The sequence below is a fragment of the Triticum aestivum genome, chromosome 7D (genome assembly GCF_018294505.1).
Source record: "Triticum aestivum cultivar Chinese Spring chromosome 7D, IWGSC CS RefSeq v2.1, whole genome shotgun sequence".
NCBI lineage: Eukaryota > Viridiplantae > Streptophyta > Magnoliopsida > Poales > Poaceae > Triticum > Triticum aestivum.
The window spans coordinates 96,886,881-96,958,969 of record NC_057814.1 but is presented as its reverse complement, the minus strand read 5'-3'; the positions used below and the strand labels follow the sequence as shown (position 1 = coordinate 96,958,969).

Below are 72,089 nucleotides of genomic sequence, written 5' to 3'. Positions count from 1 at the left end.
CACATATCATGACACTCCGGTCAATATATTTCATTTACTCCTTCTGAATATATTGAGGGTTATTACATACCTTGCTTCTCCTGGAGCTGCCTCCTCACCTGGCCGAGCTCCTCCTCGGCTGCTCTAGTCTCTGCCTCAGTCCGGAGACTTCGGCAATATATGAGGCCGCGGCCAGCAGCGACGCCTGCATATTCATTTCAGACAAATTTGTTAGTTTCCTGCAATAATGGATTGATCCTCTGTCCGGCCTTTCTTTCCGAACACCGGACAGTGTCTCAGGGGCTACTGTCTATATTGGGATCTTCTCCTTTTGTGTCGCTTACCTCAAAACCTGTCAGCAGGCTGCTGCAGGCTTCGGTTAGTCCGCTCTTGGCGGACTAAACCCTTTCAATTACCGTGCCCATAAGAACATGGTGCTCATCCACAATGGAAGCGCCTCGTAGCGCTTCCAGCAAATTATCCGGTGCCCCTGGTTGGTTAGGGGTCACCTGCGGAATGGGCACACCCCCTAAGGGAGTCCTGGACTAAGGGGTCCTCGGGCTTCCGGCCTGTTAGCCATGGGCCGGACTGATGGGCTGTGAAGATACGAAGACCGAAGACTGCACCTTTGTCCGGATGGAACTCTCCTTGGCATGGAAGGCAAGCTTAGCAACCAAATGTGTAGTTTCCTTTGTTTGTAACTGACCTGGTGTAAACCCTAGATCCTTCCGGTATCTATATAAACCGGAGGACTTAGCCTGGAGGGAGGGAGATCCATTATTATAGTCATACAGGCTAGACTTTTAGGGTTTAGCCATTACGATCTCGTGGTAGATCAACTCTTGTAATACTCATATTCATCAAGATCAATCAAGCAGGAAGTAGGGTATTACCTTCATAGAGAGGGCCCGAACCTGGGTAAACACCGTGTCCCCTGTCTCCTATTACCATCGACCTTAGACGCACAGTTCGGGACCCCCTACCCGAGATCCGCCGGTTTTGACACCGACATTGGTGCTTTCATTGAGAGTTCCACTGTGACGTCGATGACAGGATCGATGACTCGCCTCGTCCTTAAAGACAATATCACCGCCAGAGGAGGACTGGCCCCAGGCCAAACCCTCCGGCTGGGCGGCTTTACCATGACCGCCCGTTCGGCCGTTAAGCCGACGATGACCTCTCGGGCCATCGAAAATCCCCTTCGTATCGACTCCAAACACTCCAAGCAGATGGATCCGGCGGAGTTTTCATCTTTAAACAAGCTCCTTGATCACATCGATGCCCTGGGATCGCCACAGAATACGATCGGATCGGGCTTAAACCCGATCAAAGAGAAATCAAATCTCCACCGGTCACCCACCAGATATCGGTAATCGAGGAGCAAGACAGCGACTCTTCCCCTATACCGAAGACGGACTAGGTTCGAATCGCTGACCCTGAAGAGCCGGATACCCACCAGCGAAAGGATGTGACCGGCCTTCCGAACGTAGAATCGGACGGCAGGCCTAAGCAATCAAAAGATACTCCGGAGCCCGGACTGTTAAGTCTGGAAAATCTTCAGACTCCGGATCATCGATCGGGTCAGGGTCTGGATTCAATTCCACCTACCCACCCAGACATAAGTGCTCTTATGAGCATACAACAGCAGTCTCAGGAAACGGTCCACCACTTCTGGGCCAGATTCCTCCTTGTCAAGGACAAGGTTAAAGATTGCCGCGACGAGGACGCGATATCAGCGTTCCGCAACAACTGCACGGACGAAGGAATCCTCAACGCCATCAATCGCCGCCGCATACTACACTTCGCTGACTTGGGAAATTAACGTACAGAAGTACAGCACAATGGAAAGCGCCTAGAAAGCTCAGGCAGCTTGCTGGGAGCCGTCGGTCCCAACTCAACCTCTCGTCCAGGCGAAAAGGGTGCATCCCCGTGGCACGCCAGTCCAATAGCCAAGAAATATAAACCCATTACGTGGCACGAAACCGTTCTAGAGGGATGGCTCGATGGCCCATGCAAAATACACACAACACTGGATACTATATCAACCCACAGCCTTAGAGCATGTTGGATACTCCGGCAGGTAGCCAAGAGCGGCGAGGACATCCTTACCAAAAACTCCCCAGCGCAACACCCTCCAAAAGACGATGACCCCAGACTATTGACGGTCTTCGAGACATTCGCTTCAAACAATAAGCACAAAAGGGCACTCCGCGACCTCGCCGAAGTCTGTCAAATCGCCGCGATAAACCCTTGAAACGACGTGGCTATAACCTTTAATGCCGGTGATGAACCAAAATATAGGACAGTCCGAGCGCCAGCCGCATCAGTCCTCAGTCCCATCATGGACGGCTTTCGACTCACCAAGGTCCTCATGGATAGCGGTAGCGGACTAAAGCTCATCTACGAGGATACACTCCCCAAAATGGAAATAGACAGGAGCCGCATCAAGCAAAGCAGCACAACCTTCCGAGGAATCATTCCCAGTCAGGAGGCACGGTGTGCGGGAAAAATCACACTTGACGTGGTATTTGGCACGCCGGAGAATTATCGGTCCGAAGAAATAACCTTCCAAGTGGCTCCTTTCAGTAGTGGATATCACGCCCTGTTGGGGCGAGATGCTTTTACACACTTCCAAGCTATACCTCATTACGGGTACATGAAGCTCAAAATGCCCGGGCCCAACGGCATAATCACTCTTGTCAGTGATCCGGACATAGCACTCCGCGCCGAAAACAAAACCGCATCCCTGGCCCTTGAGGCATTATCTGAAGCCCTCGCGGCCGAAGAATTAACCACACTACGCTCCACGCTGGATAGGGACGATGTGATTTTAGACAAACGAGCCAAATCCACCTCCTTCAAACCGGCAGAAGAAATAGTCAAATTCCAAGTCCACCCAACGGACCCCAAGAAGATAGCATCTATTGGAGCACAACTATACCCAACGGTCGATGCCGCAGTACGGGATTTCCTTCGCGAAAACTGGGATATATTCTCCTGGCACCCTTCTGATATGCCTGGAATCCCACGCAAGCTGGCTGAACATAGCCTCAATATATTAAAGGGATACAAACCAGTCAAACAAGCACTGCGGCGCTTTTCCGAACCCAAACGCCAAGCTATGGGGGAGGAGCTAGCCAAGCTAATTGAGGCCGAATTCATTAGAGAAATAAAACATCTGGACTGGCCGGCAAACCTGGTGATGGTACCAAAGAAGGACAAATCCTGGCGCCTGTGCGTCGATTTTAAAGACCTCAATAAGGCTTGCCCTAAGGATCCCTTCCCCCTCCCCCGCATTGATCAAATCATTGATGCTACCGCAGGACATGACTCACTGTGTTTCCTTGATGCATATTCCGGATACCATCAAATCAAAATGAAGGAGTCCGATCAAGCTGCAACAGCATTCATTACCCCATATGGGCCATTCTGCTTGAACACCATGCCCTTCGGGCTCAAGAACGCCGGCGCCACATACCAACACATGATTCAAACATGCCTGGAGAAACAGATCGGCAAGACAGTTGAATCTTATGTGGACGACGTCGTCATCAAAACTAGGCATGTCGAAACACTAATAGACGATTTACGTCTCACATTCGACAACCTTCGCGCGTATGACATTAAGCTCAATCTGAAAAAGTGTGTTTTCAGCGTCCGCGCTAGAAAACTGCTGGGCTTCATCGTTTCTAATAGAGGAATTGAAGCTAATCCAGCCAAAATCCGAGCTCTGTCACAATTGGCTACGCCAGCAGACCTTAAACAAGTCCAAAAACTTGTGGGTTGCGTGGCAGCTCTAAGCCGCTTTATCTCCAGATTGGGAGAAAAGGCACTACCACTCTATCGCCTTTTACGGCGAACCGATCACTTCGAGTGGACGGACGCGGCAACAGCCAGACTGGAAGAAATAAAAACCCTTCTAGCGAGCAACCCAATCCTGGCCGCACCAAACGTCGGCAAACCCATGTTACTATACATATCGGCAACACATCAGGTGGAGCGTGCCGTGCTCATCGTTGAACGAGAACAGGATGGACACAAATTCCCGCTTCAGAAACTAGTATACTATGTATCCACTGTCCTTACACCATGCAAATCCCGGTACCCCCATTATCAAAAGATAGCATACGCGGTCTTCATGGCATCCCGAAAGCTACGACACTACTTCCAAGAGTGTTCGATCACGGTGGCATCCGAAGTACCTCTCAACGACATAATAAACAACCGCGATGCCATGGGCCGGATTGCCAAATGGGCCATTGAGCTCCTTCCATTTGATATTACATACAAACCATGTCGAGCTATTAAATCCCAAGTACTGGCTCACTTCGTCACTGAATGGACAGAGGCCGAACTCCCTAAAGAGTACGGCACATCTTCCAATTGGGTTATGTATTTCGATGGCTCCAAAATGCTGGTAGGGCTAGGAGCAGGCGTCATTTTAACGTCTCCTACTGGAGACATCGTTCAGTACATACTCCAAATACTATACACAGACTCCAACAACGCAGCCGAATACGAGGCCTTATTGCATGGTCTCCGGATGGCTGTCTCCAGGCATACAACGCCTGGAGGTGCACGGGGACTCAAACCTTGCAATATCTCAAATAAATGGAGATTTCGATGCCAAAGATCCAAAGATGGCAGCTTATCATAATGACGTCCTAAAAATATCGGCTCGGTTCGAGGGGCTCGAGTTTGATCGCGTGGCCCGAGAAAGTAATCAAGCGGCGGACGTTCTCGCTCGTATTAGCGCCAAACGCGACCCCGTCCCACCTAATATATTTCTGGAAAGGCTTTTTAAGCCATCCGTGGTGTGGCAGGGGGAAAGCGGCAACACTAGTCCGTATCCGAACACAACTCCTGATTCCGAACACACAGATATCATCGGTGGCTCAGCCACCGAAATAACACCCTCGGCCCATCTCATTATGGCAGTCATTACCCCATGGTCCGAACCATTCCTGGCCTACCTTAATAGGAAAGAACTTCCTGAGGATCAGAATGAGGCCCGCCGCATTGTCCGGCGTTCTAAGGCCTACAAGGTTCACGACGAAGAGCTCTATAAGAAAAGCGCTACACGAGTCCTTCAAAGGTGTATCTCAGGGGAGGAGGGGCGGCAGCTCCTGGCTGAGATTCATGCCGGTCTCAGCGGGCACCACGCCGCAGCTCGGGCCCTTGTTAGCAAGGCCTTCCGTACAGGATTTTATTGGCCGACGGCCCGAGCAGATGCACAGGACCTTGTCCAACGTTGCGTCGGATGCCAACTCTTCGCCAACCAAAGCCATATGCCCCCCACTGCCCTACAAACAATCCCCATCACTTGGCCTTTTGTGGTCTGGGGACTGGACATGGTAGGACCCCTTAAAGGAGGAAGCAATAAGAAAAAATATATGCTGGTTATGGTGGACAAATTCACCAATTGATAGAGGCCAAACCAGTTAAAACGGCCGAAGTCGGACCAGTAATAGACTTTATATCTGGCGTCGTGCACCGTTATGGTGTTCCACACAGCATCATCACAGATAATGGCTCCAACTTCACAGCCAACAAAGTGAAAACCTGGTGCGCTAATCTAGGCATCAAGCTCGATTACGCCTCTGTCTATCATCCACAGACAAACGGTCAAGTCGAAAGAGCCAATGGTCTTATTATGAGCGGGCATTAAGCCTAGACTAGTGTGGTCTTTGAAAGAATCAGACAAGCACTGGGTTGAGGAGCTCGACTCCGTACTCTGGGGGCTGCGGACCACGCCCAATCGCACTACCGGATACACAAGTTTCTTCATGGTGTACAACGCAGAGGCAGTGCTACCCTGCGACATTATTCATGACTCACCTCGAGTGCGCAGTTATGAAGAGAGAGAGGCCGAGCTTGATCGGCAGGACAGCTTAGACGCCCTGGAGGAGGAGCGCGACGTCTCAAAAGCCCGTTCCGCATTTTATCAACAGCAGGCTCGCAGGTATCAAAGCAGAGAAGTGCGGGCCAAAACTTACAACGTTGGCAAACTCATTCTACGCCTGCCGGAGAAGAAAAAGGACAAACTCAAGCCCAAGTGGGAGGGTCCCTTCATCATCGACGAAGTTCTCACCGGAGGGGCATACCGCTTGTGTGATGCGTCAGACAATCGACTAGAGCTGAACCCCTGGAACGCGGCTAGACTCCGAAGATTCTATGCCTAGCGCCGAACTCTTTGTTCGTCTCCTTCGCCCTATTGTTTCCATCATTTTTTCTCTCTTTTCATTTTTTTCTCTTTAGCCTTAAAAGCTTTCGTGCGGTTAGCCCGTGCACCCCCGACGCATACATCTTCAAGTATGTACGTCTATTATACCTGGGGGCTTCTTGGACAGAAGCTTGCTATTATTATTTCTCGAGCATCAAGCTCATCACATATGCGTGTTCTCCCATATGTACCTTTTCTTTGCCATTATATGCATCGATATGACTTAAGTTTTGGCCAAGCTGGGTTGCCTAGCTCCTGTGCTTATGCCCTACGTTCCCGTTAGTTCGGCTAGGGCATAAAGGGAGCACCTCATCCGGATGTGTACCTCAGACTGGGTGAAGCCGAAAGCTAGCTTTCTTAAGGGAATATTCGGTTAGTGAACTAAAGGTGTTTTTGCATTCGTTCCATCGTGAACCCCCAGAAGCTATACACATTGTGATTTCTTCATCACAGTCCGGACATGCACATCGATGCATGCACACCCAGGGAAAGGAACCCTTAACGGAACTATTCTCTCTGGAAGATGTTTCTTACAATTTTAATGTAATATAACATAACTACCCGGATACAACTTGTCTGTTTAAGCAACTATGACCCCTACGCCTGGTTTTCCCGCATACCCCGGTTTATTTTGCCGCTCAGGTATTCGGAAAACACTCCGCACCTTCGGGTCGAGAGGTCGAAGCGAAAAGGTCGGCCATGATAATCGTTTTACAATGCAACTAGAAGGAAAGTACATAGTCACTTAGGACTCAAAAACTTCCTCCTCTATACCGTCCAACAGGCGGTCTAACTTACAATCCTGTTGGGAATATCTAGCGGCCACCTCTACTCGGTCATATACTAAACTAACGCGAATTTCTTCCCCATTTGACCCTAGTAGTCCGACCCGGGCCATGTGATTTGGATCCAGCTTGGAATACCGCATTTTCACCATGGCCCAGTGTAACGCCCACGATGCGGCTATATCTCCCACGTGTCGAGGCACGACTTAGAGGCATAACCGCATTGTGGTTTTGTCGCAAGAAGGGTCATCTTCACACAATCCCATGTAATGAACAAGAATGGGATAACGACAGTTGGCTTACAATCGCCACTTCACACAATACATAATATAATTCATACATCATCCAAAATCCACACATAGACCGACTACGGCCAAAATCCAAATGAAAATAAGATAACCCCAAATGCTAGATCCCCGATCGTCCCAACTGGGCTCCACTACTGATCATCAGGAAAAGAAACATAGTAACGACCATGTTCCTCATCGAACTCCCACTTGAGATCGGTTGCATCACCTGCACTGGCATCGTCGGCACCTGCAACTATTTTGGTAGAATCTGTGAGTCATGAGGACTCAGCAATCTCACACCCGCGAGATCAAGACTATTTAAGCTTAAAGGAAAGGATGGTGTAATGAGGTAGAGCTGCAGCAGGCACTAAGCATATATGGTGGCTAACATACGCAAATGAGAGCGAGAAGAGAGAAGCAGCGGAACGGTCGTCATCTATTAATGACCAAGAAGTGATCCTGAAACTACTTACGGTCATGCATAACTCAAACCGTGTTCACTTCCCGGACTCCGCCGAGAAGAGACCATCACGGCTACACACGCAGTTGATGTATTTTAATTAAGTCGAGTGACAAGTTCTCTACAACCGGACATTAACAAATTCCGATCTGCCTCATAACCGCGGGCACGGCTTTCGAAAGATAATACCCTGCAGGGGTGTCCCAACTTAGCCCATTATAAGCTCTCACGGTCAATGAAGGATAAACCTTCTCCCAGGAAGACCCGATCAGTCTCGGAATCCCGGTTTACAAGACATTTCGACAATGGTAAAACAAGACCAGCAAAGCCACCCGAATGTGCCGACAAATCCCGATAGGAGCTGCACATATCTCGTTCTCAGGGCACACCGGATGGGCAAGACGTCGGGTTGGCATAGACCCTGGTTGCCCAGGGGGCGCCGGACATCGCCCAGTTTGGGCCAGCACTCGAAGGAGCACTGGTCCGGGGGTTTAAATAAAGATGACCCTCGGGCTCGCGAAAACCCAAGGGAAAAAGCCTTAGGTGGCAAATGGTAAAACCAAGGTTGGGCCTTGCTGGAGGAGTTTTATTCAAGGCGAACTGTCAAGGGGGTCCCATAAATCACCCAACCGCGTAAGGAATGCAAACTCAAGGAACATAATACCGGTATGACGGAAACTAGGGCGGCAAGAGTGGAACAAAACACCAGGCATAAGGCTGAGCCTTCCACCCTTTACCAAATATATAGATGCATTAATTTAAAAATAGATATTGTGATATTCCAAAATATCCATGTTCCAACATGGAACCAACTTTCACTTCACCTGCAACTAGCAACGCTATAAGAAGGGCTGAGCAAAAGCGGTAACTTAGCCACCAACGGTTTGCTAGGAAAGGATCGTGAGAGGCTTGACATGGCAATATGGGAGGCATGATATAGCAAGTGGTAGGTAACGCAGCATAGCAAAAGAACGAACAACTAGCAAAGCAAAGATAGAAGTGATTTCGAGGGTATGGTCATCTTGCCTGCAAGGTTCTCAGAGTTGTCGAAAGCTTGATCCTCGTCAGCGTACTCAACTGGTTCCTCGTTCACGAACACGTCTCCCGGCTCTACCCAAAACAAGAACACAAGCAACGGAACCACAATCAATCACGGGAAATGCACAAGCAACATGATGCAAAACATGCATGATATGCGGGATATGATATGCGATGCATATGCGTGCTCCGGAAGAAAAATTATGAACAAGGCAGTAACTTGGCAAACCAAGCATACCACTGGAAAGATGAGATGATTTCGGTCAAAATCGATATAAGGATCACCGGAAACGGATGCACGGTTTGCAAATGGCAAGCAAAACAAGAATGACATAAATCTGCGATTAACAACAGGATAGCACTTAGAATACATCAAGAAAGTATGCTACAGCACTCCAACATAGCAACAAAGCATATGGAAGTAATCTAAAGGAGATGCTTGACAAAAGATGAACACTGAGCTACGGCTAGATCACAGCATAACAGGTTCAAACAAGCATGGCAAAAGTGCAAAAGATATCAGGTTCACAGACTTGGTGAAATTACTGGACATGGCTGAAACAGCATCAGGTAGCAATGTTAAGAGCAAGCAATCAACATGCTACAGGAACTTAACATACCAAAACAAGGCATGACATGAATCTACTAAATGCATAGAACAAAAGTCCCTTACTGACCATAGGCCAAAAAGGACCAGAAGATATGATGGCAACCATGTAAACATAGCAAGTTTCGTTAACAGGTTTCAGACTTATCACAAAACAGAGCATGGCAGAAGCAGTATTATGAAGGCATCTTTGTGAGCTTGATGCACTCATAACAAAGCAATTCATGACAAAACAAGCATACCTACAGCAAGATGGAATGTTTATGAAGCTATCCATGGCAAGATCAAATACATAGCATGAATGGATCAAATACAACAATATCTACAAAATATCCTTACTGAACATCACCAAAGTAAGCAACAAAATAACAGCAGTCACAGACTTAGTAAAATTACCAAGTCCCTGAAATCAGAAACATCACGAAGCCTAGTGTGCATGCTTGTGCTAGTCACCACAGAGATCACAAAAATACATGGCATACACCTCTGTAAAGATGGCATGGCATACATCAAAACACATGTAGAGCTCATACTCATAAGATGGACACATCAAATGCAACAAAAATAACAAATCCTCAAGTTCTGATAAGTAACAGCAGGTAACAGCATATAGCACTCTTGCACCAGAGATGTGGGCATCAAGATGGACTCAAATGAACATGGCATAATGGAACAAAATGAAGAGCATCTCGATACGAACATTTTGATATATCATGCACGCAAAACAGAGCAGTATGCAAGGAGTTATGATGCGATGAACAGGAGCATATATTGCAAAATTTCGGGGACTTGGAGAAAAACGGGGAGAGGGGAAAGTCAACCTCGCGGATCTGGATCGGGGCTCGGGCTAGGGTTCGCCGGAGCTCGCCGGAGCAGTGGCGGTGGCCGGCGTGGAGAGGAGGGAGATGGCGGCGGCACGGGGTCGGGGTCGCCGGAGGAGGCCGGAGAGGGCGCGGGGAGGCGCCGGAGTCGGGGGCGCGGGCACGGGCGGCGCCGGCGCGGGCCGGGAGGGCCCGCCCCGGGCCGAGCGGGCCGGCGGCATACGGGCGACGGGGTGCTGACGTGGCAGGCGCCCGTTGGCCGCGGCGGCGGCGGGGATTTCGTCCGGCTCGGCCGGACGTGTCCGGCGGCGCACGAAAGACGGAGGCTAGGGTTTAGGGGTGGTTTTTGCCCGAAATTTCGGAGGGGGAGGTGTTTTTATAGGTAGAGGGAGCTAGGAGGCTCCAAATGAGGCACGGTTTTCGCCCACACGATCGTGATCGAACGACCTAGAGCATGGAGGGGACTTAGATGGCTTTTTGGGCTGTTTTGAGGGGGGTTTTGCTGCAACACACAAAAGGACTTTGCGGTTACCCGGTTAACCGTTGGAGCGTCAAACGCCCTCCAAATGGCACGAAACTTGACAGGTGGTCTACCGGTGGTATACCAAGGCCACTTGACTCGGTCCATTCCGAGAACGTTTAACACCCGCTCATGAAACGAAACAAGAGGGGTGCGCCAGAGGAGGTGGGAGTGCCGGATTGCAAAACGGACAACGGGGAAAATGCTCGGATGCATGAGACGAACACGTATGCAAATGAGATGCACATGATGACATGATATGAGATGCATGACATGAACAAAAAGCAAAACAAAAAACAAAACCCGACCACGAAGGGAATATCATAGCACATAGCCGAAAATGGCAAGAGTTGGAGTTACACATATGGAAAGTTACATCCGGGGTGTTACACCCAGGCCTCTCGCGCACCCTTGAACAACTCTACAAGCTCCTCCATACTCCCTGGAGGGGAGGCGGATGGCCATAAGGCCTTGGCTACACTCCACATTGCCTGCCGAGCTTGCTCGTGCAATTGCGACAGCCCTTGCAAAAGATCACTTGATGCTCCGGACACCTCCTCTTCAGGACGGCCCGTCAACATACCTGCAATCATAGCTATATCAGCTACTTTTACCTCCAAATTGTTATAAGGTAAATTCAGCCACGTACTAAATATGCCGCCTCACAGCTTTTTATTCTCCTTCACGGAGTCGGCTAGCTGGGCTCGCACATCTTTCAGTTCTTCGCCCAGTTTGGTGTTTGAATCCTGGAGTTTGTTTTTCTCCTCTCTGACTCAGGTCAGAACACGCTCGCCTACGGCATTTAGTCTTTTTGCCTCATTCTCTCCCGCTTGAGTGGTTTTCAACTTCTCTTCCAGTTGATCTGATGATCCTATTATGAGATAAGCAACAGTATTTGCACAGCTGGTATATAATTGTTATTCCTCGATGGAGGGGAACATTACCAGAGGATGCCTTCTTGGACTTTTTCAGTTCGGCGGTAGCAGCATTTAGCTGTGTCCCACACTGTTCCAGTTCTTGAGCTAGCAGGTTGTTCTTCTCCATAAGAACCTGGTCATACAACGATCCTTAAATCACTTGTGCCAACTCCTTTCAGTCTCGGGGGCTACAAGCATATGGTTATCCTATTCAGACAAAAGAAACCTTACCTACACATCCGTTAAATGCTGCTTTGTGGCTCTGCCCAGCCCATCTCGAGCAGCTCGGATGTATGCATCAGCCGAGTTGAATGTATCAAACGCATCTTTTGAGAAGCCAGGGTCCCGTAAAACGGCCCTCCGGCGCCGATGATTCATGGCGCTCTCCACTTCCGAGTTGGTGACGGACATATCTTCCGAGCCCTCGGCCGCAGGACAGTCCGGTGTCATTCCCGTATTGGCCCCTGTCTCTCCGGCAGGGTCTGCACCCCGGCTGTTGGGAGTACGACTGGCCGAATTCCCGGACATAGTCCGGCGAACCTTTTTCCTGATACAGGACAAACATAACAGTCACAGATGGATGTGACTACTAAAGCATACTTTCAAATCCATACCTCTTCGACGAAGGCCTGACCGTGTCTTCACCGGTCTTCCTTTTAGAGGACTTGCTCGGCGCAGGAGCCGCTCTCTTTGGAGTTGCCCCCTGGGTAGCATGACGTGTCGAACGCCTCCCCTTTGGAGCATGAGATAGTGTGGTGGGTGAGGCAGTGCGAGGAAACTCTTTTAGGGGGGATTTCTCCTGATGACTTACGTGGGAAGCAGGAAGAAGACCGGGATTATCGGCGATAATGGCCACTTCCGTGCCATCGTAGCTCGCCTAGTAAAACACCCCTTCCGCAAGTACCACGAATATATCCGGGTCCTCTTCAAACCCAGGATAAAGCTCCCGGCTGTGGGCGGGGCTGTGAAGCCCCTCGGTGATCTTTCGCCAGTGCTGTTATAAATAGACGGATTAAGAATTCATTAAAGATGACTTGGAAAGTGGAACAAGTAAAAGCAGAGGGGTCAGGACTTACCCAGCTGGGAGGATCATACATAGAGTATCCATCTCTGCGCTTGATGCGAAGGAATTCCTCCTCCTCCCCTTTAAACAGCCCGGACAGTATCTTGGCCAGAGCGGCGGGGGTGTCCGGACCTTTCCGACCACAGCGGGAGGCGTCGTCCCCCCCATATAGTGCCACATTGGAAGCCCTCTGTATTGAAGTGGCTGAACCCCTCGCACTATTGAGGTCGCCATTACCTCAAGCATTGTTAGTCCGGACTGGGCGAGCGTCTTTATCTTGCTGATGAGCTGACCAACTTCCGCACTGTCATCCTCTTCAAGACTCCGGGGACGCCAACTATGGCGATTCTTTAACGGAACGCTTGCAAAATTGGGAAGACCTTTCCGAACTGGGTCGGGAAGCGCGACGTCCTCAATGTAGAACCATTCGGAAGGCCATTCTTCAGGTGCCTTCCTTGGTGTGCCGGACAGGTATCCGGTATCGGTGATGCGCCATATTTCGGCTCCGCCCACTTCAAATATTGACCCCTCGTGGTTGTGTGGGACAAGACAGAACAACTTTCTCCACAGTTCAAAATGGGCCGCAATACCCAGAAATAGTTCGCATAAAGCAACATAACCCGCAATGTGCAGGATACAGGTGGGAGTAAAGTTGTGCAGTTGGAGGCCATAATATTCTAGAAGCCCTCGGAGGAACGGATGAATTGGAAATCCGACGCCTCTTAGCAGATAAGGGACGAAACACACTCGCTCCCCCCCGGATGGATTGGGGAAGTCCTCCGCCTGGGTCTCGCGATTAAAGGAGGCCAACCCTGCTCAAACAGGGACCAGATCTGTAGGGGGAAGAAATCCCTGCGTTTGCAACTTCGCCAATTGACTGTGGGACACAGAACACCTCTCCCACTCACCTCTCTCTGGATCAGAACGGGAGGAGGAGTTGGGAATGCTAGCCATGTTGGAATGTTCTTTCCTAGCAATCTCTGAGGATTTTCTCCGCGTGGTGCCGAATGGATCTGAGATCCAATCTCTTTAAATAGACGCTCTTTCTTGCATGGCAAGGGGTGTTATTTGTAAAAAATACCCTGACCTTCCGCATTCGTTCGACACGTGGAAGCTGAAGTCATCGATGCACAGAAGCCGAGGGGTGCAACATTGAATTAAAAACTGAATACATTACTTGGAAGTCATCGGAGGAGGAACCTGCCTTGCAATGCCGAAGACAATCTGCTCGCCGAACACCTCATCATTGAAGCCTGGTTCGGGAGCTACTGAGGGAGTCCTGGGCTAAGGGGTCCTCGGGCGTCTGGCCTGTTAGCCATGGGCCGGACTGATGGGCTGTGAAGATACGAAGACCGAAGACTGCACCAGTGTACGGATGGGACTCTCCTTGGCGCGGAAGGCAAGCTTAGCGATCAAATGTGTAGATTCCTTTCTTTGTAACCAACCTGGTGTAAACCCTAGATCCTTCTGGTATCTATATAAACCGGAGGACTTAGTCCGGAGGGAGGGATATTCATTATCATAGTCATACAGGCTAGACATTTAGGGTTTAGCCATTACGATCTCGTGGTAGATCAATTCTTGTAATACTCATATTCATCAATATCAATCAAGCAGGAAGTAGGGCATTACCTCCATAGAGAGGGCCCTTACCTGGGTAAACATCATGTTCCCTGTCTCCTGTTACCATTGACCTTAGATGCACAGTTCGGGACCCCCTACCCGAGATCCGCCGGTTTTGACACCGACACCCCTCCTCTTTCAAAAGAGGTTGCACACCGGATTCTGGAGCCGTATTGGTTCTTGGAATCGTATTCGGCTGAGGGACGAACTGAGTACGGCCCTCATCACCTGTCTCCATGGGGATTTGCTCCCCCTGGTGTCCGGCGACGGAGGTTTCGCCTTCCGGCGCCTCCTGAACCTCCCCCTGGCCTGGGAAGGTCCTTCAGGACAGCACCTCGGCATCGCCCTTGGCCTTGGGAGAGCGAGCGGCCGGCGGTGACTCGCGGGCCATCGCCCTCGAGTCCAGCGAACCCCTTGATGAGGATCGCTGGGAGCTGTCATGGGCCGGGCTGCAATGGCATGGTTAACCATATCAATACAATGAAGAGGAGAGGCCGGATATATGGACATATACGGGTTTTGACACTTATGATGCAGCCAGGGGCTTGGGTCGGGGGCGTCGCTCCGGACTGCTGTAGACATCCCACGCGGAGTTATCCGCAAGGGAGCCCTTCCCCTTCTTGGACGTCTCCGCCTCCAGATTCGTGGAGGCTTCCCTCTTCCTCTTTCCCTCATCAGGGGTAGGGTTGTTCTCCTCCTCCTCCTTGTCGTCGTCGTCCTCGGCAGCGGAGGAAAGGGTCTCTTTGTCTTCGGACGTCACGTCCGAAGAACCCTTGCGACGGGGGCCACCTTTGGCTCCTTTGGCCTTCTTCTTGGCCTTCTTCTCTGGCGGCTGATAAGGCGCCGGAACCAGCATCTTCGCCAGGAGTGGGATGACTGGCTCTTCGGGAAGCGGAGCCGAGCACTGGATCTGCTCCGCTCTCTCCGTCCACACCTGAAATAATATAGTAAAGATTAACCACCCTCCTTGGACAAGCAAGTAGAGGGTACGCCTTGGGATGTAAAAAACTTCCCGCATTAGCGGGATGGGTATGATCATGCCCGCGGTCCGAGTCGATGGCCGGCGGCTTCTCGTTGCCCTTGAAGAGCAACTTCCAGGCATCTTCATGAGTAGTTCCGAAGAGCCTCTCCAAGGTCTGGTCCTTCTTTGGATCGAATTCCCACAAGGGGAAGCTTCGGCTTTGGCAGGGGAGGATCAAGCGAACCAACATCACCTGGATCACGTCGACGAGCTTGATGTGTTTATCCACCATGCTCTGAATGTGCGTTTGCAGCGCTATCAGCTCATCCGACGAAGACCAGTTGGGGCCCTTCTCCATACAGGAGGTGAGCCGCATTGGAGCTCCGGCCTTGAATTCGGGAGCCACCGCCCAAGTGGCACCGCGTGGCTCTGTGATGTAGAACCACTGCTTCTGCCACTCCTTGACAGTCTCCACAAAAGTGCCCGTGGGCCAAGTGACGTTGGGCATCTTGCTCACCATGGCGCCTCCGCACTCCGCGTGCTGACCATCCACCACCTTCGGCTTTACGTTGAAGATCTTAAGCCATAGTCCGAAGTGGGGCTGGATGCGGAGGAAAGCTTCACACACGACAATGAATGTAGAGATGTTGAGGAAAGAGTTCGGGGCTAGATCATGGTAATCTAGCCCATAATAGAACATTAGCCCACGGACGAAAGGGTGGAGTGGAAATCCTAACCTGCGGACGAAGTGCGGGAGGAAGATCACCCTCTCAGTAGGCTTCGGGGTGGGGATGACTTGCCCCTTGGTAGGCAGACGGTGGGCGATTCCTTTCGCTAGATACCCAGCCGCCCGAAGTTGGGTGATGTCCTTCTCCTTGACGGAGGAGACCATCCACTTGCCTTGGCCTCCGGATCCGGACATGATTGAGTGTTTCCTTGAGGTGGAGAAGATGGGGACTTGGGCGCTGGAGCTCGGGAGTGGAAGGGCAGAGAGGGGGAGAAGGCGCGGGTGAAGAAAGGGAATCCTTATCTCCTTATAAAGGCAGTGAATATTGAACGCCTCCCCACTCACCTTAAAACTCGCCTGTTCCCAAGGGCTGTGTAAACGGCACGGTTGGGTTACCCACGCCCGTATTTATAAGAATCCCGCAATAAGGGGACACGATCTCTGCTTCGATAAGACGTGCCAATAGCAACCGTGTCTCGAAACATGGAGCGGCAGACGAAAAACGGTTCGAAATAATAATCGGGCAAAAAGTTGTCAGCGGATTGGACTTGTGGAATATTATACTCTCTGTGTGTGGTATGTATGTTACAGGTTCGGACACGATCATTGCGTCTGAAGACTATCTTGGACTTCGGAAGGAGGAACCCGCCTTGCAATGCCGAAGACAAATCTGCGCGCCGGATACCTCGCCATTGAAGCCAGGTTCAGGGGCTACTGAGGGAGTCCTGGACTAACGGGTCCTCGGGCGTCCGGCCTGTTGGACATGGGCCGGACTAATGGGCTAAGAAGATACAAGACCGAAGACTTTCTCCCGTGTCTAGATAGGACTCTCCTTGGCGTGGAAGGCAAGCTTGGTGAGCAAATATGAAGATTCCTTTCTCTGTAACCGACTTTGTATAACCCTAGTTCCCTCCGGTGTCTATATAAACCGGAGGGCTTAGTCCGGAAACACATATAGTCACACAGGCTAGACTTCTAGGGCTTTAGCCATTACGATCTCGTGGTAGATCAACTCTTGTAATACTCATATTCATAAAGATCTATCAAGCAGGAAGTAGGGTATTACCTCCATAGAGAGGGCCCGAACCTGGGTAAACATTGTGTCCCCTGTCTCCTGTTACCATCGACCTTAGACGCACAGTTCGGGACCCCCTACCCGAGATCCGCCGGTTTTGACACCGACACGTGCCTCACTACCCCTTCTGTCACGAGGTGAGGACACCGCAAGATTGAACCTACTACTATGCACCACTTCCACTGAAGATCTAATCATCAACTTGGCCAAAGATAACTCCTAGATCGGAAAGCATTACATAGCTATAACAATCTCACATAATAAAGTTCAGAAAGAACTCAATTACTTTCAATGAACAATCTGATCATAAACCCACAATTCATCGGATCCCAACAAACACATCGCAAAAGATTACATCGAATCGATCTTCGAAGAGAACATTGTATTGCAGATCATAGAGAAAGCGAGAGAGACAGAGAGAGAGATATCTAGCTACTGCTATGGACCCATAGGTCCTGTGAGGAACTACTCACACATCATCAGAGGTGCAACAAGGTTGATGTAGAGGCCCTCCATGATCGATTCCCCCTTCAGTAGAGTATCGACGGAGGCCTCCAGATGGGATCACCGAAGAACAAAGACTTGCAGCGGCGGAATAATTGTTTCGGGTCTTGCTCTGGGGTTTTGGAATATTTGGGAATTTATAGCGCTAGAATTAGGTCAGACGGAGCCACGAGGGGCTCACAAGACATCAAGGCGCGCCTACCCCCTGAGGCGTACCCTATTGCCTTGACGTCTCCTCGTCCGGCTCTGGTCCTCCCCCGAAGCTTCTAGTGTCCCTCCTGGTCCAAAAAATCGTTAAAAAGTTTCGTCGTGTTTGGACTTCGTTTGATACGGATTTCTATAAAACCAAAAACATGATAAAAAAAAGCAACTAGCACTAGGCACTGCTTAATAGGGTTGTTCCAAAAATGATATAAAATTGCATATAAAGCCTACAAGATTGATAATATAATAGCACAAAACAATAAAAAATTATAGATATGATGGAGATGTATCAGGTACTCACCACATCGTCTCCCAACCAGGTGGGTCGGGCCGAGGACCCCCATGGCGGTTCACTAAGGGCCAACTTCGGGCATCCCATGACGTATACAAGACTTGGCGCACAAGACAAGGACTCTTCTAAATATTAGGCCTCTGATGTATTATATAAACCGATGCTAGGCTAGTCAATAGATCATCTGATATTCATTAGAATCTTACACAACAATCTTGTGGTAGATACATGTACTTTGTACTATACCCCATATCGATACAATCAAAAGTAGGACGTAGGGTGTTATCTCTTCGAGAGAGCCCGAAACTGGGTAAAATCTTTGTGTCCAAGGTGCCTAGATGAGGACCCCTACCTCTAGATTTGCCGGAATCGACTCTGACACCAACAACCGCTAAACCCACTACAACCAATAATGATCTAGTGTCAGGATGAAGTCTTAGACGGTGCTTTCAAGAAGGAAAGAGACACTCGTGGATGACTTCGCCGCCGGCATGGACCCCCTTCAACCAAAGCATGCGCCCGGAGCCAAGAGACCTTCCTCCTCGACAAGCCTCTTGGGAGGAGGTTCAGCCACCAACACACTCCAAACAAGTTGAAGCGTGACTAAAGTGGCAATGGCAGACGACGCAAACTAGAACAGAGAGCCAGACACCACCTGACACCTCTTCACTGCACCACAAGTGCCACACCAAGGAGAATAGCCTCTCTAGCACGACGCCAACACTGCCGCTGTCACCTCCACCGTGCAGCCAACACCCACCAACCGCATCTGCAACACATGGGCACAGGTCATGTTTGCAACTCCACCGCATCCCTGCGCCACAACAACCACCACTGCTGACCACCCCAATCGTGCTGCGACCAGCTGACAGATCGCCATGCTCGCAAATCGACAACACCAACATAGACCGCTAACCACCGAAGAGGACACAACCAGATGTAGGCATCAAGCCCTCACGCAAGCAGCCGCCATCAACAATAAAAATACCCCAAGCACCGTAAGCGATTGCCTTACCAGCATCAACCACACAACAACTAAGCGTCAAATATGTTCGGGTCTGCGCGATCGGGCCTGCCCCGTGCCTAGTCGCCACCTAGTCGCATCTCCGCACTGTCGCACCTCCCGCACGTTGATGCAACCCACCACCGATGAGCACAGCCCCGCCCGCCAACCGGCTCCACGAGCATCCCTGGTCGCGAGATCGCCCACTGCAGCAAGAACAGGCCCCGCCACCGCCGGATCCATACCGGCTTTGCCTGGTGGAGGTACTAGCGATGGCAAGGGGGGGGGAAGGGGTAGGAGGCCGCCGATGTTGGGTCGCCTTCCAATTCACCCTAGCAGGGAGCGACACGGGGTTATTAGGTGTCTTTCATGACCTTTTTATGTTCATTTTCTATTTGTTTAGTCGGATGGTGTGTGTCGTGAGCTACTAGGAAAAGTTCCCCCTCCTATACCCCATTGATGGCAACAAAATGTAACGGCAAGCTCTCGTTCCATTTCGAAAAATAAAATAAAATAAAATGAGTTTGAATAAAAGGCAATGATAATTTACAGCAACCCATGGAACCATCCCATCCCGTAGTAGGAAACAACACAAAGCTTCCCATTTTTTTGGAAAATGACCAACCCGATGGTTCATCCAATGAACCCTCCCTTCAGCTTCTTGGATGTTCTCCTCTACTTCAAAATTTGTTCTATGGAGGGGTATACATGGTGACTAGCAGTGATGAGCGCAACATATTTCAAGCCTATGAACAACTTTCAGCCATATACACACCTTTCATGAAGGGAAAATCATATTTGTAATTGAACTTCAATGGTATCCGCAAAATTTCATTGACTGTATGTCACTTCCAACCAAAACCCACAAAATCTTTATAGTTTTCAATAGGTTTTAACCCAAAAAATCTGCAAGTTTTGATAAATCATAAAATTTTCTGCAAATTTCAATTAGATTCAAACAAAACATTCAAGCATTTCCAACTAAAATTTGTCACAAATTAACATCACGGTTAAGAAAATTAAACTGAAAACCTCTCAGATTTGGCCCATCCTACCTTAGAGGCAACTTTAGCAAGACATGTCCATGATAACATGGACAAGAAGAGCTTCCAAAGGGTCGATAAAGAATATGTTGATATTATCATTGCCACCAGATCCATGGTGGCGACCCCTCTCCCCATAAGATCCCCATATTGAGCAATGGAGATTTGGGAGATATGGTGTGTCGGTGACGTAGCTGTGGCCGACACAAATATGTGACATGTTAGAGACGCGAGTGAATTCATAAGACAGGGGGGAGGGGAAGGCACAAGAGATTTGGTGGGTCAGGGTGTTAGATTTTGTTCGATGTGCAGTGACCAGTTCTATTGTAACTTGTAAGTGGTTTTGAAAATGTCAAACCAAGCTCATCTATTCCATCTTAATTAAAAGTTGTGGTAGTCAATCATTCAACTGAAGTTCCATTATTCTCTCAAAAAGAAAACGACGGCAATCACGCCTCCATCAAGCGTCACAACCCTCAAGTCGTATCCAATCGATGCCCCCTATGTCCTGAGACGTCACACCTAGGCCATAAGATAGGGGGGAGGGGATCCTCATCTCTCATGTGGTGTGTACGAAAAGTTCTTTGGTTAGGTTTTGGTGATGGCGGTGCTATGTCGAATAGAAGTTCTCCAACTGCAATACTGTCTCGGTGGTGCTTGGCCTGGTGTTGTCAAGGAGCCTCTGAGTTTTTTATTGTTCCTATCAACCTTTTTGCAAGACATCTTGGTTCTCGTTGCTATATTTTGGTGAGCCATCGTTGTCGGCGGTGCCATATTCTCCAACAACCCCTTCATTCGAGTCTTCGCGAGCAAGGCGAATGGCCTAGTTGGGCAATACGGGTGTAACCATTGAACAATATTTGGTCATCTAGAGGTCTTCAATGACTAAGATTTATCGATGTTATTCTTCTCCATCGAGAACTAGATGTGGGTAAGAAGGATGAGTTTGGTTTTAGTTTTGCCAAGAACTTTGCTATAGCCTTGGTTATAATATTCCAATTTTTTCATGGTTATTTTTGGGTCGTGGGTTTAGTTACCTGATTATCTGGTTGTATCCGCTGTTCTTTTAGATAGATCCCATTTGGAAAGAAACTATGCCGGTCAAAATGAGTCTATTTAGGCTACATGCGTATATCAAAATCAATCTGAGAGATCCACCAACTACAATATGCACGGAAGAACTGTGTATGCGTCCTGTCTTGTATTCTCATCAGAGTATAGGTGACATGGTGTATGCTCTCACATGAACCGTACTACATACTTATTGCACACTTGACACACAAAAGGAACACGCGATGTCGCGTGTGTGCGGACAAAATGATGGGATATCCCCATTCCGTGCTTGTAGATTTCCATCTAATGATCCACTAATGAGTTGAGTTTGAACTAGTAAGACCTGTTTATTTGTTTTCACTTTTTTAGGGAAAGGACCTAGTTCATCTTTTTTTTTCCTTGAGGGAAAGACCTGGTTCATCTCATCTGTCCAGGACTCCCGGTAACGGAGCCAGTTCAACATAAGTCGAGCATGTGCTCTATATTTAGCATCAAACCTAACAAAGAGTTACCTTAACAAAACTAATAATGCTACTATCTAAGACAGGAAGCTAATTGCTCCTTGTACACTTGCACAACAGGATGGCGATCGTGCGGCTGGCAACACTGCTCCCGTGCAAAGCTGTGCCTCACGCCCGCCCGAACTATTCAAACGGGAGGGAAATATAATTTATTGAGCCCGGATTTGGCAATTGATTGCCAGATTGCGTAGTATCCCTTTTTCTATCATAGCCTTTGTCTATACCAGCCACACATTGATATTAGATAGGAAAAGTAAATACCGATTTTTTTAATACTAAATACCCATTTTTTAAATATTAAATACCGATTTTTTATTTTGGTGCAGGAAAAAATATCACTTTTTTCTGCGGTGCAGGAAAAAAATGCCACTATACATGGTAAATAAACCGTGACGGTGGATTTGGAAAACTAGCGGCGCTCCAAGTCCACAAGTGTATTCCCCAGGCATCTTTCCTTAGATAGTGATGAAAACTAGATCTATAAAGTTTTCATCTTGTAATTAAGATTGCTCTCCGTACAGTACGGATATCTCCCACGGTGTTTTAGGCGTCAAATAAAAAAGTAAATAGTTTTCTTCTTGTGATTAGGAATCTGTTCCGTACAATATAGATATCCTTCCATGTGTGTAAGGTGTGGACTTCAAAATAGTTCTACATAGTTTTCATCATTATATAGCTCCGTACAACACGGATATCCCCACATGTGTGAGGCAAAGCCCACTGTTGACATAACTACCAGAAGAACTCTCTTCTGCCGTATGCTCATATATCGCTCTTCATGTCGTTGTATTAGACATATCGATGGAATGTCACGACAAATGTTGTCGCTGGGTGAGCGTAAAGACCCCGAATATTGCCTTACCACTTGCATCTATTAGTGGAATGTCACGACAAACGGTACTGCTAGATTATTAGAAATGCTCGGAATCTTGAGTTATTGCTTACATGCCGATGGGTTGACACAACGAATATCGACGGAATGTCATGACAAATGTTACCGTTAGATGATTTGAAACACCTTGCGGCGAAAAAAACATTTTAAATTAATAACTATGCACTATTTTATTTTACATTTTACTCATTGGGAGTGTGTTTGATGTCACACAGATTATTGCCCATGGAGTGATCGTGGTTACGGTGGTTCTCGTGTACTCTTCCGTCTCCTCCCATATAAAATGATGCCGCGTGCAGCGCCGCCATGAACGCCGTGGAGGGGTCGCTGGCGCACATTGCCGCCGGCATGCAGTCTCTCATGGAAGTCAACCACTCCGCCGCCATCGTCGCGCAGTCTTTGCAGCTCCCCAGCAACAAATCATCTCATTTCCGACATGTAATTTACCGAGCATCCATGTGGTTTAACTGTGCCTTCTTGTTTTTTGCAATTGTAACTAATTTCAGCACGTATGTGCACTTCCTTTTTGAACCACAATTACTTTCTTACTTTAAATAACAGCTTTAATGAGCACCCAGGCCGACGTGGTAACTGGTTATTACGTATGATCTTATTAGATTTGCTGTATAAATGTACGCATTGATATGTACATATACGCATGCACATACACAGACAAATAAGTATCTTTTTGCACGTATATTAATTCTATATATATGGGAGAAATATGGCACGTCCCAATACATTCAATTTCACCACTGAATTATTCATGTACATATATGTTTTTGTGTTGACCTAACAGGTGGGACCATATATGTTCATGGCGTTGGCCATGCAGCAGCAGGTGGCCGAGATGTCATACACCAGCGTGAATGGAACCACGTTGACATACTACCGCGCCGAGAACGGTCAGCAGTCAGGGAAGCTCGTTAGCCAACGCGGCAAATGGTACACCGAGCAGGCGGTTGATCCGGTGCCCGGTCCCATCGACGAGGCCGGAGCACCTACCCAACGCGACACAGCTCCTCGCCGCTGCCAACAGCGGCTCGCCCGTGGCGCTCTGGGCCGGGTGGGTTCACTCCAGCGTCCAGGTGATGGTCTTCTCCGCGCCGCTCGGCCAGACCGCCGTGGTCTCCGCCGCCGTCCCCGTCGACGTCCTGACGATTACTACGCGATCACCGACAAGCGCAGTGGCACGGCGTCGGTTTATAAGCCTTTGGCCGGTGGGAGGCCCGGCCACGACGCGGAGCTGATGAAGACCTTGTTCTCGGATACCAACTGCACCGCGTCCGCCATTAACAAGCCCGATATCGTGCTCCGCAGCCTCGGGTCGGACCAAGTTGCGTGCACGACCTCTCCGGAGTGAACCTGGTAACGCCCTATTCGTCTAGCATCGATCACAAGCCATCATCCATATATGCGTATCTAACATATATAAGTACTAAACTTAAGCTTATAATTAACTAATGACACCACATCATATAACGTGCATTAAGGTGGCAAGTATCTGCGAGATATTAACAGCAAATGTCATCAACTTCTCAAGATGAAAAGGTTACGTAAAAGCACAAAAGTTTCCAAATCAACGGCCCAATCGAAGTGATTCGCCTATTCCCACCCCAGATCCGAAGATTATCCTCTGAATGAAAATTTTGTTTCCTTCGTAGTACTAGCACACATATGTGTATGTCTAAAAATTTGATCGGGCGACATCGTACAAACAATAATCTACGGTTGTATTTCTTCTTGTTCTCCAGGGAGTCTGGCTAGTGCTCAGCGAGTGGAGCGGGGCAACCAAGGTCCGACGGATCGGGGTGGCCATCCTGTGCATCATGTGTGCAGTCACGATACTGGCAATGGTAGTGTGCTTCCTCATGGCACGCGTGTTGTGGAAGGTCGGGGTGCGGGAGGTCGCGCTAGAGGCCGAGCTAGCACAACAGAAGAAAGCGCTCCAGCAAACGGAGCGCAAGAGCATGAACAAGAGCAATGCCTTCGCCCGCGCTAGCCACAACATCTGCTCCTCGCTCGCTGCTGTCGCCGGACTCATCGAGATCTCCCGGTTGGAGGCCCGCGGCAACACCAACCTCACCTATAACCTCAACCAGATGGATGTCGGCACCAATAAGCTCTTCGGTTAGTCCACAACCATGGCCCTACTTACCATCCACACATGTCATTCCCATGTATAGGACTATTTAGTAATAGATCATGACCATAGCATTATAATTTTGCATATTGTAAAAGCGAAGTTTCCTCAAATAATTTGTTTACAATTTTAGGTGCAGAAGTGTCCAAGAGCTCAGTTCTACGTTTTAAATATAACATTTGCTTATAATTTCTAGAATATTCAAGAAATCATTCTCTGCTTGGTAAAGGATTAATATTTTATTTGCAAAAAAAAGATTAATATTTTGTTTCTAAAAATATTTAAATATAGGATAGTTGAAATGGAGCTATCACATATCACTATCTTAGCGGCCAGTAAACACATCATGTTCTAATACTTTTTTTATTGTCTATTCTTTGGTTTAGGAAAATATTTTGCTGCATTTATGTACCATGTACCATGTTATCGTGGCTTTTGTTTATGCATAAGCGACAAATTTATTGTTCATTAAAAATGAGCTTTACACCATCTATGTGTTTTCAGCTGAGCATCTGTTGACTTATCATCCATATATATATTTTATACATGTCTATGTTACTTTCAGATATTCTTAACACGATACTCGACATGGGCAAGTTGGATTCCGGGAAGATACAGCTAGAAGAGGTAGAGTTCAGGATGGCACATGTCCTCGAGGAATCCATGGACCTGGCGAATGTTGTTGGGATGTCAAGAGGTGTCGAGGTGATCTGGGACCCTTGCAACTTCTCCGTGATCCGGTGCACCGCCGCCGTCGGTGACTGTAAGCGTGTCAAGCAGATCCTTGACAACCTTCTCGGCAACGCCATCAAGTTCACGCACGAAGGCCATGTCATGCTCCGTGCGTGGGCCAACCGCCCCATCATAAGGGGCTCCATGATTAGCACCTCGTCGAAGTTTGCCTCCCGCCGTCGCGTCGGTGGGGTCTTCGGTTGGCTGCTTGGAAGAAGTGAGAATTGTGCCGAACAGAATGGCGGCTTGTCCCTGAAAATCGATCCCGATTCGGTTGAGTTTTATTTTGAGGTTGTTGACACTGGTGTGGGGATACCCGGAGAGAAGAGGGAGTATGTGTTTGAGAACTACGTTCAAGTGAAGGATGGGCATGGTGGCACCGGGCTCGGACTTGGAATTGTGCAATCATTTGTAAGTGATCTCATCTTTTTCTGTGCATATTAAAATGCTCTCAAGCGCATCAATGTATTTCTTTTTTACGCTTTTGAATTGCCACTTGATAAACTTTTTTCTAAATTTACAAACGCCAAAGTCTAAAAGTATGGTTATATATAAATTAAGGGTGACTTGAGATGAAGATGGCTATATGTTAATCCAGATGCGTAGAATTTTGATTGGATTTAAGACAAATTCATGCAACTTTGCTTGTAGCACTTGACACTCTAAAAAAAGTTCTTGACTCTTTATCTTTGAAAACTATATTGTTCACTAATGTGTCTGTTATTTCTTATTTACTTATGATTTTGTTTGTTGTTTTTATTGGTATATATAGGTTCGTCTGATGGGAGGGGAGATAAGCATCAAGGACAAGGAGCCAGGAGAAGCGGGAACGTGCTTTGGCTTCAACGTGTTCCTGAAGGCCAGCGAGAGTTCAGAGGTTGAAGACAACCTCGAGGAAGGGCGGGCGGCGCCTTCTTTGTTCAGGGAGCCCGCCTGCTTCAAGGGCGGGCACTGCGTCCTCCTCGTCCACAGCAACGAGACCCGTCGGATCCTGCACGCATGGATGGAGAGCGTCGGGATGAAGGTCTGGCCAGTCTCGTGCGCCGAGCTCCTCGCCCCGACCATCGATAAGGTGTGCTCCACCTTCAGCAGCTCGTCGTCAAGGCCGGCGTCGATGTGGTCGCTGCACAGCGCTAGAGGCGACGACTTGCACGACACCGTAGATCGTTGCCTCGTCTCCAAGGAGATGGCCAGCCACCTGCGGAGCAGCGGGGGCATGGGGGGCAACCACGCCGGGCACCTCCACGCCTTCAGCCTGCTCGTCGTCGTCGACGTCTCCGCTGGGAGGCTCCATGAGGCCGCCCGCGAGGCGGCGAGCTTGGCGAGGACCAAGCTCCAGGCGTCGTGCAAGGTCGTCTGCCTGACGGACCTTAAGACCCCCTCTGAGGATCTGAGGAGGTTCAAGGAGGCGAGCAGCTTCGACCTCGAGCTACGCAAGCCCATCCACGGCTCTCGGCTGCACAAGCTCCTCCAGGTCATGAGAGACCTCCAGGAATCCCCTTTCGAGCACCCGCACCCATATCAGTTCGAGATGTCGGCGGCAGATCAGACCACTGCGCCGGCGTCCGAGATTACGCCCGCAATGCCCGTCGGACCAGCCAATGTTGGAGACTGCAAGCCACTGAAGGGGATGCGCGTGCTGCTGGTGGACGACACCATGCTTCTGCAGAGAATCCACGGGAAGATGTTGAGCGATCTCGGAGCAGCCGTGGAGATTGCAGGCGACGGCTCCGTGGCTCTTGCCATGTTCACAGAAGCTCTTCGGAATGCCTTTCCCTATGATGTGGTCCTCATGGATTGCCAGGTACATAAATTTCTCCAGCAACACCATGCCAAGCATCGGTCTATTTCTCCTCAATTTGTTTCAGATGATGTGATTTAATAATTTCTGACATTGCTGGCAATTCGATTTTCTTCGTTTCAGATGCCGGTGATGAATGGCTATGAGGCGACGAGGCGCATCCGCGAGGAAGAAAGCCGCCACGGCGTCCGCACCCCGATCATCATGCTGACTGCGAATTCCGTAGAAGAGGGGCTGCAGGAGGCCGTCGAAGCTGGAATGGATCTTCACCTGAGAAAGCCGATACCAAAGCCGAAGATCGTAGGGGTTGTTCTTGAGCTCTGCAAACAAGACAAGAACTGGTGATGTTCTGTTCTCGCGGGGATATTTAATTATTTATCACCCATGCATATGGGAATAGTGTTAGTAATCAAGATCCTGCTCCTGCTATTTTAGCTGTTGTGTAGGCAGTGTTGTCAATAGACAGACAGCTCAGCAGCCGAGCAGAAGGTTAAGCAATAACGGCATGCCAAAATTACATTGTAATTCTGTGACATTGTGTGAAATGGTTTATGTCATGCAACTTTGTGATTGCTTTTTCTGTTTAAACAAAAGAGTGGTCACAGAATTATAAATATAAATCATTCAAGAGACCCCTACAGTGCGATCCATGTTGGTTTTTTCTGTTTCTTTTTCTTTCTTTCTTTCTTTCTTTCTTTCTTTTCTTGTTTGGTTTTCTTATCTTTTTTTATTCGTATGTCTCTCTCCTTTCTTTCAAATTTTCAAAATCATCGTTGATGTTTACTTTAGAAAAAAAATACCTATTTTTCTCTTATTTCGAGAGCAAATAGAAGAACCATTTGTAAGTATATGAACATATATCTTGTTGCATAAACAACTTCTTAAAATACTTTTTTTAATCTACTTCTTAAAATACTTGAACTCTTGTTTCGAGGTAAAACATGAACATTTTTTTCTAAAATTTCTGAAATTTTTCTAAATAAAATACATAAATAAATATGTATGTATGTATTACTGAAAAAATGAGATGAACATTATTTTTAATGCATACAAGCATTTCTATTTTGTATGTTGACATTTTTTATTTTTCTCACCTTTTTCATGTTATGTTAATCATTTATTGTATAGCCATGAAGAAAGCCGCTATGGCGCCCACACCCCGATCATCGCGCTGACTGCGAATTCCGCGGACGAGGGTCTGCAAGAGGCCGTCAAAGCTGGGATGGATCTTCACTTGACAAAACCGATACCCAAGCCGAAGATCGCAGGGGTTGTTCTTGAGCTCTGCAAACAAGACAAGAACTGATGATGTTCCGGTTCTCGTGAGGATATTTATCACCCATGCATATGGGAATAGTGTTAGCAATAATCAAGACCCCACTCCTGCTATTTTAGCGGTTGCTACTGCCGGGTTGTCAATGACATGCCAAAATTACAATGTTTGAAATTATTTATGTTTTGCAACTTTATGACTGCCTTTTTTCTGTTTTTTAACAAAAGAGTGGTCACAAAATTATACAAATATAAATCAGTTCCACCAAAATATCCATACACTAGTAGAAAAAGAGGCTTCCATACGCCCCCATTAGTCCCTAAAATAATCGAACCGTGACCAAAGGGGTCTTTAGTCGCGGTTCGGGAGGAGACCCGCGACCAACTATCTGGGCCCAGCGCGCTCGGTCGACAGCTGGCGGACGGGAGGGGCTTTAGTCCCGGTTGGCCTGGCCAACCGGGACTAAAGGTCCTCAGGCTGGCCCGAAGGCCTTTAGTTGCGGTTGGCCAGGCCAACCGGGACTAAAGGCCCATCCCTATATATAGGACTCAGCTCACTTCACTTAGCCACAATTCAGAAGGGGGGTGGTGGGTTTGCTTTTGGTTCCTCCTATGCACACAAGGTGTTCGATGAAATGCCCGAGAGCATGAAACAAACATGATATGAAGTGTCCGAGCCACACTTGAGCTTTCTCATTTATTTTTCCTCCGCGATCGCGGTTAGCAACTTGAACCTTTCATGTGTCATTGATAAAATATGCATGTGTGTAGTTCATTGTTTAATTTGTATTATTTCTAGCTAGTTAGTTTAACAAATGCATGATGGTTAATTATATACTTTATATAATAATAATGCAGATGAATCGGCAATGGATGTATGGTCCCCGGCTCTCCGGCGAGTTCACTACGGGTTTGAAAGATTTCCTCGTAGTGGCAAATGCGAACAAGCAGCGAGGTTTTATTATCTGTCCATGTGCTGTCTGTAAGAATCAGAAGGGTTACTCCTCCTCAAGAGACGTTCACATGCACCTGCTTCGGCACGGTTTCATGCGAAGCTATAATTGTTGGACCAAGCATGGAGAAAGAGGGGTTAGAATGGAAGAAGATGAAGAAGGGGATGATATCGATGACAACTATCATGATCATTTCGGTGATACTTTCATGGAGGATGATGCTGAAGGTGGGGAAGGGTTAGGTGAAGTTGAAGAAGAGGCACATGATGAGCCCGCTGATGATCTTGGTCGGACCATTGCTGATGCACGGAGACGCTGCGAAACTGACAAGGAGAGGGAGAATTTGGATCGCATGTTAGAGGATCACAAAAAGTCGTTGTACCCAGGATGCGATAATAGTCTGAAAAAGCTGGGCTGCACACTGGATTTGCTAAACTGGAAGGCACGGGAAGGTGTAGCTGACTCATCATTTGAAAATTTGCTGAAAATGTTGAAGAATATGTTTCCGAAGAATAACGAGTTGCCCGCCAGTACGTACGAAGCAAAGAAGGTTGTCTGCCCTCTAGGTTTAGAGGTTCTGAAGATACATGCATGCATTAACGACTGCATCCTCTACCGCGGTGAATACGAGAAATTGAATGAATGCCCTGTATGCACTGCATTGCGTTATAAGATCAGAGGCGATGACCCTGGTGACGATGTTGAGGGCGAGAAACCCAGGAAGAGGGTTCCCGCCAAGGTGATGTGGTATGCTCCTATAATACCACGGTTGAAACGTCTGTTCAGGAACAAAAAGCATGCCAAGTCGTTGCGATGGCACAAAGAGGACCGTAAGTCCGACGGGGAGTTGAGACACCCCGCTGATGGAACGCAATGGAGAAAGATCGACAAAGTGTTCAAAGATTTTGCAGCTGACGCAAGGAACATAAGATTTGGTCTAAGTACTGATGGCATGAATCCTTTTGGCGAGCAGAGCTCCAGCCATAGCACCTGGCCCGTGACTCTATGCATCTACAACCTTCCTCCTTGGTTGTGCATGAAGCGGAAGTTCATTATGATGCCAGTGCTCATCCAAGGTCCAAAGCAACCCGGGAACGACATCGATGTGTACCTAAGGCCATTAGTTGATGAACTTTTACAGTTGTGGGGCAGACCTGGTGTACGTGTCTGGGATGAGCACAAAGAAGAGGAATTTGACCTACGAGCGTTGCTTTTTGTAACCATCAACGATTGGCCTGCTCTCAGTAACCTTTCGGGACAGACAAATAAGGGATACAATGCATGCACGCACTGCTTACATGAGACTGAAAGTGTACGTTTGGGTAATTGTAAGAAGAACGTGTACCTGGGTCATCGTCGATTTCTTCCCCGAAATCATAACGTAAGAAAGAAAGGCAAGCATTTCAACGGCAAGGCAGATCACCGGCCGAAGCCTGCGGAACGTACTGGTGCTGAGATATTTGATATGGTCAAGGATTTGAAAGTCATCTTTGGAAAGGGTCCTGGCGGACAATCAGTTCCGCGGGGAGTTGACGGGCACGCACCCATGTGGAAGAAGAAATCTATATTTTGGGAGCTAGAATATTAGAAAGTCCTAAATGTCCGCTCTGCAATCGACGTGATGCATGTTACGAAGAATATTTGCGTGAACCTGCTAAGCTTCTTGGGCGTGTATGGGAAGACAAATGATACAAAGGAAGCACGGCAGGACCAGCAACTTTTGAAAGACCCAGATGACCGGCATCCGGAATGGTTTCAAGGTCGTGCCAGCTACGCTCTTACCAAAGAAGAGAAGGTCATTTTTTTTGAATGCCTGAGCAGTATGAAGGTCCCATCTGGCTTCTCGTCGAATATAAAGGGAATAATAAACATGGCGGACAAAAAGTTCCTAAACCTGAAGTCTCACGACTGCCACGTGATTATGACGCAATTGCTTCCGAATAATTGATGTGTAAGCAAGCAGGGACACAAGGGAAGAATTGATGTGTAATAATTTATTGTACCAAACTTTGTTGAATGGATCATGTGAATTAAAACGTACGATGGCGAATCCGGATGATTTGTATTTGATATATTATTTGTATTTTTAAGATTTTAAAATGAATTAGTTTTATTTTTCTGAATTTTTTGATATATTATTTGTATTTTAAAGATTTTAAAACGAATTAATTTTATTTTTCTGAATTTTTTGATATATTATTTGTATTTTTAAGATTTTAAAATGAATTAGTTTTATTTTTCTGAATTTTTTGATATATTATTTGTATTTTTAAGATTTTAAAATGAATTAGTTTTATTTTTCTGAATTTTTTGATATATTATTTGTATTTTTAAGATTTTAAAATGAATTAGTTTTATTTTTCTGAATTTTTTGATATATTATTTGTATTTTTAAGATTTTAAAATGAATTAGTTTTATTTTTCTGAATTTTTTGATATATATGAAAAAGGACCTTTAGTCGCGGTTCGTGACACGAACTGCGACTAAAGGCTCTTTCCGCGCGGGAACGAAAGCGGCGCGAAAGAACCTTTAGTCCCGGTTGGGGACACCAACCGCGACTAAAGGGTACCTTTAGTCGCGGTTGGTGTCCCCAACTGGGACTAAAGGGGGGCATTGGTCCCGGTTGGTGCCACGAACCGGGACCAATGCTCACTCTATATATACAGCACTTAGTACATTTTCCCCCACCTCCCATTCTCCTCTCGACGCCGACGCCCTGCCCCGACGTCGATCGATGCCGACGCCGCCAGGCTACTGCTGCGCCGCCCTTCCCCGAGCCTGCACGCTCCCCAAGTGAGCTCCGCCGCCCCCAGTGAGCTCTGCCCCCACTTCCCATGCCCTACGCCGCCGCCCTTGCCCTGCAATGCCGCCGCCGCCCCTGCCCTGCCCTGCGCGCCGCCGCCACCGCTGCCCCTGCCCCTGCGCGCTGCCGCCGCCGCCCCCAGTGAGCTCCGCTCCCATTCCCCCCGCGCCGCCACGTGCTGCCGCCCCTTCCCTGCGCTGCCACCGCCGCCGCAACTGCCCTGCGAGTTGCCGCCGCCACCGCACCTAATTAAAAGAAAAGGAAAAAGAAAATGGCATAACTAATTAAAAGAAAAAGAAAAACATCAATTTTCTGTTCTGGTCATAAAAGAAAAGTTAAAGAAAATGGCATAACTAATTAAATAATTATCCCAAAATTATGTTTAATGCCTCAAAATGTTCAGTGAAACATTTGGCACATGTTTTCAACCTTATACATGCAGTTTGACATCTAAAGTATTTCTGTTTTTGTTGTTTTCCAAAAATGGCTGAAATGAAAGCAAAAATGGCGGACGATGAAAGCAAAAACCGTCGCTCCTCCTCCTCTATGTCCCCTTAATCTTATTTTTTAATTTCTTTATACTTAATTAATTTTTACTACATGCAGGAGTGACATATGGCGGACGATAGCCGAGCCGCTTAGGGATCCGGAGGCTAAACGTTATTTAATGGGCATCATAAACAACGAGATTCCTTATGTGCCGGGCTTAGAATATGAGCAAGAAGAGGATGTAGTCTCTTCTTTTCTGAACCTTGACGGTGGAACAGACATTGTCGATGATCAAGAAGGTGAAGGAACGGACATTGTCGACGGAGGTCAACCGTCAACAAACGACGATCTCGAATTGCAAGTAGCAACCACCTCCGGCGAGGTATATATATACATTGAGCCTCTCGTGATACAAACTTACTGAAATGTGAATACATATGTATTAACGAGCGCGACTCTCTTTCTTTTTTTAGCCCTCGGCCGGATCGAGTACGACAAAGCGTGGCAAATCCAAGGCGATGAAAACAGGAGAAACATATGCCATTGATTTTGTCAGTGAAACCGGCAAGCCCCTACAGCACACCTCAAAGTTTATCAACCAATGCGGAGTCGTTGTTAGAGACAACGTCCCGATCACCGTCCAGGAATGGAAGGAGCCAAAGAAGGCACGTCTTGGTTTCAGTTTTGTCGACAAGAGAACGAAAAAGGATTGCTGGAGAAAGCTTATGGAACATTTCATTCTACCTCCGGAATACAACAAAGTCGATGAATTCGGTAACGAGGTTCCGGGTGGACGTGAGAGGAGGAGGCTAGTTAAAGAGTTCGCTCTTCAGAAGATGGCCGAAGCATTCCGGAACTTCAAGAAAAATTTAACTCGTGACTATGTCAAGAAGGGCAAGACTCCGGATTTCAATGGACAACATGAGAAACTGAAAGATGATTGGCCAGAATTTGTGAGGCAAAAGAAATCAGAGCATTTCAAGGAAATATCGAAAAAAATAAGGATAATGCGAGTAAGAAAAAGTTCCATCATATTATGGGGCCAGGAGGATACCGCCTTTCGGAGCCTAAGTGGCAGAAGATGGAGGAGGACCTGAGGGTGTGAGGAATCCCTCTAGGTACAGAGGGATGGGACCCAAGGGCCAAAAGCTGGTGGTACGGGCATGGGGGATCGCTAGACCCGGAGACAGGGGTGTGTGTTCACCGGAAGAAAAAGTTTGCTCCCACCCAAGCCCTTATTGACGCAATGACCCAAGCTCAAGAGGGCTTGATCAAGTTCAACAGAGAGAAAGACGCACTGACAACAGCCCTCGGGAATGATGAACACGGAGGACGTGTACGAGGCAAAGGCAGAATTCCGTGGAAAGTAGGGTTTTCCCAGGACAATGACCCGTACTGTTACAGAAGCCGTAAGAGAAAGACGGACCGGGATGCAGATCTTTTGGCGAAGTTTGCATCAGAACTCCATGAGTTGAAGCAGACCGTGCATGAACTAGTAAAAGAAAAATCGGCTGCAGGGCCGCATGAAGATCATGAAGCGGATCGCGGAAGCTAGCAGCGGAGAAGCAGCGTGGCTTCCACGGATGCCCCGCCTGGTGCTAATGCACCGATGATCGAGATTCGTGCACCGGAGCCTCACTACCCCGTGGATGATGTAAAGGAGATGAAAGAATGTGATCTGCATTATCCAATGGGGAACGTTTCCACGAAGGTAGCTACCAGCAGTGCTTTACCCTGTACACCTGGAGCACTCCACCACAACAACCCCATTGCATATGGCTATGCTCGTGTCACGGTGGAAGACATAGTCCAAGAGTTTGAGGACCTAGAGATTGACAAAGCTACACCCGAAGGGGAGAGGAGACTTGGAGATGTCAAGCGCCAGATCATTCTATGGAAAAAGAAGTACATAGTGTTTCCAGGCGAGGCGCCAAGGCTAACAAGTCCACCCCCCTCCGATGGTGGTGGTGGTGGTGGTGGTGGCGGTGGTGGTGGTCGTGGTGGTTCACCTACACCTCCTTCACGCCATTCGACGCCGTCCCCCGATCCACAACCTCCGGCGGGTAAGCAGCCGCCGCCACCCAATCCTCCTCCGGCGGGTACGACGCCCCCCAATCCTCCTCCGGCGGGTACGACGCCCCCCAATCCACCTCCGGCGAAGAAGCAGAAGCAGGCGGACAGCAAGGAAACCCGCTCCTGGACTATTAACCCGGACCCTTATGTGCCTAAGACCACAAGGGTACCGGAGCCATCACTGAAGCCTCTCCTCCCAAGGCCTTGGGAACTTAGTGAAGCTGAAACCAAATTGGCCGCGTCTGCTCATTATGAGAAATGGAAGGCGGATACGAAGGCGATAAAAGAGCCTGAGCCCAAGCAAGTATTCACTGAGAAGCAAAAGAAGTGGGCTAAGGATTTTTTGACGACACCGTCCCAAGCCGAGCTGAATATGCCTGACGACTATGGACATGAACTTCGTAGGCAAGCAAAAATATTGAAGGAGGAGAAAGAAGAAAGTTAAAAAAGCGGGAAACAAGTTGACCAGCTCGGGATGCAGAATAAACAATCGATCCCCCCGCTCATAGTGAAAGCCGGTCCGGAAGAGGACCCCGAGATCATAGCAGTTGCGGCAGCACTTGGATTGACTCTAGCGAGTGCCATGAAACAAGCGTCCGAGATGGGTTTGACTCTTCGTGCCTTCTTAGGCCTTGAGGATGCGCCAGTATGTGAGATAGCATTACAATATGTGCGGAATGGGCCTCTCGTCGAGCCTGCGCGCAAAAAGAGTCTACCACCACAAATGCGAAATCTGCTACGTTGGTACAAGCAATTCATAACATGGGCCGACAAAGAATATGTTTATGCGGATGTTACAGAGGAGCATCACACCAAACGGTACTCTGTACAAGTTCATATCAGTGAATTGTTCCAGCTGTTCAATCTGCGCGAGCTCGACAAATCTATGCTGAGTTGCTACGTTCTGTAAGTGATTTATTTCTACCTCATCTCATTCTTCATTGCCTGCACTATATATATATTGTCCTAACTATATTGTTGCGTACGCTATTATGCAGATTGAAGATTTGAGGATGCAAAATAAGAAACATCCATGATGTTGGGTTCATTGACCCACATATCGTTAATGGACATGTGTTACAAAATCGCCCCGAAGACGTGGAGAAAGACTTGTACAAGTTTCTTAGAAAGCATCAACTCAAAAGTCATATTCTATTTCCTTACCATTTTGGGTGAGTGTTTCTCTCTTGTGCCCATTCTCTTTTGTTTACTCCATGCATGGTATGTCTAATCGATGAGTTATGCATGACTGTGCATGTAACGTGTCCGCAGGTTCCACTGGATTCTGCTAAATATTGAACTTCACACCTCCAGAGTTCTAATCATGGACTCTATGGATTCGGATCCAAAGCGTTGGGCCGACATGAGAAAAATGCTGCAAAAGTAATTATTTTCAATCATTTGAGCTCTATATCGATCAGTCTCTTTCGTTCATTTTCTAATATCAAGTAACTAATAACTCCCTTGTTCATTTAATTTTCTTTGCCTTGTAGGGTTTGGAGACGGTTCTCAGAAGAAATTGTCGGTGAATTCAAACATGAGCTAGATTTTAGAAGGTTAGTTAATGTGGATAAGCAGCCACCGGGGACCAATCTATGTGGATACTATGTTTGTGAGAACGTCCGGAGACACACCTCTGAGCGGAAGGCATCGGATAGCATGCGGAAGGCGACGGATAACTTGCGGAGGAGGCTTAGTCCAGAAGCTCGCTTCCGACCAATTCAAGATGAATTAGCAGGATTTTTCATGAGGGAAGTCATCAATCCTAAAGGAGAACACTATACCGAGGACGAAGAAATTTATATGCATACCCGAGATTGAAACTTGTTCGAAGTTGTATATGGTCATCCATCCTAATTGTGTATGGAAACTTGTTCGAAGTTGTATATGGACACCCGAGATTGAATATATATTATATATTCCTCTTGAATTCTTCTTGTTTGAAATTTCATATGCATGTATATAGTAGCGTAGAATATGTGTACTGAAACTTCATCAAAATTAAAATAAAATATAAAAGAAATAAAACACTACAAATTAAAAAGAAACCAGGTTTAGGGGGGCTAAAACCCTAAACCTGCGGAGGAGGCCTTTAGTCCCGGTTAGCCACGAGAACCGGGACTAAAGGTCCTCCGCCCCGACGGACCCCTGGCGCCCACGTGGACGGGCCTTTAGTCCCGGTTAGCCACCAGAACCGGGACTAAAGCCTTTAGTCGCGGTTCGTAAGAGGCGCGACTAAAGGGGGGGGTCTTTAGTCGCGCATATTTAGTCCCGGTTGCACAGCCGGGACTAAAGGCCTTTGCGAACCGGGACTAAAGGCCCATTTTCTACCAGTGAAGGAAAGTTTTTATTTAGTTGAGCTTTTGGTAAGATTTGATTTGATTTGGATACGGGTAGGGGAAGTTAAAGAAAGTTTTGGTTGAGTTGAGATTTTGGTAGAAGTTGATTTTATTTGATTTGGTTGAGTTAATGTATCGCGTGGTTTTGGAAAGTATCGTTTTTTATTATTATTTCAAGTTATTTTATTTATGTTGGTTTGATTTTGTGCGTCATCTGTTGAGATTACTAGAAAACAAAAGTGAAGGGAGAAGTGCGGGGAGATAAATAACCGGGGGAGGAGGTGAAGGCGATGTTACCAACTCCCCTATAATAATAGTTATACCCCCACATCTCATCAGTTCACTCGAAGCAAACTCCACTCCCCCTCAAATTTGTTCAGAGAAAACACAACTTTCTTATGTTGAGTTCAAAGAGCTTTTTACTCCAACGATCAAGCCAAACCTTTGGTCTTTGATCCCCTCCTTGATCTCCAATACAAAAGCCATATGTTGAGTTTGAGGCATGAGATTATCTTATGAAGCAAAACAACACGAGATTCATCACAAAGCAATTTCAATCTTGTTACGTTTGGAGGGCGTGTGTGTCTCCTAGATCGACTAGGTCTTTAGGTTGTGAAGAAAGCTAAAAGTTTGTATGGGCTTGAAGCTCGTCTACTTCGTGAAGATCTACTTTGAGTGAGACTAGACCTTTTTGGTGCCATGATAGCATAGGTTGGTTTCTCCTTCGTGGATCCTTGGTATAGTCCTTTATGAGCTCATTCTTTCATGCAACTCGTACTTGGGATCTCCGTGATCCTAGAAACTTTGTGATTCGAAGCCTTTATCAGCGTGGAGTAGGATAGCACCAACTATCCGAAGCACGAACAAAATCTCTATCGAGACATCCCGTGTTTGCATGCTCTAACTATACTCTTACTCAGTGGCAGATCTAGGCCCCAGGCCCGGGGCGTGAGGCCCATTTCCTCTGTAGACTGTAGCAATAATACTGTAGCAATTGCTACAGTATACAAAGGGGGCGCTGGGTTGGGCTGGATCCGCCCCTGCTCTTACTTCTATATGAAAGTTGTTATCTTCGGTTGCTATACTCTACTAGACTTGATAGTGTGGGGTTTTGATAGGCTACCGATAGAAAACCTAAAAGTGGGAAACGGATCTCTTTCATTCGCTTGTAGTATATTCACTTGTTGTAGGCAACAGGGAATGATCCTGCAGGGAGCTTCCCAGAACCGACAACGAGGATGTACATGGGTTGGCCCATTAACGAATATTTTGTATTGGAATTTTTTTTCAAATGCACAAACTTTTTTTTTCACTAAAAACGTAATTTTGTAACATTTTATCATTTTTCAACCTATAATATTAAAACCGGTTTAGAAAATTATTAGAATGTATATAAATTGAGATTTAACAAAAAAACATTGTATCTATTAATGAGTCGCATGGTAGGCGACCCATTAGGAGGCCCCTTCATGCGAAGCGAGCATAGCCACCACTATGATCATCAAACAGCCAGTAGCGGTGCTAGAGTCAGAACTTAGTGGTGTCAAGGGTATATACTGAAGGAAATATGCCTTAGAGGCAATAAATAAAGTTATTATTTATTTCCTTATATCATGATAAATGTTTATTATTCATGCTAGAATTGTATTAACCAGAAACATAATACATGTGTGAATACATAGACAAACATAGTGTCACTACTATGCCTCTACTTGACTAGCTCGTTGATCAAAGATGGTTATGTTTCCTAGCCATAGACATGAGTTGTCATTTGATTAATGGGATCACATCATTAGGAGAATGATGTGATTGACTTGACCCATTCCGTTAGCTTAGCACACGATCGTTTAGTATTCTGCTATTGCTTTCTTCATGACTTATACATGTTCCTATGACTATGAGATTATGCAACTCCCGTTTACCAGAGGAACACTTTGTGTGCTACCAAACGTCACAACGTAACTGTGTGATTATAAAGGTGCTCTACAGGTGTCTCCGAAGGTACTTGTTGGGTTGGCGTATTTCGAGATTAGGATTTGTCACTCCGATTGTCGGAGAGGTATCTCTAGGCCCACTCGGTAATGCACATCACTATAAGCCTTGCAAGCATTGCAACTAATGAGTTAGTTGCGGGATGATGTATTACGGAACGAGTAAAGAGACTTGCCGATAACGAGATTGAACTAGGTATTGAGATACCGACGATGGGTACCCAAATCGGAAAAGTGCGTCTTCATAGGATACCCAAAAAGTTACTGTTGGGTACACCTTCTATCACAGATCCGAAGGCAAGATATTCGTTGCTAAGAATGGATCCTTTCTAGAGAAGGAGTTTCTCTCGAAAGAAGTGAGTGGGAGGAAAGTAGAACTTGATGAGGTAACTGTACCTGCTCCCTTATTGGAAAGTAGTTCATCACAGAAATATGTTCCTGTGACTCCTACACCAATTAGTGAGGAAGCTAATGATGATGATCATGTAACTTCAGGTCAAGTTACTACCGAACCTCATAGGTAAACCAGAGTGAGATCCGCACCAGAGTGGTACGGTAATCCTGTTCTGGAGGTCATGTTACTTGACCATGATGAACCTACGAACTATGAGGAAGCGATGATGAGCCCAGATTCCGCGAAATGGTTTGAGGCCATTAAATCTGAGATGGGATCCATATATGAGAACAAAGTATGAACTTTGGTTGACTTGCCCGATGATCGGCAAGCCATAGAAAATAAATGGATCTTCAAGAAGAAGACGGACGCTGATAGTAGTGTTACTATCTACAAAGCTAGAATTGTCGCAAAAGATTTTCGACAAGTTCAAGATGTTGACTACGATGAGAGTTTCTCACTCGTATCTATACTTAAGTATGTCCGAATCATGTTAGCAATTGCCGCATTTTATGAAATCTGGCAAATGGATAACAAAAACAGCAATCCTTAAATGGATTTATTAAAGAAGAGTTGTATATGATGCAACCAGAATGTTTTGTCAATCTTAAAGGTGCTCACAAAATATGCAAGCTCCAGCGATCCATCTATGGACTGGTGTAAGCATCTCGGAGTTGGAATATACGCTTTGATAAGTTGATCAAAGCATATAGTTTTATACAGACTTGCGGTCAAGCCTGTATTTACAAGAAAGTGAGTGGGAGCACTACAGCATTTCTGATAAGTATATGTGAATGACATATTGTTGATCGGAAATAATGTAGAATTATTATGCAAAGCATAAAGGAGTGTTTGAAAGGAGTTTTTCAAAGAAAGACCTCGGTGAAGCTGCTTACATATTGAGCATCAAGATCTATAGAGATAGATCAAGACGCTTGATAAGTTTTTTCAATGAGTATATACCTTGACAAGATTTTGAAGTAGTTCAAAATGGAACAGTCAAAGAAAGAGTTCTTGCCTGTGTTACAAGGTGTGAAATTGAGTAAGACTCAAAGTCAGACCACGGCAGAAGATAGAAAGAGAATGAAAGTCATTCCCTATGCCTTGGCCATAGGTTCTATAAAGTATGCCATGCTGTGTACCAGATCTATTGTATAAGCTACACTGATTTTGGCAAGGGAGTACAATAGTGATCTAGGAGTAGATCACTGGACAGCGGTCAAAATTATCCTTAGTGGAATAAGGATATGTTTCTCGATTATGGAGGTGACAAAAAGGGTTCGTCGTAAAGGGTTACGTCGATGCAAATTTCGACACTGATCCAGATGACTCTAAGTCTCAATCTGGATACATATTGAAAGTGGGAGCAATTAGCTAGAGTAGCTCAATGCAGAGCATTGTAGACATAGAAATTTGCAAAATACTTACGGATCTGAATGTGACAGACCCGTTGACTAAAATAAAATTATCTCACAAGCAAAACATGATCACACCTTAGTACTCTTTGGGTGTTAATCACATAGCGATGTGAATTAGATTATTGACTCTAGTAAACCCTTTGGGTGTTGGTCACATGACGATGTGAACTATGGGTGTTAATCACATGGTGATGTGAACTATTGATGTTAAATCACATCGCGATGTGATCTAGATTATTGACTCTAGTGCAAGTGGGAGACTGAAGGAAATATGCCCTAGAGGCAATACTAAAGTTATTATTTATTTCCTTATATCATGATAAATGTTTATTATTCATGCTAGAATTGTATTAACCGGAAACATAATACATGTGTGAATACATAGACAAACATAGTGTCACTAGTATGCCTCTACTTGACTAGCTCGTTGATCAAAGATGGTTATGTTTCCTAGCCATAGACATGAGTTGTCATTTGATTAACGGGATCACATCATTAGGAGAATGATGTGATTGACTTGACCCATTCCGTTAGCTTAGCACACGATCGTTTAGTATTCTGCTATTGCTTTCTTCATGACTTATACATGTTCCTATGACTATGAGATTATGCAACTCCCGTTTACCAGAGGAACACTTTGTGTGCTACCAAACGTCACAACGTAACTGGGTGATTATAAAGGTGCTCTACAGGTGTCTCTGAAGGTACTTGTTGGGTTGGCGTATTTCGAGATTAGGATTTGTCACTCCGATTGTCGGAGAGGTATCTCTGGGCCCACTCGGTAATGCACATCCTTATAAGCCTTGCAAGCATTGCAACTAATGAGTTAGTTGCGGGATGATGTATTACGGAACGAGTAAAGAGACTTGCCGATAACGAGATTGAACTAGGTATTGAGATACCGACGATCGAATCTCGGGCAAGTAACATACCGATGACAAAGGGAACAATGTATGTTGTTATGCGGTCTGACCGATAAAGATCTTCGTAGAATATGTGGGAGCCAATATGAGCATCCAGGTTCCGCCATTGGTTATTGACCGGAGACGTGTCTCGGTCATGTCTACATAGTTCTCGAACCCGTAGGGTCTGCACGCTTAATGTTCGATGACGGTTATATTATGAGTTTATGTGATTTGATGTACCGAAGGTAGTTCGGAGTCCCGGATGAGATTGGGGACATGACGAGGAGTCTCTAAATGGTCGAGACGTAAAGATCGATATATTGGATGACTATATTCGGACATCGGAAAGGTTCCGAGTGATTCGGGTATTTTTCGGAGTACCGGAGAGTTACGGGAATTCGCCGGGGAGTATATGGGCCTTATTGGGCTTTAGGGGAAAGAGAGAAGAGACGCTGCACGCCCCCCAAGGCCTAGTCCGAATTGGACTAGGGGGAGGGGCTGCGCCCCCTCCTTCCTTCTCTTCTCTCTCCCCTTTCCTTGACTCCTACTCCTACTACTTGGAAGGGGGGAATCCTACTCCCGGTGGGAGTAGGACTCCTCCTAGGGCGTGCCATAGAGAGGGCCGGCCCTCCCCCTCCTCCACTCCTTTACATACGGGGAGGGGGGCACCCTTGGAGACACAACAATTGATCTCTTGATCTCTTAGCCGTGTGCGGTGCCCCCCTCCACCATAATCCACCTCGATAATATCGTAGCGGTGCTTAGGCGAAGCCCTGCGTCGGCAGAACATCATCATCGTCACCACGCCGTCGTGCTGACGGAACTCTCCCTCAAAGCTCGGCTGGATCGGAGTTCGAGAGACGTCATCGAGCTGAACGTGTGCTGAACTCGGAGGTGCCGTGCGTTCGGTACTTGATCGGTCGGATCGTGAAGACGTACGACTACATCAGCCGCGTTGTGCTAACGCTTCCGCTTTCGGTCTACGAGCGTATGTGGACAACACTCTCCCCTCTCGTTGCTATGCATCACCATGATCCTGTGTGTGCGTAGGAAATTTTTGAAATTACTACGTTCCTCAACATATACTGCAATAAAACAAAGGGATATTGGTGCAACTAATTCATTTTTTAGGATGTTGCTTGACATTACAAATTACAAGTAGCATCACCTCTGCAAATAGAATCTCCCTCTTATTCCCCACCTCGCTATAACACATGAAGAGGTCTCTATATGAGTCGGCCTAGTGGCACGACCCATTAAATCATTTTTTTAAATTTAAATGTATTTCAAGTAACACACCTTCATTCAACATTCTTTAAAAGTTGCCAAATAAAGGGCTAAAATAATAGGAAAAATATTGCAATGTTTAGATGACTCAGCTTAAATGGTTGTATGTATAAACAAATCATTATCTCATATTTTGTAACATGGTTCAGTAACAAAAATATATTCAAGTACTAAAAAAGTCCATTTTTTATAGTCATAGATTTGAGAAAATTTTGCTCATCAATGGCTACATAGATAGCCATATACTTTGGAAAAATTTATTTTAAAAAGTTTATCATGCAACTAGATATATATATATATATATATATATATATATATATATATATATATATATATATATATATATATATATAATATATATATATATATATATATATATATATATATATATATATATATATATATAGGACGACAGTTTGGGACACCTAGGTGCCCAGGCACCTTGCCTATCCGTCGTTGGATCGTGTTCAGCGACTGATTTGGCAACAAATGTAAATGCCTTAATTACTAGTTAATTTGGCAGGCTTTAATTCTTTAACCATCCCATGCATGCATGTCACCTCATAGAAAAGGGAGGAGATTAAAATACCATACTGAATAAAAATTAGCACTTATTGTTTCGTAGAATAAGTCACTAGGTATGTAAATACTCGTGTATTTTACGTAATTTCAGTAGTAGGCATAGACATACACATCACATAATTGGGTATATACATACTCGTACATATACTTTTTTGCATGGTAACCACATACATACATAATTTCGTTACTTGGTATATGCATACCCACGTATGTAAATAAATTTTTTAGTAGGTATATGCATACCCACGTATGTATATAATTTTGTTAGTAGGTATATGCATACCCGCGTATGTATATAATTTCGTTACTAGCTAGAACATAGAATAATTTATTATATACATATCCGCGTATTAGATACTCATATTGAATTGTTAGGAAACAAAAAAAGAACATAGTAGTTCAGAAAATAATTTATTGGGTATATAATACCCGCTTATGTGCATAATTTCGTTAGTAAGTATTTGATATCCGTATTAGATAGTTAGGAGACAAAAATACGTGTATTAGATACCCATAGTAGGTCAGAAAAAATAAACAATAATACGATTTATTGTATGGCAAGTCTTGCATGCCTAATATTTAAAAATGGAAACAAAATGTAAGAATGGAAAGCCTTGCATGAAGAATAGTTAGGAAAGAAATCAAACAATCATTGTGCAGCGATACCTACCTAAAACAAGCAAGGTGCCCGAGCACCTAGGTGTCCCAGATAATTTACCTATATATATATATATATATATATATATATATATATATATATATATATATATATATATATATATATATATATATATATATATATGTTCATATTCTTTTAAAAAAATCATGTTTTTCCCTAGAAAATACTCCCTCTATAAAGAAATATAAGAGCATTTAGATCACTAAAGTAGTGATGTAAACGCTCTTATATTTCTTAATGGAGGGAGTAACTATTTTCTTAAAATGTAAAGATCAACAAAAAAATTATTAAGTTGAAGGAAACAAGAAAGACAAACAAATAAAGAAGATAGGAAAAAAGAAACAGAATTAAAAAAAAACACTGGTGACATGTAGGGGTTTCACACCAGGAGGGTGGTGTTTCGTTCCCGGGCTCCAGGGAGCCCCATATATTGCAAAATTCATAGCTGCCACTTTAAAGTTTTAAAAAATATTCTGCAAAAACATATGTATGTTCTCTAGGTATTTATAGATTTTCATAAAATAATGAATAACATTGTAAGCTACACAAAAAAGACAAAATTTCGGCCCAAAAAAAATACAAGCCCATTTTGAATCATGTATTTGTATCTTTTATATACGCCCATATAAATATTTATATTGATGAAAATTCACACACACATACAACACATCTATATATGCATATACAAAAGATTCAGTAATTTTTAGGTATAAAAAATAATGCTTTCAAAAGAAAGAAAAAAACGGATCCCCCTAGAGCCCGGCCGGCCACCAATGTCAAAGTGCATTGTCGCTTGTTTCAGGCGCTATAGCGACTATTCAACCGAAAGTGACTTTCTGCTCCCGAGCTCAAATGAGCTCGGTGAACAGTAAAAACGAAAAAAGTCCAAATTTATTTGGGATAAACATTGACAAAAGTTCTAAGTGCTTGCAAAAATTCATCAAGGAATCACATACCTGTAAGGCGTGGCAATAAAAAACAAATTCAGTGCTCAAAAAATGCTTTTGAAAGTAGCGTTTTCAGAGTATCGATTTTTTTGCCACGCCTTTTAGGAATGTGATTTCATGACGAATTTTTGCAAGCACTTAAAACTTTTGTCAATATTTCTTAAAAAAAATTAGAATTTTCTGATTTTTTTTTATTTTACTGTTCACCCAAGCTCATTTGAGCTCGGGTGCAGAAACTCTGCGTATATGTTATAAGATTTACCCCGTCTCCGCGTATGACATCACCACTATTACCGGTCTAACTAGGTGATGGGGACTCACTCAGTTAACGTTCTGGGATAAAATACCGATTTATTGCTTGTATTTGTAATTCGGTGACCACTCTTCGTTTAAACAGAAAAAGGGCAGTTAAATAGTTGCAAAATACAGTATAAATCATTTCACACACATAGTAGTTTTGACTTATCGCTGCTGCTCAACCTTCTGCTCGGCCGCTGAGCCGTGGGGCTATTGACAACCCTGCAGCAGCAGCAGCAGCAGCAGGGTCTTGATTACTAAAACTGTTGCCACAATCTTGCGCAGCTGAGATGCACATGCATGGCTGATGAAGATCCTCCCAAGATTCAACAGTGCACTGCACTGTACTCTGTATACTGTACACACGCCCGAAACAGCCGTTACGGCCGAGCTCCTGCCAGCATGTTTCACCCTAAATAGCCCAAACATCTAGGCGTGGTGTTCTTCACTCACAAGGCAGCCAGCAGATTCTGGGACTATGCTACCGTAGCTGCTGTAGTAGGTTAGATTTGCGTAGCGGTCCAACTCGCCATGATCGATCTGATTCTACGTACTACGCTGTACGCATGCATACGGCCACGCATTAGGGGTGGGGGGGGGGGGGGGGGGATATTATGACGGCAGATTTAGCGAGAGCCCATGTATGATCGATCCAAGGCATTGAAGACGCATCAAGTCATGAACTAGTACTACGGTAACGATCAAGAACAAATCTGGACGCCACAATCTTCACCCAGGTAGGCAGCAGAGGGCTAGCTGGCTAGGTAGCTGCAAACTTGTCATCGCTAATGTGCATATTAAATCACTCGGACGACAGCCTTGACACTCTCCAGCCTTGATAGCTAAAGGTGTGCGTGGTTTTCGTCGATTTTTTCTTAATTAAACGTGTCCTAGATGGTTTTTGGGTCTGATTTTCCTCATTAATGACTCTACCAACTATCATATTCTTTGTGCAGCTCCCCGTCCTCTGTCGTAGTAAAAAGTTGCTATAAAAATTGATCATCTTTTTGGTCGGGCACAAGCACAACTACAATCCAAAAGAAAGTAATGAGCCTAGCCGCCGCCGCAGCCCCAGCCGTCTCTTTGCCTGCGGGCATGCAGCAGATCGCCAGAGAGACGTGTGAGTCCGCGCTCCACGCTCCCACGTCGGCAAACGGCAGCCTGCCTAGATTGCCCAGTCGTGTCGCTCCGACGACCCTCGAAACTAGCGCTGCGGCCACTGCGGCGTATAACGTGCGTACGAGCTGGCCGGGTCCGTCGACAGGCAGGCTACGTACGTACATCGATACGCGCGCATCGCATGCATATCGCCATGGCAGGAGGATCCGATCGCTCCCAAGTTATTGCAAGCAGTCAGGTAGGTACGTAGCCCGGCTCCCAAGATAAACACATCCGTGTGTTAACGTTCATGCAGAATTCACGCGGGGTGTCGTGCACGTACGTACTGAGCAGATCAATGATCAACGGAATGTATGTCCGTGTGGAGCGTACCCGTCTGCGTCTGCGTGTACGAGCGGGAAGCGCGGGGGTGAAAAACCACGCTGAACGCGCCTCCATATACGCGCGCGCTGCCTACTAGTACTCCCAAGCACTGTAAATGGTGGCGAGATCTCGGGTGCAGATCGCATGGTCCCCTGTGGTATGATCCGATGCATGCCGCGGCAAATTTGACAATTTTGACCTCGAAACGAAATAAATTCACAGAATAAACTGGGTGCGAAACTATTTCACACCCCTAACCCTTTTGTGTAGCGCCCGCCACGCCGGCGCCACACCCTACGGTGCAGCGCCTAGCTCTGGGGCGTTGCACCACTGTCCACCGTGGCAGCCCACGGGCCCGCAGCCAGCCGTGCAACGCCTCCGAGCTAGGCGCTGCATCTGTAACGTGCAGCGCCTAGCTGCTAGGCGTTGCACGTGTAACGTGCAGCGCCTAGCTGCTAGGCGTTGCACGTGTAACGTGCAGCGCCTAGCGGCTAGGCGCTGCACTGTGACTTATCCAGCCACTTGGCTGGGCCCCCCCCCCCCTCCCCCCCCCCCCCCCCCCCACCACACACTCTCTCACTCTCTCCCCGAGCTTTGCCCCCTCTCCCACTCTCCCCCCCTCTCAAATCTTCTTCCAAATCTTGCAAATTTGAAGAATTTGTCCGTGGATTTCGAAGTCAAACTCTCCCTCAAGGTAATAATCTCCGATCCCCTTGTTTTGATCGAAGTAAAGTTCTCCCATTGCTCATTTGTTGGTAGTTTGGGGAAACCCTAGTTTAGTTTGGACCTAGAGATTTGCATGGAGATGTGAGATGTTTGTTTGCCAATTTCTATGATTAGGTTTTGTTAGTATGCTAGGGTTATTCTTATGGGTGTTCTTATGTTGGTGCTAGGTTTAGGTTTAGGGCTAGGGTTATGGTTAGGGTTAGGTTTAGGGTTAGGGTTATGGTTAGGGTTAGGGTTGTTGTTTCATATATGTATTAGGGTTTGTATTCGGTGTTAATCCATGGATTAGTACTCATGGAAGCAATGTTACCTTGTGTTCATTGCTTATAGGGATGGGAAGAACATGTGTGTTTGTTCATCATGGGGACAAAGTCGCCTTTTTGAAAGGCAATAAAGAACCGGACCCGGATGAGCTTGACATTGTGTTTGATAGTAGTCCTAGCTATGCGGAGCTCTTGCAACAAGTTAGGAAAGATTTGACTTGGATGGACCCTAGTGATATCATTGAGTTGGAGGGAAGGCATAATGTTGGTTTTGGAATGCACATCCGTTGGAAGACAATGCGTGTAAACTCGGAGCAACGTTGGGTTGCATACAAGGAGACGGTGGCCGAATCACTAGACAAGGCTCTTGAGCTATTTGCAACGAAGAAGGTTGAGTCAAGTTTGCATTTGGACTTGAACCGGAACCCCTCCCCTTTGGTTGCTAGTAGCCCCCCACCCTTGAAGCAAGATGAAATTGTTGAACCTCTTTTGACCCAAGAAGTGAGGCCAACATTGAGCCCGTGTAGAAACAACCAAGATGAATCTTTGCAAGAGGACAACGATGAGTATGCGGACGATGACAATGAAGTTGATCTCCATGACAACAATGTGGGTGATCTCGACAAATATCATTTGCAAGAGACAATGGACCATTCCATCCCTTTTTCCCGTGCATATGCATCGGACTCGGATGATGATGGTCCCGATGAACAAGTTGATGCGGAGGGGTTCACGGTGAAGGAGGCCGAAGCTTTCGAGAAGGTATTTGGTCGGGATCATCGGACTACATTGTTCAAGGATGTTAGTCTCGCGGATGAAGCCGTGGTAGATGGTGGCCAATGTGTAGCTCTTGGGGTTAGGCCAAGCTCTCACCGTGATTTGGTAGACGACCAGAACCGGATTGCTAAAGGTTCTAAGTTCGACAGCTTGTTGGATTTGAAGATGTGGCTCGACAACTACTCGGTTACGCATTATCGTCCACACAAGGTGGTGCACTCGGACGTCAATGTGCGCTACACGGTTGCATGTGCATGTGAAGATGAAAAGGAGGTCGAACTTGGACTTAAAAGAGGCCGTGGTGGTGGTAGAGGTCGTGGAAAGGAGGTCCAACAAGGAGTGGCAAGACGCCGTGGCGGTTGTCCGTGGATTGTGCGTGCAAGACCATGGAAAGGAGGTCCTACTTGGCATGTAGTGAGTTGTGTGCCAACTCACATGTGCCAAGGCAAAAGGGTGGATGGCAAGATTGTGTCCCAAGACCACAAACAACTCACGTCCGAGTTCATCGCTTACAGGCTCTCGAACTCAATATCCACACTTCCAACAATGAGCGTCCAACATGTCATTGACCTTGTGAAAGCCATCTTTCATTACCAGGTGAAATACGGCAAGGCATGGAAGGCGAAGCAAGCCGCATTTAAGATGTTGTATGGTACATGGGAGGAAGCATACAACCGAATCCCTAGGTTGTTGTTAGCCATGGCCGCGACAAACCCGGGCATGGTTCATGTGGTCGAGCCTCATGGGCACCAAACAACGGTTCATGAAGGAAGGAAAGTCAGAGTATTTGGCCGTGCTTTTTGGGCGTTCGAGCAATGTGTGAGGGCTTTCGAACATTGTAGGCCGGTCATCGCAATTGATGGCACGTTCTTGACCGGACAATACAAGGGCACCTTGTTGGTTGCGATAGCAAGTGATGCCAATAACCAGGTGTTGCCATTGGCATTTGCTTTGGTTGAGGTGGAAAACAATGACAACTGGGGGTGGTTTCTGCATCTTTTGAGGACGAAGGTGTTACCCGCTCAAAGGGAAATTTGTGTCATATCGGATCGGAATCAAGGAATTCTTAACGCCGTGGAGATTGACATTCCCGGGCATGCTCCGTTGCACCATCGATGGTGCATGAGGCACTTTTGTTCGAACTTCTATAGGGCATGTGGCCTTAAGGAGTTGGCCGATGATCTTCAAGATTGTTGTCTCGCTTTCTCCGATAAGCGCTTCGCCACTTTGTACAACAAATTGCTCGCACACAAAAAACTTGATCCCGGGGGTCAAGACTTTCTCAATAGGCACATTCAATACCGGAACAAGTGGGCACGTGCTTTTGATGAAGATGGCCGGAGATACGGTCAAATGACAAGCAATATGGCCGAATGCTTCAATAGGGTGCTCAAAGGTGCACGTGGATTACCCGTGACGGCAATAGTTCAATACACATTTGACAAGATGAATGCGTACTTTGTAAAGTACTCGATGGAAACCGATGCACAGATAGCGGGTGAGAACCCACGGAAGTACAAGTACAAGTTCCCACCCAAAGTTGATGAATGGTTGCTATTTCAATCACGGAAGGCGGACTCAGAAGAAGCTATATTATATGACAATGAGGAGTGGAAGTACGAAGTGAAAGAGCCAGGAGGAACCACAAACGATGGCCGGCAACATGGAGGTCGGGCTTTCAAGGTGTCGTTAACACAATGTGATTGCACTTGCGGGAGGCCATTATTGCTTCATCTCCCATGCTCACATTTGTATGCCGCCGGCCGCGTTAGGAATGTGGACATCAATCACCCACGCACCGTGAGGGAGTCCCAGTTCTCAATCATGACGGTCAAGAAAACATGGGCTCCCCGCTTTCATCCATACTTTGACCAATCACAATGGCCGGAGTATCATGGAGTTCAACTATGGCCGGATCCGGAGTTGAAGGTTGTTAAACGGGGTAGACGTAAGACAAAGCGTCTTAGAGGCGACATGGACGGATGGGGCCATGGTGGGCGCCGCGAAGCGGGCAACGACCAATTCCAAGAGCCTCGTGAGAGCTCCCGTTGTGGGGAGTGCAAAGGTCATGGCCACAACAAAAGAAAATGTACGAAACCAAGGAAAAGGTCCAAGAAAAATGATGCAAGCACAAGCCAACATGGAGCTACACAAGGGAGCCAACCAAGTGGTAGCCAACCTAGTGGTCGCCAACCTAGTGGTAGCCAACCTAGTGGTAGCCAACCAAGTGGTAGCCAACAAGTGGGAAGCCAACCAAGTGGTAGCCAACCTAGTGGTAGCCAACAAGTGCCAAGGCAACCAAGTGGTACCCAACAAGTGCCTAGCCAACCAAGTGTTAGCCAACCTAGTGGTAGCCAACAAGTGCCAAGGCAACCAAGTGGTAGCCAACAAGTGCCTAGCCAACCAAGAGGTCGGCAACTTGTACTTACAAGAGGCCGTGGTGGTGGTAGAGGTGGTGGTGGTGGTCTCGGCCGTGGTGGTAATGGCCGTGGTGATGGTCTCGGCCTTGGTGATGGTCTTGGCCTTGGTGGTGGACTTGGTCGTGGTGATGGACAAGCGCAAGTTCGTTATAGAGGAATGTTTGGATACCTAGATGGACCGTTTCCGTATGTTCCTCACTAACTATAATGTATCATATGTTCTTGTTTTTCCATATGTTCTTCTCTTTCATATTTGCTTCCATTTGTTCTTATTGTCCTTACTAACCATTATGTTCCACTCATTGTAGGTATGGCGGCTTCCCAACCCAACAAACCAACGATGAAGGAGGATGGCGAAGATGAGATGGCCGGATGGTGGGAGAAGGCGGCGAAGAAGCTTAGAGAGGAGGATGCAGCCAAGCTAAAGAAGAAGAAGGAAGAGGAGCTTGAGAAGGAGAGGAAGCGAAAACAGAGTGCGGCAAATGCGATGCGCGCTAGGGAGCAAGCGTTGATGAGGCAAGTTGAGGAGGCACAGAAGAAGCGTCAACAGGATTTTGAAGAAAGAACCATGAAGCTTTGGGCAATTGCGGCTGAAAAAGAAGAGAGGGACAAGCAGATATTCATGGAGAGGGTGGTTAAGGAGGCTCACCTCATAAGAAAAAGGGAGGAGGAAGAGGAAGAAGAGAGGAAGAAGAAGGGAAAGGGGCCTTCCTCTACGCAATAGAGCTATGTCTCCTCTTCGATTTGCTTGTGAACTACTATGTCTCCTCTTCGATTTGGTTGTGAACTACTGTGTGCCGTGAACTACTATGTCTCCTCCTCGATTTGGTTGTAAGAACTACTATGTGCCGTGAACTACTATGTGTCCTCCTTGATTTGGTTGTAAAAACTACTATTTGCGGTGAACTACTATGTGTCCTCCTTGATTTGGTTGTACGAACTACCATGTGTCGTGAAGTAGTATGTGTTATGAACTACTATGTGTCGTGAAGTACTTGGACGCTGCAATCTACCATGTGGCGCCTAGCTGATGTTGCTCTTTGGATAGCTAAAAAATTCACTAAGTCCAAGTCCAAGTGCCTCAAACTGTAAAGTACCTTCTGTTCTGGCTGCATAGCTACAGACTAGTGCAGCGCCTAGCTAGGAGGCGCCACACTGTACAGTGTGGAGCCTCCTAGCTAGGCGCTGCACAAACACTTAGCGAAATTTTTGCCTGAAACTGTAGGCATACCTTCTGTTGGTTGCTGGATACCTACAGACATGTGCAGCGCCTAGCACGGAGGCGCCACACTCTATAGTGCAGCGCCTGCGCTCTAGGCGTTGCACTGTAGAGTGCGGCGCCTCCGTGCTAGGCGCTGCATATGTCTGCACCTATCCAGAAGAGCAACAGAAGTTTGGCTAGTTGCAGACATATGCAGCGCCTAGCACGGAGGCGCCACACTCTATAGTGCAGCTTTGGCTCCGGCTCCGGCTCCGCCACCGGTTCGACATCGTCATCCAAATAGTCATCCAAAGCCGCCATCCGCGAGGTGCCGACCGTCCTTTTGCCTCTTTGGGTGAAGTCTTCAGGTGTGTACTTGTTGATTCCCCTCCTAGGCTTCAACTCGTATGCAGACCGAGCCCGGTACGTCCCCAAGGTCATATCATCAGCAACCTATGCATCAACAAAAGATATGGAAAGACCGTGTGTGAGGATATAGTTAGCAATGCATCAACAAATGGATATATATCGTCATGCCATACCTCTTGGGTGACCCCACCCACATCCTCATCCGTGAAAGGTTCACCATGGCTCTGCCCCGAAGCGGGATCTGATGGTGTCGCCGACCTAGACCGTTCTGGTGATACATACTCGGGGTCACGACAACCGAAAAGGTTTGATAGCCGCCTTAACTTTTGGCCCTGGCGCTGCAACATGTACAAGTGAATGAGACATGGAATGTACCAACAGATGTTAAGTGCTAGTTTGAAGGAGATGTGAACCTTAATGAATTCTCGAAGTGCACCTTCCCCATCGCTTTTGCCAGCCGGGGTTGTTTCCAGAATAGTCTCGGTCTCGTCAGCTGCTTTCTTGATCTGGGCACGCTATGAACAGAAACGGTATCAAAGTGTTAGGCAAGCGAAGATGTGAAAAGTGCGAAAGGAAAAGCAAAAAGGGCTAACCACAAAGTTCATCATTGGAGCTGAAGGGATCACCGAGTTGCCTTTCCTGACTAATGCGTTGTACTGGTGCTGGGCTACCTCATCAAAAACGGTGGGTTCCTCCAGAATCTCCTCAGCATACGCCGGCTGGCATACCTCCACGCGGGTACTTGCAAGAAACCATGTGAGATAGTTGTTGAACGCATCCGGGCAGTGCTAACGAAGCTGGGCTCATTTTCCAGCCCTTGCTTGCTCCACACTAAGAGCGAACTGCACGACATACTTCCTGTGATGGCTGGCCCAATCCTTGATCTTCCGCTGCTTTTTCCTATCCAACCTGCAAGTTAGAAACAAGATATTAGCATCATCGAAACCGTCGAGAAGCTGCTAAGTGCTCAAGGTTAATTATATCTTACGCGTGTAGCAACTTGTCCATGTCCTCCCACTCCGGCGGGTGTGACTGGAACAAACCAAACTGGCGGAACACCCGATGTGGCAGGTGAAGCTCAACCGCCCAGTTGCATATCAGTGGACACCGCATATGCCAGAGATCCCTATCCCTAATGCACATCGGATTAAGCCTGAACTCTATAGGGTTACCAAAACTCTCTCCTTTTCCATACGGCTCCCATTCCACCTGCAAAATGGGATTGAATGCAAAATTGATATCGAGTGAAGATACAAGCATGATAATCACTTATGCAAGGTCGGTTCACCTGCTCAGGCGTGATCGCGTCCAGCTCGCTCTTGTACAACTTGTACATTATAGAGGGATCATCCGTTGTCTCATTTAACACATCCCACTTGTAAGCCCAAGTGGGGAGCCGTAGTGGGTCGTCTTTATCGTCCCAATCCTCGTACTTCACCTTCTTAGGCCGTCCAACCGGCAAACGCTCCCAGCTCCATATGGAAAGTGCGAGCAGACAACCACCAATACCTCCAGTGTGCCTACAACTGGCATCGTCCAACTGCACATAAAAAAGAACATGGTCAAATTTGCCGCAAGAGCGCATTGATAATGTATCAATGAAGTGAAAAGGAAACAACTTCATACCTGTCGATACAAGTAAGCTAGTGTCGCCGAACCCCAACTCCATTTGCTATCGAAGACGGTCAACGCCTTCAGCCACATCCATGGAGCATTCTTGCCGGTGCCATCAGCAAACATTGTCCTCGATACCACGTACCACATGTAGACACGAGTATAAGTCTTCACCATGTCCTCATTAGCATCATCGGGGCAATGAGCGAAGTGCGATGATATCCACGTGAAAGTAGCGCCCGCTGCGACTCTTTCCTTCTTCTTATCTTCCCTTTCTGGCTCCCGAGGCTCCGGAGGAACCATACCGATAAGGGCTTGCATCTGCGCGCGCCACCCTTCAGAATCGGTGTTCATACATAAAGGATTGCCATCGATAGGAAGACCGGTGATCATAGCGATATCCTGCAGCGTCACGGTCATCTCCCCGGTCCGAAGATGGAAAGTGTGTGTCTCCGGCCTCCAATGATCAATAAGCGCGGTGAGTGCTGCAGCATTGTTGGGTGGCGTCGACCGGCGGACCAACTCAATGAAAGGGAGAAGTCCTGCGTCCCTAACATAAGGTGTGTACCGCTCATCATAGCTCATCCCTCCAAGGCTGATCCCGTGAGACCGAAGCTTCAGAGGTGCAAGCTCCTACAAACAAACAAATCATAACATTACATATGGGGCATTTGTGTTTGAACAAACATACGGAATTCATAACACCGGCCACTTTCAGTATTACCCGCTGCTGCACCGCCATAGCATACGACCGGTGTTGATGGTCCCAGTGATCATCGAGAAGCCAAACCATCCTAACAATTTCAACAAAGCATTCTTGTCAACACGATTATCTTTTCAATTCAAAAAAACTAAAGTAGGCCTACTACATGCAAGATCCAAAGCATATGGTGCTTCCCCCTACTTGGGCCTACTTCATACAAATAACATGTCAATCTATGTATCCAAACTATAACATGTCAATCTACTTCTCCATACAAAAAACATGTCAATCTATGTATCCAAACTATATAAATAACATGTCAACCTATCTATCCAAACCACATTCTAATCTAACAAAGGTTCCCCAAATCTAATATACGCAAGATTCAAACAAAAGTTGCCCAAATCTAATACATGCAAGATTCAAACAAGGGTTCCCCAAATCTTCAAAACATAATATTTTCTATAGATAGAAAGAAGGGGATCGGAGGAGAGTACCTTCTACGATGGATTGGTGAACAAATGCACGGACCAAATCGTCGGATCGGAAGGATTTGGGAGAGGGGATTGAGAGGGGGAGTGCAGATGGCCGCCGCCCTTTTTTCTGTAACTGCCAATGGGGAGGGTGGGGGAGGAGAGGGCTGGCGCGTTTGCATATAAGTCACAGTGCAGCGCCTAGCGGCTAGGCGCTGCACATTACACGTGCAACGCCTAGCGGCTAGGCGCTGCACATTACACGTGCAACGCCTAGCGGCTAGGCGCTGCACATTACACGTGCAACGCCTAGCGGCTAGGCGCTGCACTTTACGGTGCAGCGCCTAGCTCGGAGGCGTTGCACTGCTGGGTGCGGGCCCGTGGGCTGCCACGGTGGACAGTGGTGCAACGCCCCGGAGCTAGGCGCTGCACCGTAGGCTGTGGCGCCGGCGTGGCGGGCGCTACACAAAAGGGTCAGGGGTGTGAAATAGTTTCGGAACCAGTTCATTCTGTGATTTGCTTTCGATTATAGGTCAAAATTGTCAAATTTGCCGCATGCCGCTCGTCATCCTGCCGCCGCCATGAATGCCGGCGCAGGTACGGCAGCCAAGGTCGTCCGAGGGGCCAGGGCCGGCCGCCATTACCATTCTTCGGGCCATCCATGATCATGTCACTACTCAATGTACTAGCTAGGTAGAGTACGTGCTATGCAGCACGACCGCAGCTTCATGTCGCTCCCCGATGTCTCGTAGGACACAAGTACCTGCCATAACGAATTAACGATGCATGCACGTGCATGGATCGATGGCGTACGTACTAATGTCATCGTTAACGTGCGCTATTTCTTTCTTGCTATATACTGAACCCTAGCCGGCGTCCAAGACTTTTGAAATCCATGACCAGCACTTGGCTTCACGGTATGCTGTGAATTGATATAGTTGTATGCTTGGATTCATACTCAAGAGCATTTTTCCTATCATTATGTCCATTTGTGGCCTTGTGGATTATCACCGTGGTTTTTACAGGTATAATTAAAAAGATCAATAGCCTTTTCCTATCATTATGTTCTTTTCTTTCTATACCAGAATACATGCCTGGAATGCCGCAATAAGACGACAATGAAGAGAGGCATCGGAAGAGCTCACTAAGGCCAACTCCACCGCACGACCCCAAACGGACGTCCGGTTTAACCGGATTTTGTCCCTTTGGGGCGGCAATGGGTTTGCCCATGTCCGCCTCTGTCCGTTGGGTCGTGGTGCGCCCAACGCGCGGCCGCACCCCAAATCATGTTTGTGTTGGACGTGATTAAAAAAATAGAAAAACTTAAATAAAGTACCTAAAAAAGTAAATAAACGCAAATTAAAAACCGTAAAACATAAAGTTAGGGTTGACGGCCACAAAACGGCCCAGTTTCACGTTCACATTACATACCCATAATTAACATAAAAATAAAATAAAAAACGCCGGCCTGCGCGCTCCTGCCGTGCCCGTCGATGCCGTGGCCGACGCCGTCTTCAGTGGCCGCCGATGTCGTCGTCGTCGCTGATGAGGTCAACGTAGTCCGGCAGCGTCCAGAGGTGGGCCGGCGGTCCGTGGTACGCGGGGGCGGGCTGGACGGCGGCAGGTGCCTGCACCGCCTCCACCCGTGGCGATGCGTCCCGCTCCGGTGAACGCGGCGGCGTGGGGCACTAGTTCACGCCCCCGCGACGTCGGCCATCTCCGGAGCCGTGCACGACTAGCTCCAGTGCTGGCCCACCAGGCCCAGGTGGAACGCGACCACCGCCGCCTCCTCCTCCACCTCCTCCGCCGCCACCATCTTCAGCTCAGGGATGGCGACGTCACCGGCCGCGGAGAGGGCCATCATCTCCTCGAGGCCCTCCCATTGGCGCTCATCGTGCGTGCGCATGGAGTCCTCCATGACACGCGCCATGAGACGAGCCTCCTCTTCCGCTGTCATGTGAGGAGGTGGTGGTGGTGATGGAGATGGCGAAGGAGGCGGCGTGGGTGTGAGGCCGCGCACCCGCGTACGCCCGCGCACCTGGGGAACCGCCGCTCGGCGCTCTGGATGTGGCCGCCGCGGCCCCGTCGACGTGCCGGCGAAGAAGGACGCCCGCCGCGTGTCATGCTCGTCCTGGAACCACGTGTCCCACAGGGGCGAGTCGGTGGCGTACCTGGCGTCGTAGTAGAGGTCGTCCGGGAGGAGGCGGCGGCGGCGCTCGATCTCCTCATGGCGTGCACGGCCGCTCACCGGGACCGGCGGGATCGGCACGCGGTCGGTGGACAAATGCCAGTTGTTGGGAAGGTGGACATCGCTCTAGGGGAGCGACGTCCTCGTCTCCCAATAGCAGCGGCATACGGCCGCCTCGATGTAGTGTCGGTCGCGCTCGCCGGCGGCCGTGGGGGCGATGGAGAACGCGGGCGGCGCGGGGGCCTGGCACGGTGGTGATGCGGGCTCCTCCTTCTTCACGGAGCCGCGGCGGTGTCCCGACGAGGAGCCAGCCTCGCGGTCGTGCTTCCCCTTGCGGCCGTAGTTCCATAGCCCCATGGCTGTGAGGCGGTCGGCCGGCGAGTTCGAGGCTAGGGTTTGGGGGTTTGGGGTTGTTGGGTTTTGAGGAGGCCGCGGGGTGGAGTGGGGGAGTGTGGACGACGACCGGTCCACGACTTCCCATTTAAGAAGGACCGCGACCATTCGCCTGGACGGATGACAGGCGGGGCCGGCCGTGCATCTGCATTGATGTTGGCGGGTGGGAGGTAGGTGGCCGCCTGCCACGCGGCCCGACGCGGACGAGCGACGCGTCCGTTTGCTGGCCGCCGCGACCCAAACCCGACGCATGTTTGCGCTCGAAATGGGTCGGCCCGGACACAAAACGGACCAGATGGGTCCGGGCCGTCGCGCGCTGGGCTACCTCGTTTGTCCCTTTTACCCCAAACGGACGGGGCCGGACGGGATGGGGTCGCGCGGTGGAGTTTGTTGAGTATATTGATTATTAGGAAAGACGAGATAGACTAGGTTTTTTGTTCTGGCTTGTCTTGTACTCCAAATACATCATTGTACTCCTATATATATGCCCACGAGGCTCAAGTAATACAACAGTGATTCCACCAATCCCTCTCTCCCTCTAACATGGGTATCAGCCTAATCTCGATCCAAACCCTAGCCGCCGCCGTTTCCGCACCGCACCGCCCCCGGGCCGTCGATCTCCATGGTCGCCACCGTGGGCTGCGCCGCCCGTACCTAGGATTCGTCCGCCGGTCATGTTGATCGGCTTCCCTAGAGTCTTTTTCTCGATCTGTTGATTGGGGTTTTCTCTCTCGCCGATCGATTGATCGGTGTTTTTTTTTGTTCTTCGATCTAAGATCGGGTTGCGTCGTCCGCGGCCGTTGTCATCCACTACGCGCGTCTGCTTCATTAACATCTTCGTCGTCCACGAGCGGATCGATTGGCACATGCCGGCATGTGCGTTGGGACGACGGCCGTCGGGCTATGCTATGCCGGCCGTTTCACATCGCCGCCTGGCGCGTGCTATGGTTGCTCAAGCGCCGCGCTGGCTCCAAACCATATCACGTGGCCGTGTTCCATGCACGGCGCCCGTGCATGATGGCTGCTCGTGCGCAGGCCAGCTAGCTTCTCGCGTACTTGTACGCGGCTAGGCAAGCCTCTGTGCAGCTACATCCACTGCTTGAAGCACATGCGGTTCGGTCCCTAGTCCGATCAACCGCACGCGCGTGCCTACGCTGAATTCTACGAAGATCGTCACTAAGTACATGCATCCATGCACTAATCGAGCAATGGGTTGTCGCTATGTCGCCCCGTCGGGCTGCAGCGTCGCCGCCCTGTGGTTCTTCCCGTAGCTGCATCGATCCGCGCCGTCGCTGCGTCGCTCCATCGGGCCGTAGCGCCACGGCACGTGGTTCCCGCTGTCACCCTGAGGCTGTTCCCGTGGTTGCACCACCCCGCGCGCTGCCGCTGCGTCGCCTTTTCGGGTCGTAGTACCGCGGCCCGCGGTCAACCGCCGCCCCGAGGCCGTCCGTTCCAGGCCGCCCCCGAGGCTGCACCGACCCTCGCTGCCACTGCGTCGGGCCGTAGCGAGCGTGGCACGCGGTCCCTACAACCGCCCTGAGGTCTTCCCCGCCGGCGCCCCGACCTGTGCGCTGCCGCTGCGTCGCCCCTTCGGGCCGTAGCGTCGCGGCGCGCGGTCCACTCTGTCGTCCCCGCGCGTCGACTTCTACGTGGTATGCGTCCGCCGCCTCCTTAGGCGCGGGAACGTCACCGTCCGCGCTGGTCCTCGTCAAGCTGTCGGGTTCTTGCTCGCCTACTTCGAGCATCGTCGCCGCGCTTATCACCTAGCCGCCGCCGCAGTCTCCTCAGGCCGCCGCCGCCGCTCTTCTTCCCGGTCCACGGCGACTACCTCGACACCGGCCACCCCGACTCGACATCGACCACGGCGTTATTCGCACGGCTACCTCGATGACGGCTACACCACCCACGCTCTCGGCTACCTCGACAACGGCACAAAGGGCTACCGCGTTGCCTGAGCAACCTCGTCGGCTTCCACTCCAGCCACGACTTTCGCGATGCATCGACCATTCGACTGTGGGGGGGGGGGGGGTCCGCCGGCTTCCCTTCGGATTATTCTCCAGTCTCACCGTCTGCGTCGCTACCGTTGTGACTGCGGGGGGATGTTGAGTATATTGATTATTAGGAAAGACGAGATAGATTAGGATTTGTTGTGGCTTGTCTTGTACTCCAAGTACATCATTGTACTCCTATATATATGCCCACGAGGCTCAAGCAATACAACAACGATTCCACCAATCCCTCTCTCCCTTCTAACAGAGTTGGCCTAACATCGGTCGGACAGGTAACATTGCCTCCTACACCTCCCCCGGCCGGGTTTGTACAGATGCCTCATCAGGGCGTCGCCGTCACGCCTTGGTTTCTGCAATAGTTGACGACAGACCTTTGAGGAAGAAGAACAAGAGGGTGTGCATTGCGGTTGTAACATGGGAAGACACAGATAGAAGAGGAAGGTGGTGGCGACACGCCGACACCGCTCAAGAGTCAAGACGCTGCCGCTTCGAAGAAACTAGATAGGAAACGCGCCTTGGCGCGTGGTGCCGGGCTCAACCTATAGTCCAAGGGTGTAAACAAAATATATAATGTTGCATGAATAATTGCGGTGATGGATCATTTGAATAGAAGCAAGAAATTGCATTTATAGATAACACAATTGTGTCCAATACATATCCAGAAAACACTAATTGGACAGTGCAATAAGTCACACCAAATGCATGTAATAGTACTGTCCAATTATTAGAGGATTCGGATGTCATGTCCTTCCAAATGTTGATGTCATAGAAATGGTAACATGATTTACAAAAGTCAAGTCTTAATGCTTGTGAAGAGAAACGATATATATTATTCGTCTACGACGTATGTTGATAGTAGTGCATCATACAACTTTGTATGAACATCACGCTCGCTTGGGTGTGGTGAATAATGACCTGCTGATGGTGATTACGCGCTGGCCCCATCTCACTGACATGGTTATCCATGGCGAGCAAGTCGTGACAAACTCGCTTGGGCGTTGTGATGTCAGGACCTGCCAACGGACATATCATGTTAGCAAAAGAATTCAGGTGTTTTATTTACAACGAGAATATAATTCATGCACCAGCCTTCTCATAGCTTATTAGTACAGCTCTACATGCCAGGCTAACAATTATCCTCTCCATCATAAATAAGTGGATCTCAACATTGCACTATGTCCGACATCATGGATCTATATTTTTGAAACATCTTAATATACACCCGGCATCAATTGGCCCAACAGTAGTACTGCAAATAAAAGGTGGCACTGGTAAAGCATGCCCCTATTTATTTGCTGTAGCCAAACAAATGATAAAATATGGTACTTCATGTAGTCTTAGAGCTTAGATTAGAGCAGAATTTATTCTAGTACAGAACCACAAAATTTGATAATTCATGCTGGAGTCTAATTCAGTCACCCAACGAGAGTTGATATCTATAGAGTTCAATCTCTATAAAAACTGTTTACATATTTCTTCTATATCCATTGCTCTCTACTGGAACGATTAGAATAGCAAACAAATAATTCTTGGGCATTCATATTAGTGACTTATTTGTTCACATGCATATACTGAAATCCAAAGAGAGCATAAAGGTAATATGTTATAGCATATATATTTGTACTGCAAGTAACAAAAGAGTAGCCTCTTTCCTTTTCTCAACAGAACACTCTACTTAACTGATGCACTTGGGCTAACAGGAACTTAAGAAAACACCAATGACTAATCATTTCGAAGTCAGCAGGGCTGAGTCCTACACATGGCTAGTCAAGTCCGCTTGCCAAGCTGAATGTTTCTCACAAATGCGGAAATATCCATAAGATTGCATCTCTCCTGTTGTACTCAAATAATATTTTGTATATATATCAGTGGCTTCAAAAGGTAAGTACCAGTTAAGTCCTATTGCGTCGGTTTGTATATATCATTGGTCTGTTTTATTCTAGATCATCATCAGTATAAGAAAATGTTTCAAACATCACAATTGGGAAAAAAGGCCTTACTAACCAAATAAATATTAAAATTTTGAAGTAAATTATATGCCTAGAAACCAAATAAGAACTATACTGGAAATATTTATGAATTACTACGACTAATCAGACTACTTTAGTATGAGACTGTAATAAAGAATAATCATTATAGGTGATCTGATATTATGTTCGACTAATAAAATAAGATAAGGACAGACAGGTAATGGATTTTACCAAGAAAACCAAATGCTTCCCGATCTGTACCACTAACGAAGGGATGGATCATATACTAACTTCCCAAAACTGATCAAATCTAAAAAGTTAGAAAGGCTAAGTAGGTACAGTAATAATCTGTTACAGGAATAAGCAAGCATGTCCGCTGACCAAACATAGTAGCTGATTAGCGATGATGCACTCTATGCGAACCGGTGTTTCCATGTCTATCTGGATAAAGATCTCCTCTTCTGCAAGGATAAACATGGAAGTGGAGTAATCAAGCACACTGAATAGAGTTTTCACGACCTAAATAATAATAAAGAGTATAGAAATAAGTGTTTTGAAACATAGAATTTGGAGCTGCACAAAATATGCAGCTGAAGAGGACACTCCTAAATGAAAAAATCAAGCTAAACAATTAAGCTAGCAAACCACTCTGACCTATTATATATCCCACATGGACAGTAGCACCTACATACTGAAACAACACAATTGACAAAAAAAATCCCCATATATGAACATCACAACCTGTAGGCATTAACTAAAACACAAATTAAACCTAAAAGAAGAAGTCGAATGATACATATTCTACAACATTAACAAATGGGTGACAACATCAAGAAAACAATGGTGGTGTGTAGAGGTGAAAGGCACACCAACACAAAATTGATCCGAGAATGTAGAAGTCAAATGGAAATAAATAGCTCCAGATATCTCGATCCAATAACTACAACAAGTATTGCTTTAGGACAATGTGCCAAGGGCAGTTTACAAACAATCACCTCCTATTGGTTGAATCAATATTGAATTCTTCACTAACATATTGAAGAGGTAGTCGGCAGAAGACTTCCCTCTCAAACAAACATGTTAGCATTAGTTTTGCACAACAGGCTGGTAGGCACGATATAATCTTTTTGGGAAAATGCTATTGGAACAAGACAATCATTTAACTTCTTTCTGCAATATTCCAGCATTAATAAAGTAAATAGGTCCCGCCCTAATCTTCATGGATTCCAAAGACAATCATTTGTTAGCAATATTATGAAGTAACAAAAAAAACACAATCCAATCCTGTTAATAGAGCACCAATAGAACCTCCTATATCATTTGGAGACAAAGGAATAAGAATAGAGGACATATAGAACCAGTGGTTTAACTTTACATGCTTGATAAAAGAAAATGGTAGAGTGGGAATATATAAGATGTCGATCAAAATCTTAAAGCATGCAAAATACATCTGGTACAAACAATTCTACTTAGATTAGCTGATGATACGGATACATATCAGTGGCAATTATCATAACACCTTCCATTTGAAAACATTTTATTGAAATTGAAACAAAAAAGACACAAACTCACACATATCATCCAAGAATACATGTTTAAGTTCAGTATTGGACTATCAGTCAAATGATGAAAATACGCATTTTACAGTTAATATCAGAGAAGACTAACAAATAACCCCCAAGAGAATGGATATACAATGCATTTAAAATTAATTGTTCATCAGTGGACTCTGATTCTTAGATGTCACTCATGTCAGCAAATGAAGGGCTTCAAAATAGATGTGAACAAACACGCTACTTTTACAATATACACATCGTCATGCATAGGAGGTTCAGACTTGAAACATTCATAATATCGAAGATATAAGACTTCGGAGTAACACTCACCATATCAAAAGCAAGTAAATAGTCCATGGGCAAGATATAATGATTTGTCAGTGAATGCACACTCTTGTGGCGTATGAAGCTCACACATTCCCAACCCACACAAACAAAAAAGAAGGCTTTGAAAACTGAAGCGACCATGTGGGGGTGTTGCTTACCCGAGGAGCCGAGCTCTCGACCATGGATGCCCTGGTCATCGTCCTCATCCATGGAGGGTGCCTGCAGCTTTGAATATATCGAACAAAGAAGTAATCTGGAGGTGACAGTAGATAGGGGAAATAATCTTTACAATAATGAGAATTGAGAAGTAGCTAATTGGACTCGATCCAGCACAGAAGCACATCAAGCACCGACTAAATAACAATCATGACGCTTTCAGATTGAAGTAATCTGCGGCATGTATGGATGGGTTGGGAGAGAACTTCTACAGCCAACGCTTGAGACCGATCAGCACGCACACACACTTCAGGTTGGTGGAGAACTTCTACAGCCAATGCTTGAGACTGATGGCACGGGCGCACCAAGTGTGCCACCATGATATTGCTTCTGACCTGCACGCACAATAGAAGCCCTTCAAAACAACTGTAAGTTGTGAAGCACTCCCACAATAGAAGCCCTTCAAACAGAGAACCAAAAAACAACTGTAAGTTGTGAAGCACTCCAACTTCATAAAAAAAGGACCAGGTAAAAGTATATATCTAGCCTGAAATTCCAAGGCATCTGTATAAGTACAACATGAACAGAAGGATTTACTAGCTTAAAAGTAGTTAGCTTTCCTTCTCCTAAAAATAGAAGGATTTACCTGCTAGAATAAACATATATTCCTGCATAAATAAATACAGATAATGTGTGCAGACTGACAATTGACACTGACTTCTTTGTGTTGCTTAGTTACTATGATCTTGATATACATGTACATTTATCTTCAGAGTTCTCATTTCAGAAGGAATATAATATCTATATGTAGCGTAGTGAAGACTGCACTTCTAGCATTACTTTTTTTCTCCAACAATTTATTATTGACATCATCGTCAGGTCATCGGAGCCATGCACCCGCATAGCCATTGCCTGTCTCTTTGGCGAATTTATACAAAATTCATAGCATCTGACAGCTATTGTTAGAAACTACTAAGCTATACAAACTGAACACTATTGCCCTAGAAATTTAATGATATCTTGCACAAACAACTCACAGAAAATTTGTATATCTTCAGTCACTTTGATCATATTTTGCATATACTGAAATCAATTATACAGAAAACTTGATAACGTGCTTGAAGGAAATCACTTGAGTATTCGCTTGGGGGAAATTGTTCACATATGGATTAAGAGAGATGAATCTACATCCTTTTAATACCATCTAATGCACTATGCCAAAAACAAAAAAATAATAATTGCATTTCAGTCTGTTCAGAATTATGGGCACGACTCCGCATCCATTCTGGGTACATCACTTGGACTAAAGATGCCATCAATTAGTACTGTAGTTTTTTCAGAGGGGGCATTTGTACTGTGGAGGAATTAATTGCAATCAGAGGATAATACATACATCAATATCAGTGAGCTGAGCTTGGAAAGTGACTTGGGGATTCTTCCGGTGATTATTGGCATACAAATCCAAACCGATCAATTTCTTCAGTTTGCCCATTTCTTTTGCAATCTCGCCATTGAGGTTGTTCCTGTACAGCTCCCTGCAAATCAAGTTCCAATTGAGAAAATCAAACCATTTTGTTCTGTTCAAATAACAGAAACGATGAGATAACCAAACCCCTGGCATAACTTGAGGACTAAAAATTATATAGAAGATGTAGGATTTATGTTCAAACCCCAAAAAGAACTGGCCGGCTAATCTAGCTCTTTCACTTAATAAACCCAAGAAATCCTGTGGCCTGCATCAAAAATTTCTTCAATAAACATACAAGGGTCATCCCTATATAGCAGTTTCTTCTACTAAATACTTTATCTATCAAGTGCCTCCTCTCATAAATAAATGTGGCAGGGCTCTCTAATCAATCAAGCAACTGGAAGAACATGATGCACCAAAGAGAACTGCTTATTAGGGAGCCATACATGCATGAAACCTAATAAGAAAACAAATTACGGGGGTAAGTCAGCCACCTAAACACCCAAGATGTGCTCCGGGTACACGTGAGGCAGCAATCCACGACAAGCATAGTACCTGCAAAACAAATTAGACAGCACATAAAGAATACAATGTCAATCAGGTGACAAGGAAGCACATACAAAATGAAAGAAGCAAGAGAAGAAAATGAACGCCTAGCAAGCAGCCAAAATAGCCCAAAAAACATCCAAAGGAACAACAGAGGCAAGAAGAAGAAACCAAAAGAGGAACAGGAAATGCAAAAGGATCCAAACGCAAAAAGATTCAAGGGAGATCAAATCCACTGGCAAGGGGAACCAGGCCACTCGAGGTACCTTCTATAGCTCACCAATCCGCAGCAACCGGACCATGCTGAGGCTAAAATTACCAAACCTAATCAGATCCCTACGAATCACGATAAATAGACCTAGATAAGCAGCGGGAAAGAGGAACCAGCGTCTCCCTCCTCACCTGCTCTGTTCGGTCGCGCCATGGATGACCTTGCGGGCGGCTCCTCGGAGATCTGGACGCGCCGCCTGACCTGCTTGGCCACGGTGGCCCTCCTTGTCCTGGCTCGTGATGAGGGGAGGAGGAGAGGAGAGGGTGGGGACGCTCCTCTTGCCCTGTGCACGCGAGGACGACGGTGACGACGCCGGGGAAGTGGACGGCGGCGATCCGGCGCGCTGGGCGAAGGAGATGGCGGCGGCGGCGGGAGCTGCTAGGGTTAGGGATTGGGTGGAGAAGGCGTAGAGGAGGACGAGGGACGAGCGAGTGCGGGAGGAGGCGGTGGCTAAGTCTCCACCACAGGAGCGGCCCGCTTTTATACCACCTTGCACAAGATGACTAAAATGCCCTTGGCGGGGCAGTCTAATTACGCGCGATGGCACGCCGAGAGTGAAACTGCGCGGGGAGGCAGTAACTATTCATTGTAACAGTGTTATCGGGTCGATCCGACGGCCGAGGTCCTCCAGTGGCTTGATCTGACGGCTGAAAACGCATCAAACAAGAGATCCGATGGCCAGAAATCGCTGAGCTATGAGGAGGCCCATGTTCTCCCTAGATACTTATATCAGGATGTGTAAGACCTGCGTCGGGAAACTTGTGGCGATCGCCGATCGATGCAGTCCTATTCTTGCATAAATCACCGTGGGACAACTAGTGAGTTTGTAAGCTATTCTGGTCAAAAAGCCTGGGGCTGCATGTATACAAGCATGCAAATTAAGCCAAGTTTTACTTACCAGCATGTGGGTGTGAGCATGCATGGATGGGAGGAAGGCGAATAAAAAAGATCCAGGGCATGCATAACGCACGAGAGTACCACGTGAGACATATCGGTCACTACTCACGTCCACTTGCTTGCGAGTAGTTACACAAGTTAACAGCCGTGTAAAAATGTGTACCCGCCCCCACCCCACACACACATCCCCGGTCCCGCAGGCTGCAGCTCGCGGCCATGAATGCCTGTATTGAGTTTCTGAATTTCTGATCAGCTCTGTACCCGGGGGACTTCAATGGTCAAATCATTTCCCTGTCTGTGTGTCGCGACGACGAGAGCTTCATGTAAAATCCGGTGCAGGTGCATCGTATCATTTCGCTGTCCATGTCCCAGCAGATTACAGCGCCTCACACGTAGGGTGTGTAGAGGACCAACGCATGCAGTTTTGATCGTATCGCCCAGCATATACTCACATACTGCACGCACACGCACCATCCCACATAGTAGATCCATGCCTAAATCATCATCAACATGTGTTCGTTTTACAGGTTTGTGTCGGTCAGATTCTACCACAGTACCGCCCACATCCACTGGATCTTAGTTCAACGGTTCAGATTTTTCGGTTACCACGTATAAGAGCTCAAATCTTCCGCGCAAAACGATGATCAGGTCCTTTTCCCTGGTCAGCCTCTAGCTGCTCGCTTCAGTTCGACTCCGTTTTCTGTAAGCATTTGTTGTCTACACTTTAATGGCTGGCGTGTATTGAGCAATGGGGGGAGCAATGCTGTTCCTACGTCAAGATTCTACGAGAAGTTCTACATACCAGTTCAAATGGATGACAGTTCCTACGTCAAGACCATCGCTGCTGATGCTTCATGGCCCAGAGATGATCACCACTTAGAGGATGCTACCCACCTTGGACTCTTGCCCTAGAGCTGCTCAGTTGTGGCGTCTACTAGAGATCTGTCCTCCCCACGACATCTATCATCTTTGGGATATTACCATTCTGGATGGTCTCGACATCAACCTCCGGCCCATGGTCGCTCTCGCAAACCTTTGGAAACTCTGGGACTCTTGTAACGCCCAGGTGTTTCGCTCTGAGACTCACTCCGCTATGGACACTCTTCGAAATGTAATCTCTAATTTTACACTTTGGGTGCTTAGGTTTAAGGACACTGCATGCTAGTAGGGAGGCGGCCATGTCATGACGGCTATGCCTCTCCTCTCTTTGTACTATATGATATAACCTCGCCCCTGGGCCCTTTTCAGTAATATATTCAGGCGGGGACGCTCTCCCCTCCGGTGATTGTTCAAAAATAATAATGGATGACGGTTAGCTGAAATCAAGGTAACAATTACCTACGTGGAGGAAAAAAGAACTAGTACGTGTGGATTTTGTAGAATCCTTGCGTGAGAATAGCATTTTTGAAGAAAATGAGTGAACTTGTATAGCCTTTTGTTTCTACATCACCACATAAGCAAATACTAAGTAAACAATTGATCGCATGCCATTGTTTTGAGCAATGGGTAGTTGTCCCTCTGTTAAAAAAAAGAGAAAAGTATGTTTTTGGTCCCTCAAGTTCCCATAAAGTATAGACTTGGTCCCTCAAGATTTTTTGATATACATTTGGTCCCTCAATTCTCAAAACCGGATAAGTTTGGTCCTAAACCAGATTTTGAGCACGTTGACCGGGTTTGACCGCCACAAAACCGCTCGATGAATACTATATTTAAAAAAACTTCAAAAAAATGACAAAATTTTACTAGAGCCCGTCCGATGTCATTTCATGACAAAACGTTGGTCGCACCTTGCGCACGTAAGCATATTGGACCCCAAAAAATTTCAGAATTTTTGATTTTGTTTTGATTTTTTTTAATTTATTATTCATCAGGCAGATATTTTTGTTTTTTTGCCACGAGCTCCTCGAGTGCTGAAAGAGCCCGAAATTTTGTTCCCATCTTGCGCATGTAAGCATATTCGACCCCAAAAAATTTCAGATTTTTTTGAAGTTTCTTTTTAAATTACTGTTCATCAGGCGGTTTTGTGGCGGTCAAAACCGGTCAACGTGCTCAAAATCTGGTTTCGGACCAAACTTATCGGGTTTTGAGACTTGAGGGACCAAATATATACCAAAAAATCTTGAGGGACCAAGTCTATACTTTGTGAGAACTTGAGGGACCAAAAACATACTTTTCTCTAAAAAAAATCACCAAGTAGAAGTTTCGTTCAGTGCAAAGTAAAACATAGTCTGGAAAAGAAAGAGAGTGCACAGCCCTTTTGTTTGGCAACCAAAACAAGGCACACAACTATTTTTTTCCGTTGAAATTAAATCATGTGCAGGCTAGGTACGAGAATGAAATTTCGGTCGATTGCTTGCTGGACATGGGCCATCTAGGCCGTCGATCGATGTGTTATTTACGCAGTCGAGCAGGATCGGCATCCAAAAGTACATATGACCATGCATGCACACGTACGCGCCATATACAAATTACATATAGTAAGTATTGGTAGTATAGTGTACATAGGACCATGCACATGTACGTGCCATATACACCCTCCATTTCATACTGTAGTGCATATACATTTTTTTGAAAAGTCAAACCTCAATAACTTTGATCAAATTTGTAGAGAAAAGCATTTTACATCTAGAATATCAAACATATATCATTAGATTCATAAGATGTAGTTTCATATTTTATATAATTGATATTGTAGATCTAAACAATTTTCTCTATAAACACGATTAAAGTTTGCAAAAATTAACTTTTAAAAACATCTAAATGCACTACATTATGTACGGAGGACCTACACATTATAAAAAGTACTGGTATAGTATAGAGATGCTCCTTGCCGGCCGGCCGACACGTAGGATACCCGAGTGGAGATGCCATCTGCTGCAGCGCGCATTCACTCTAGCTGACGTGCACACGCACGTACGTACAGTCCACTGTGCGTGTAAACCCTCCCAGTATACTACGGAGTAGTACTAATTCACGGTACCATGCATGCATGCGTCGCACGACCCCTCATTTGGGCCGGGCCCTGATAGTGCGCGTTTACTTTCGTGCCAGCGAATTTATTGGCGGCCGGCCAGCGTATATGTACGTAGTTTGATCTGTTCGACACGCATGCATTCTCTCGTTTTCTCGCAGTGAAAAAACTACAGTGAAAAGTACTAGGAACATTAGAGTGGTGATTCTGGTAGACGTATGTACGTGCGATAGCCGATCGATTCACAGTGGCACACTGCATGCATGCGTTCAGAACCCAGCTGTCCCGTAGTTTACGTTACGTACGTGCATATCGTGTCACATGAACCGGCCGGCGTGTGCGTGTGCACGAGAAAGAGCGTTCGTGTATATAAACACACATGCATGTATATACTTGTATATACTAATAGACTAGTTGCATTGCATGCAGTATATATTTCGTACACATACAGGATGAGTATGTATCAACGAATATACTTTATGTTGGTCGATGTATACGATTAATTATTTTGCCGAGTGTACCGGCCGCGTGTAGGTGCGTCTAATACCGTCATAGAGTATACATCCATCCACCTCGATTGAGCACGCACGTACACGTACGAGCGGGTTAAACCGCGTGGATAGTGGATACAATAGATACGGGGCAGTACACACGTTGCGCGGCTTGTCACATCAACATGCTTCCTGCTACATGCTTGCATGCAGATGCAGATCGGCCACGTACCAAGTGCATAGTAGTACTGTACAAGTGCGTGCTGTGTACGTTCTCGGGAAAATCCGGCATCTGCTATCTGTATCCACCGGGGCAGTACACGCGTACTCTCTCTCTCTCTCTCTCTTCATGCAGAAGCCAGCCGCCAGAGGGCACCATTTTGCGACGCAGTAATTTAGGGCAGTAGCTGGCGGCCGGACGTGCCTGGCGCTGCGTATGGTAGAGACAATATCAGGTGAAAACCCCTTCTTCAGTGGAAGCATGGAAACTTCAGCGCTGGCCGTTGGATCCTATATGCATGGACTAGATCCACACATTACTGCTACTTAGTATTTGCATTAGAACGCCCGCTGGCAGCGCTGCTATTTTGCAAATAGCCCCTCCGTGTTAGTAGAGTTAGAACTCTATCCAACAAAACTCTGCCCAGACAAGAGAAGTATGTACAGGAATGGATACCGCAAACAGAACACTTGCAGTTCTATCAAAATCTTGGACGACCAAGGCACGTTTAAGTACAGAGGCAGTAAAAGGGATCATCATAAGACAAATCTGGGGCGTCCAAATATGCAGGCACTTGCAGTCTCTACTAGCCAAATTAGCATAACTAAGATCCATCAGTTTAACAACCACCGCTTGCCTCTCGCTGTAGGTTAGGTCTTTTTTCATGACGATGAACAACCTCTCTGGTTTCAGTGCATTCTCCTCGATGAACTGAAGGAAATCAAACTCGTTATGATTCCCTTGTTGCTCACACAAAGACAAAGACTTGATGTGCGACGTGACAGACTCAATATGAATGTTCTCCTGCCATAACTTGAGACTAAGGTTGCTAGCGGATTGACATGGTTAGCCAGACAGTCGCCGGAGAGGAATCACCCACATCGCGCTCGC

At 46.9% G+C, this 72,089-nt stretch overlaps 1 pseudogene; it reads left to right on the top strand.

Annotated features, from left to right (window-relative positions):
- The first annotated feature begins 21,770 nt into the window (after positions 1-21,770).
- Positions 21,771-28,583, top strand: LOC123170891 (probable histidine kinase 2; annotated as a pseudogene).
- The last annotated feature ends 43,506 nt before the right edge of the window (positions 28,584-72,089 follow it).